General features: G+C 36.3%; 3 protein-coding genes and 1 pseudogene across 3 annotated transcripts; 2 read left to right on the top strand and 2 right to left on the bottom strand.

The window, feature by feature from the left end:
- The first annotated feature begins 2,388 nt into the window (after positions 1-2,388).
- Positions 2,389-3,198, top strand: LOC148690500 (uncharacterized). The gene is made up of 2 exons (XM_088684931.1): positions 2,389-2,690; positions 2,778-3,198. The coding sequence occupies exons 1-2, from the start codon at positions 2,389-2,391 to the stop codon at positions 3,196-3,198; spliced, it is 723 nt and encodes a 240-aa protein (XP_088541057.1).
- A 37,283-nt stretch (positions 3,199-40,481) lies between these two features.
- On the bottom strand, positions 40,482-45,875 carry LOC137718342 (WAT1-related protein At4g08300-like). The gene is made up of 7 exons (XM_068457874.2): positions 45,531-45,875; positions 45,105-45,167; positions 44,804-44,920; positions 42,217-42,454; positions 41,550-41,708; positions 41,294-41,445; positions 40,482-40,939 (listed from the first exon to the last, which is right to left on the bottom strand). Exons 1-7 carry the CDS (start codon positions 45,728-45,730, stop codon positions 40,777-40,779), a joined length of 1,092 nt encoding a protein of 363 aa, XP_068313975.1. The 5' UTR covers positions 45,731-45,875; the 3' UTR covers positions 40,482-40,776.
- An 8,856-nt stretch (positions 45,876-54,731) lies between these two features.
- On the top strand, positions 54,732-56,100 carry LOC148690499 (enhanced ethylene response protein 5-like; the record flags this gene model as incomplete). Its single annotated transcript, XM_088686860.1, has 5 exons — positions 54,732-55,133; positions 55,236-55,372; positions 55,480-55,573; positions 55,728-55,817; positions 56,014-56,100. Coding segments are annotated over 5 exons (795 nt in total), but the record flags the coding sequence as incomplete, so codon positions are not given.
- Positions 56,101-57,559: 1,459 nt separating this feature from the next.
- On the bottom strand, positions 57,560-66,244 carry LOC148690498 (WAT1-related protein At4g08290-like; annotated as a pseudogene).
- Between the last annotated feature and the right edge of the window lie 5,845 nt (positions 66,245-72,089).

Here is a 72,089-nt window from a genome sequence, read left to right as displayed (position 1 = left end):
TATTTGACTATAATGTATACACACTTTATGTAGAATCTAAAATTCGTAAAATGTAAAGTTTGGTCATGCATTATGGTGAAGGTTCATGAAATCAAGGCTAAAAAAATATCGAGATACAAAAAATCATTATTTTAGAAGAAACTGGATTACGTGATGAATATTGTGAATGGCTTTGTAGGAGTTCCTCTTATGTATTTTAGATTTCCATCTTCATAGCTTGTATCACGTTCAACACAAGAAAAGTAAATTGAATCAATAAAAGTAAATACACATACAATAAAATTAATATTTAATCAAATAAGAGTAAAATGTAGTACTCCCCTAAAGATGAATGAATTATGTGTAGCACAGCGTCAAGAGCGCGCTGATAACCTGTTGTGACATATATTTAACTGAGGGAAGAGTGGGGTGCGACATTAAGAGAAAAGAGAGATGGAGAAAAAGGGTTTGAGGAATTTTGTGTGTTAATCCCCATTTCTTGTGCCTTTATTTATAGTAAACCAAAGAGAATTTGTTACCTTGCAAGTAATACAATCTAAAGAGAAATGATCTTCTAGTATCCTAAATACAATCTACTAATGATTATACAATCACACTTGTGCTCAAGGTATGTTCACAACCGATGAAAGACTTCTCTTAAAATTGTTCAATTATTAGTTTTATCACCAAATGTATGTATAAAACTATCCACATCAACTATAGCGTATAAGTCATACATCACATTCAATTGTCTAATACAATATGAGTTTGTTTTAAGGAAAATAATAAAAAGGGCTTCAAAACTTTAATTTGTAACCAAAAACATTTAAACAACCTTATTTAATGTTTAGGACAAAAAGAAAAATGTCACATTCCACACAAAACATGCATACTGACGCGGGAGCCCTCTTTCACATGGTTTGTTAATTTTCTCTCTCACGTCATTCTTCCCCATATTCCTTCATCTTTCCTCTTTCACCCAACTCTCTCTCTCTCTCTCACACACATCTTTCATGTCATTTTTTTGTTTTTCCTAGTTTCCTTCTTCTTTCTCTCTCCACCTGTGGATCAACTTTTGGTAGAATTTGTGGGCTAATCATTCTACTTTCTCACATTCTATTTATCTCTATATCCTCTTTATTACTGTTTATTTAAAATCTTAATAAAGTTAACTAATTCTTAATATTAAATATTTTAGGAATAGTGATTGTCTAACAATAAGTATTTTAAAATTAACGATTATTTTTCAATTAATATTTTAAAATAGTCTCAAATACTGATTGTTTCTTAACAAATATTTTTAAAATAATGACTATTTCTCAATAAATATAAATATTTAGAAATAGTGACCATTTCTCAATCAATATTTTTAAAATAGTGATTGTTTCTCAATAAATAAATAAATAGTTCATGGAATGATGGTAAAAAAAAAAAACAATAACACATGAGTAAAGGGGAGAGAGAGAGTGGGGATGGATGAGAGGAGAGAGGAGAAAGGAGAGAGGAGAGAGAGAGTGTGTGTGGGACGGGTGTGAGAGGTGAAAAGAGAGAGTTAGAAAGAGAAGACGAAGAGAGATAGAGATATATATAGAGCGAGGATGGGCGAGAGGTAAGATGAGAGACAGAGAGTGGGGATATGTGAGAGGTGAGATGAGAGATAAAGAGTGGGGATGAATGAGAGGAGAGAGGAGAGAGATGATTACTTGTGACCCAATGCAGTTTATGTAAGTATCAGATGTCAGGGGTCTTATGTGGCTACGCGCGTTAGTTGCCATTATTTTAATGTTTTGTTATTTTTTGTCTTCATTGTTAACTAAAGTTGTGTAAATGTCTAATTTTTTTCATTTTTATTAAATAAAGATCCTTGAGTGTTTTTTATTTGTTATGTGTGCCGGGGCCTATCGGCTCTCCTTATGAAGGTAGAATGTGAGGGTGTTTTGTAGGGTATCAAGGTGTGTCGCCAAGCTCCGAGTATTCATCATCTATTTTTTTGCAGATGATAGCTTTCTTTTCGCTAGGGTTATGTTACGTGAGTGCCAAAGTATCAAGCAGACTTTGTGTGTGTATGAAGTAGCATCAGGTCAAGCATTGAATTTTGATAAGAGTTATGTCTCTTTTAGCTCTAATCTCACGAATTATGACAAGCAACTACTTGCAGATTGTTTAGGTGTGAGGCAAGTTGACTTTCATGATAGGTATTTGGGTTTACCAATGCTAATCAGAAAGTCGATGAAGGAAACTTTTTCGTATACGAAAGATCAGTTTTGGAAGAAACTACAAAGTTGGTGTGGTGGTTTTTTGAGCTGCGCGAGCCGAGAGTTGTTAGTGAAAACAGTGGCACAAGCATTGCCTATGTATTCTATGCAATGCTTTCTTGTTCCCAAATCATTATGTGAAAAGTTAAATACTATGATTGCAAAATTCTGGTGGAGCGATGATCTGGGTAAGCGGAAAATCCATTGGCTCAATTGGCGCCAATTGTGTAAGCTTGAACATGAGGGTGGTCTGGGGTTCAGAGATCTCTATGCTTTCAACCTTACTTTGTTGGCAAAACAAGCTTGGCGCTTTATCCAGCAACTTGATTCTTTTACCTATTGTGTCTTCAAAGCCGGATATTTCCCAACCACTGACTTTCTTAATGCTCGAGTCAATGCCAATGGTTCATATGTTTGGAAGAGTATTGCGGTTGCGCGGCCAGTAATTCTTAAAGGGTACCATTAATAGGTGGGTGATGGGAAGAATATCAGAATTTGACAAGATAATTGGTTGTTGAAAGACTCATACTTTCGAATGTTGAGTTCACCGCCAGAGTACTGGGATAAAGAGGCCATGGTGGATAAGTTTTCTGTTGCAGGTCTGATACAGTGGCATATTGAGCTACTACAGGAACTATTCTTTCATGATGAAGTGGAGCAAATTTTAATTCTTCCTTTAAGCTTACAGATGGTTATGGATCGTCGAATTTGGCATTATGAACGCAATGGGAAGTTCTTTGAACGGAGTGCCTACCATGTGGTTCGGGCACTTGTCTCTTCTAAAGGGGAAGACGTATGTGTTTCTGCTTTTTTGCCTGACGATGAAAGGGACAAGCTGTGGAGGAAATTATGGAATGCATGTGGTTCGGGTAAGGTTAAGATTTGTGCCTGGCGTGCATGCATGGAAGCTCTTCCTACAAAATCAAATCTTGCAAAGAGGCGAGTGGCTGTGGATACTTGTTGAGGTCTGTGTGATTCTCACGGTGAATCCACTGAACAGGTTTTAAGGGATTGCAGCATGGTGAAGGCGGTTTGTTTTGCCGATTTGGGGTTCAGGCTTGAGAAATGAGGCAATCATCAGTTTCTTCATTGGTTATCCAGTATTGCTGTGCACTCTCCTTCCTCGGTTTTTGAACTATATTTGATGACTCTATGGATGTTGTGGAAGAATAAGAATAATGTTGTTTGGAACAAGGCTTGATTGTTGCCACAGGAACTGGTGGTCCGAACCGAGGGTTGGTTGCAAGAGTATCAGAAGTGGCATAAATATGGTGTGAAGAAGTCCACCCGTCCCCCATAGAAGTGGAGAAAACCTAATGTTGGTTGGGTTAAATGTAATTTTGATGGAGCATGGATCTAACAAGATTTGCAGGGAGGGTTTGGTGCTGTTATACAGCATCATAGGGGAGAATTCATAGTTGCAGCGACTAGTTCCATTGGAAGAACACGCTTATGCTGAGCTCTTTGCTGCTCGCCAGGTTGCTTTGTAGCCCAAGCTTCCTTTTGGCAAAAGCATAATTTTCGAAGGCGATTCTAGTTTGGTATTGGCTGCCATGAAGGGACAAGATGAAGACTACTCGCTATTGGGTCCTATCATTAATGATCTTCGTTATTTACTTCAGTCTTTTCCTCTGTTGCTGCTAAACCATGTGCAGTAGGGAAGTAACTCGGCAAAACACCGTCTTGCTTTAGTGGGTATTGGTAGTAATCAACAGCTTTTGTGGTTTGAAGATCCCCTTGACTTGCTTAGGGATATTTTGTTCGAAGATAGTTCATAATTTGTTTATGTATTGTTATTTGAGGATAGGTCCTTTTTGTCATGCGGGACACTCTTTTCCCTTCGACCGGGTTAAAAGCCCTGGCAAGATTTTATCGAGGCCTATTATGCACACTATCCTCAGTTTGTACATGTTCTGATTGGATTGCAATGAATATCATACTTCTCTTAAAAATATATATATATATATATATATATATATATATATATATATATTTGTTGAAATTCTTTTAATTAAAGTTTCCTTAAATTTTAAACCATTTCCAGTGTGCTACTATCGATAAGTTGTGTAGACATGACCTATAACTGTCCAAAAGATGCTCTTTGATGAGTCATAAACATGAACCAAAAGCTTGTGTATAATAATGTTTACATAGTGGTGATTACTTGGTCACGAATTAAAGGCAATCGCATGGTGTTTTATAGGATGGAAAACAACTCACTTTTCATTCTTGGTAGATCGAACAAGTAATTGATGACATCTACTTTTCTTTCGTTCCACTTAATATATATAAGCTGTTTCTATCCATACAATAACTAGCCCTGCGTCAAGTCGCGCATGTACGATATAATTTCTGCCATACAATAACCAACCGTCAGCTATTGATCTTATGAATACTTCTCTCCCTATCATTATTCCATTTTCTTTTTGTTTTCCTTTCATGAACCTGGTTTACTTCTGATGGCCATCAACTTTATTCTTGCTATGTGAAAAAAGCTTACCTAATTAATTTGGTTGAAGAGCAGACGAGGGGATATGCTACGTAGCTTTAGCCAATCAAAACTGATTAGGCTAGAAGGCAATATATGTTGATGTGCCTTTAGAACTGTGCAAAACATAGTCGATCGAACTTTTCTTTCATCTATTTGGCAGAAGGAGGGCACAACAAAGCAGAAACGACTTGAGAGGCCGATCGGAAAACATCTATATCTCTCTTGAACTTCTACACCTAGCTAGCTAGTCGGAATACAGACGCTATAATCTTCTCTTATTCTAATGTATTAGTTCCATAAAAATTAATTCTTTTTAAACTTAGAAATCTACTCATTGTACTCAAGTTCACCCTCTTTATTTCTTTGTTAATAAATTTTTGTTCATCTTTAAAAAAAAATTTAGTGCTAATACGTTATTCTTTTTTAACAAAAAGAATGATCATCAGGCCATGCAGACGTTGCACTCGAGCAGCCCTAGTGCCTGGCCTTAGCTGGTGTTGTAAATGTAGAAATATAGAGAATAATCCGAATGATGACTTTGAGGTACGACTTGAATCGTTTCCTTAAAGTGTTATTTGTCTCCACTCAAATGAGTTTGCTAAAGGGTTCTTGGCAAATCACTTCCAGAATACAACAAAGTATGGAATATTCGATTAGCAAAACCGAATTGTATTCCCTTAAAAATAACTAGAAAGAAATTGTATGAATGTGATGGAGAGAGAATAGAGAGCAAAGAAATTGTGTAGACAACAGATTTCTGAATGATTTCTCTTCTACTAATGTTACCAATACACATAGAGAGAATTGCATCTGTTCAAGTTAATCGAAAGTACATAACTTTTGAAGTCATATTGGTTCAAGAGGTCATGTATGTTTGAACATATACAAAGCATTATCCAAAAGGCATTTTAATGAGTATACCTGATGGAGAGACCAATTACCTAAAGGTAGACCCGGACACGACACGAAAATAACGGATTTCAGGTCAACACGATAACTAATCGAATCATTATCGGGTGACCCGTTAATAACAGGTATACACGCAGGTAACACGTAGGTAACCCGTTTTGACCTGTTAAGAAAAAAATTATTTTGATAATTTTAAAGTTTAATTACTAAAAGATTTATTATAAAATAAAATAGGCATATTAATATATACAATATTTTCTATATTAAATATATATAGTTTTGTATTATTATTCTATATAAGTTAAAAAAAAAAAAGTTTTAGTCATTATTTATTTTTATTATGAGAGTTCCTTATTATCATTTATCACTACTAGGATAAATTTTACTTAACATATTGTTTTCCAAAATTAAAATAAACAAGTATAGTAGACTTGACAATTTCTTATATGACCCGTTAACACGACATGTAAACGACACGAAAATAATGGGTTTTGGGTCAACACGATTACTAATCGGGTCATTATCGGGTCACATGATAATAACCCATTAATAACGGGTCCTTAACAGGTTTACACGAGAGTGACACGCGGGTAACCTATTTCAACACGATAAGAAAAAAGTTATTTTGATGATTTTAATTTTTTAAAATACTAAAAAAAACTTACTATAATATACAATAGATATAATGTGTAACATCCTACATCACCCAAGGGAGTGGATCCTGTAAGCCTTATATGTATATTCCCATCTCTACCTAGCACGAGGCTTTTTGGGAGCTCACTGGTTTCGGGTTCCATTGGAACTCCGAAGTTAAGCGAGTAGCGTGTGAGAGCAATCCTAGGATAGGTGACTCGCTAGGAAGTTCTCGTGTGAGTTCCCAGAAACAAAACCGTGAGGGCGTGGTCGGGGCTCAAAGCGGACAATATCGTGCTACGGTGGAGTCGAGCCCGGGTTGTGGTGAGGGCCCGGGCCGGGAAGTGACATAATGAATATGTATATATTGTTTATTAATTATTATTCTATATAAATTTAAAAATATAAGTTTTATTTATTTATTTATTTATTTTTATAGTATATTATAGGCAAGGATTGAGATTAAAATTGTGACATCCCACATCGCCCAGGGGAGTGATCCTTAAATGTATATTCCCATCCCTACCTAGCACGAGGCTTTTTGGGAACTCACGAGCAACTTCCCAGTGGGTCACCTATCATGGGATTGCTCAATCCTCCTTCTCGCTTAACTTCGGAGTTCCTACGGAACCTAAAGCCAGTGAGCTCCCAAAAGGCCTCGTGCTAGGTAGGGATGAGAATATACATTTAAGGATCACTCCCCTGGGCAATGTGGGATGTCACAATCCACCCCTTAGGGGCCCGACGTCCTCGTCGGCACACAACGGCCAGGGTTAGGCTCTGATACCCAATTGTCACATCCCAGCCCGGGGTGGACCACTTCCCAAGCCCGCTCCACCACTGTAGCACGATATTGTCCGCTTTGGGTCCCAGCCACGCCCTCACAATTTTGTTTTTGGGAACTCACGAGCAACTTCCCAGTGGGTCACCCATCATGAGATTGCTCAAGCCTCCTTCTCGCTTAACTTTAGAGTTCCTATGGAACCCAAAGCAGTGAGCTCCCAAAAGGCCTCGTGCTAGGTAGGGATGAGAATATACATTTAAGGATCACTCCCCTGGGCGATGTGGGATGTCACAAAAATCATAAAACACATTAAAAATAAAAATATCAAGTAATTTAAAAATACCAAACACATTAAAAAAATTATAATAATTAATTTACATCTATGAAATATATGACAAAATATACAAACACTTGTAGTCGCATCCTCTACGCTTTGAGGATGGGTATATGATCGTTTGAATTTTTAAAACCATACAAACTCTCATGAATAGTATTTTTAAGGGAGTTCAAAATACACAAAATTCATCATCATTAATGTATAAGTCCGAAAGATGTGAAAGCATAATAAACGTTTATAATTGCATCCTCAACACTTAGACAATGGTTACATGGTCATTTAGATTTTTAAAACCCTCCAAATCTCATGAACAATGTTTTTTATTTGGGTGCAAAATTAATAAAATTAATAATAATTATTGTAGAAGTGTGAAAAATGTAATCACTCGTAATGAAAGACTTTACAACTTTCATAAAGGGGTCAACTCCAAAATTTAGTATGTATATATTAATTTAGTATTATGTTTTACATTTTTTTGGATCAAATTATGTTTTTCATTTTCATTTTTATTGATTTAAAATATATTTTTCTTAACAGATAACGGGTCAGGTCATATTACTTGATAATACTAACGGGGTGATTTCGAGTCGGGTCATATTACCCGTTTACTTTAACGGGTATTACACGACACGACCTGTTAGGCTATTGGGTATGACACGAAAACGACACAAACACGAGAAACACGACACAAATGTCAGGGTATAGTATTTGTATAGGCAAGAACTATGAAGACATACATACAAGTATGAAAAATGTGAAAGAATATATAAACACTCGTGATTCATCATTATTCCTCCACGAGTAGATAATGGTTGCACTTACATTATCGTTTAGATTTTTTAAATCCTCCAAACCCTCATGAATAATGTTTTTTATTTGAGGGCAAAATTAATAAAATTAATAATAATTATTGTAGAAGTGTAAAAAATGTTAAAAAAAAAAATATACAATCACTCATAGTGACAAGCTTTACAACTTTCATGAAGATGTTAGCTTCGAAATCCAACACTATAATCCATAAACCTTAAATATATATTTAACCGTCGATTGTCATTTACGCTTTATTCTTCTTACTGAATTTCATTTTTAAAATTTTCTTTTTTGAAAACATGATCATCTGGCGGATGTAAGAAAATGAACGATTCAGATCTTTGATGTCACATTTTGATATTTATGGTTAATTGAAATATGAGTCTATGTCATATAGTCTGTAGAAACTTTATAAACATCAAGCAATATTTTCACTAACCGTAAAACTCTGAACATAATATCAACAATCCAAACCGTTCATCTTCTTGCATCCTCTAATAGATCATGTTTTCAAGAAAGAAAATTTGAAAAAACAAAATTTGATGAGAAAAACAAATCGTAAATGTAAATAACAATCAACGATTAAATTTTGATCTATGATTTATATGATTATAGTGGCGAATTTCAAAGTTAAGCTCTGCACGAAAGTTGTAAAGCTTGCCATTACGAGCGTTTATATATTTTTTTCTATATTTTTTACACTTCTACATTAATTAAAAAACTATTAAAGACTTTACTTAAATAACAGCCGTAAGATAAATGAGAATAAATACGTACCGTTAGATTTTATTTCACTTATATTATTAGAACTTTTTTGGACGAAAAAACCCATTTTCTATTCCATTATTTTCCAATTTTACCATTTGATCAAAACAAAAACCCTAATCCCTTTCTCTCTCCCCACTCCCATAACCCTCTCTGGCTCTTTCCCGATCCCGCCGTCTATTTTTCCGAGCCCTTCTCTCCCGCCGTATGTTCAGTTCTTCCGGTAGCCTCTCTCAGTCTCTCTTTTCTCCTCCCTCATGCAGTGGACGGAATCATCATTGTCATCTCTGGTTATCTCTACATCTCTGCATCTCTGCATCTCCATTCTCCAGATTCCACTCCAGATTCAATTTTGCCTCTTAATTTGGCTATTTACATGGATGAAAAATATGTAAGACTTTGGCTCCTATGATTTGGTGTTATCTGTAGTTTAATGTGCTGATCTTTGAGGGTTGTATCAATATGTTGACCTGAATATGTCTGATGGAATTTGAACCTCTGATCCTTAGTACTTGGGGGCCATCAATTGTGATATGCCATATCTAATTTGGCAGTCTCTGATGGGTAGGTAATTGCCTAATTGGAAAGACCATAGAAAAGGAGAAATGCAGTTTCAAGGAATTCATACTTATTTTTGGTTGTGCTATAGAATGAGTTTGAAATTATATAAATGTATACAATAATCTCGCAAATATACAAGTACATATATCAAGGTACTTATATTGTTCTTAGACTGTTAATGAAAGACTGGATAATAGTAAGATATGATATTACCTTATTACCAAACGAAGGGACTGACTGGAGGTAGATAAGACCTTAGCTTTGGCTCTTGAAGAACATTGCTATGAAAAGACGTTGAACACAAATGATCGCTTGGAGGCCCTATCAGCATTTGCTGAGAAGCGAAAGCCAAAGTATACTAGAGATTAAGATGATAAACTTGCTATAATTTGTCTGGATAAGTTTCTTGGTTGGGTAGAAATAAACTTGTCAGCAATGACAAATTGACAGGGCAGTAAAGGTCTTAATTATATTTGATCATAATTTACTATTTAATGAATAGCTGATTAAATATTTTGTTTGGTTGTCTGTGGATTGAATGTGTATCTTAGTGAATCTAATAATTGTACTCCTCAATGTCATTCCTTTTTACACTTTAACGATCAATGGTCTTCACTGAACAGAGGCTCGTTTCTTAGGAAAGTATCTGTACTAAGAAAAGCGTGTTCTTGATTTCACTCCATTTAGTTTGAGTGTATTTGGGATTTCATACTTGAAATTAATGTTGGTGATGAAATAGGATAAATTTATTTTAGTGTTTTGACAGAAAGATGCTGAACTTGTTTTTGTTTTGTATCATCTTTAGAACCAATACATGTTTGTGTTTTATATCATCTTTAGAACCCCACCTCAACACCCCAGATTAACTGTGACATCACTAATTAACCCTCAGATTTTCCTTTGATTATTGGATTGGATGACATCATACGACAACCCAAAGCATTCTTCAAAAGTTCCCTACATGACATCATAATAGAGATACAATCAAAGATCATTACGTTATATGAAAATCATAAATATTGATAAAGCACTTGTAACTATGACATCATGATACTCATGCTAGGAATTTACTTAACATGATTGTGAAAACAACCTTAACTACTTGTGAATATAAGTTGTAACGATTATGTGAAACTCCCTTATATTCTAGCACCAAATTCAAGCATGCAAATTAAGTAGGCCTCCCTAATCAACATACAAGAATAAGTTATCTATCAAACGGTTAAGTAAATTGCATTCACAATTTATGAAATCACAACTGGAATTAATCAATTCATATTATAAACATAATCATGGTTTCAAAGCCTCCCCTAACTAAAACGAGTTTAGCTTCTCATGTTCACAACAAAACAAAGAAAACTTGAATTAAACATTGAAAAGAAAAGATAGATTACACCTAAAAACGTTCCAACACTCCAACTTGAATGCAAAACGTTCAAGGCTTCTTCTTCTCCTCTTCTTCCTTGCAAAGCTGCGGCACAAGAGTTCTTGGGTGATTTTGGATGGATTTCTGGGTTATGAATGGATTTAGGTTGGTAAGGGGGTGCGGCAAAGGTTAGGGATGATGTATGGGTGTTTGGGTGAAGGTATGGAAGTATGGGAATGGTGGAAGAAAGGATGAAGGCTGCGGCAAAGGCTTAAGTGTTTTGTGAATGATGGCTGGTTGTATGAGTGAGTGATTAGGGTTCTCCAAGGGTGCGGCATTGGTTACTTATTTGAAGGAAAGAATCCTAACTTTTATTACATAGTTTAGGAAAGGATTATACCCCAAATCCACAAGGAAAATGAGACATAAAGTCGGAAATCAAAGGGAAAAAGGGAAGGAAACTTGCGGCCAAATAGAGTAGGAAAGGGAATGTGATTTAAGGCTGAAATTAGGCAAGGATTTAGGATAGAATAGGTATGTAAGGTGCGGCTTTGAATAGGATGAAAGAGGAATGTGATCTTGTGACACAAAATAGGAAATATGCATTCCCCTTGCACGGCAAGGAAATGGAGGTTTATGGAATGCATGGCAAGGGACATAAGGATGCAAGGAAGACTTAATTTGTGTCCTAAAATACATAAGAGTCCTTCAATGTTGTTGGAACATAGGGCTTTTAGGATTAGGAAAGGTCAACCCAAAATAAGAAACCTTGGCTTAACTTTCCTACTTCAAGTAGAAAACCTTCTTTGACTAGGAATCCTTCTTTGTTTAGGAATCCTTATTTGATTAGGAATCCTAACATCTTTTGGTCTTCAATTTCGTACATTCCTTTTGCTCCAAGCATATGCTATCCATTCCAAGTCCAATTTTGCTCCAAAAGGCTCCAAAATGCATCTTCTTGCTACCTTAGCCATATGAACCTATAAACACACGAAAATAGCTTAAAATACTAAAATAACTATGAACTAACAACATAAATGTAAGAAAACAAGCTAACTAAGTCGCCTAAATATGCTCCTATCAAATTCCCACACACTTAGTTTTTGCTAGTCCTCGAGCAAAACAAAACAAACAAAACAAAAGGAACAAAACAAACTGTAGACCTTCCAACATTTACCTCAGGGATTTCCAATGAACATGACACATTAAAGAACACCATTCCCACGGTTTTTGGCTCTTTTTACACTTGAGCAAACACTTAACCATAGTTACCACTAACTAGTTCACATTTAATCAATTAAAACAATGTTTTGAATGTAGTAACATGCCTTAGAGAATTCCCTCAACTCCTCACTAGAATGCTCTTTATTTTCACACAGATTTTCTAACTACACACCCTACACTAGGTATATGTGAGAAGATTGATGTAAACATGTAGACTAACACTCACATATGTTTTAACAAAGAAAGCATTTTCTGGAATTAGGACAATGACATGTATATGATCTCATGAATGGAATGCTACTACTTAGAACGAGAACTAGTGATTCCATATGCTCATACCAAATTCAAACTCCACATATTGAGCACATAACATCAAGATAGAAGTTGAGGGTTGTAACGGGGCTAAGGTTATTGGCTAACAAAGAAGGGTAAAGGATAAACAAATGTTCTTAAAACAATAGGAAGCAAAGTAATGAAATTGACACTTAAACTCACTTTTGATGGCAGAAATTAACTTTCAAACACAAGGGAAGATTCATGCAACACTTAGGGTCAAATTCAAACTTTTGGACCCTTTCTTCAACAACCAACACTTATGAGATCATTCTCACTTATTTTTCAACTCTTTTTCTTTCTTTTTACCACTTTTCTCTTTTCTTTTTATTTTTCCACGAAATTTTTTCTTTCTTCTTTCTTTGTTGTGCCCTATTACCTTCCCCCACACTTGTTTTCTGCAAAATGTTGATCAAAAGGAATCCATTCTAAGTCATGATTCACTATCCTTTAAGAACAAGGGTATGGAAAGTCCAAATCTAGGCTAGGTGAAGATAATGTGGCTAACAAAGACAATAGGCTTGATAAGGCTCAAAAGGGGTAATCCTACAATACATATGCAAAAGGGTTAGGCTCTTTGGCTTTGGTTTAACTAAAAACTTCATCTTATTGTATGTTATGCAATCAATATCATGCTTTGAATGAAATGGGCATGAGTTCTAGTATTTGGAACTATAATGATAAAATGCATTCTAAGTAGCAACCAAGCAAAGAATGATGAGATCATGCAACGACTTTAGAAACAAGAAATCACAGATTTATACTCTCCAAAGAACGTTTTAGGCTCAAGTCTCTCAGGGATGTAGCTTTAGTTTGAGTTCCTTCCTTCAAGCATGTTACAAAACTTATTTTCTCTTTGTGATTACATGTGAATTCGTAAATTATAACTATAACCAAGCATAAACCAAAGAGTAAATCAAACTTCCATCCATGTTTATAACTTTCTTCAATAGTCATGCAATTAAAAACTAAATCCTCATCATTGGGCTGGAAGGTACCCTAAGACACAAACAAACACACAAAAACAACTTAAAAACAACTCTTTTTGGGTTTTCAAAACTGTTTTGCAAATTTTTTTGTAAAATTTTTGTATTTTCTGATCCAAACACATAAAAACATTTCAAAACACACTAAAAACAGAGAAACAACATTAGAAGTGATAGGTGATAAAATCCCACAAAAATCATGCAAAACAACTTGTTTACCCCCCCCCCCCCCCCCCGCGCCCACACTTAAATCAAACATTGTCCTCAATGTTTCAAACAAAGACTCACATTCAAACAAACAATATAAACTAACTAGCATGACGAAATAAAAACAATAAAGAGAGAAAGAGTTAGGAACGCAAATCTAATTGTTTTGGAATGAATGGTTGGATTGCCTAAACCCTCTCTAATTGAATGCATGGGTTGCCTCCCAAGAAGCGCTTGCTTTAATGTCTTGCAACCGGACGAACTCTCTTCTTAGGCTCAAGTAGAACCCACGGCATTGAGGTTTACCTCCTCCACAATCTGCCCTTCAACACTTTCATAATATGGCTTCAAACGATGCCCATTCACCTTGAATTCTTGGCCATTCCTCAAGCTTTGGATTTGAACTGCACCATATGGAAAAACATTAGTAATAACAAAGGGGCCAATCCATTTAGAACGTAACTTACTAGGAAACAAACGAAGGCGAGAATTAAAAAGTAAAACTTTTTGCCCTATGGAGAATGTTTTGCTACGAATCATCTTGTCATGGAAAACCTTGGTCTTCTCCTTGTAAATGCAAGCATTCTCATAAGCTTCATGCCGAATCTCTTCAAGTTCAAATTGAAGCTTCTTATGAATTCCAGTCGCATCTATGTCCATGTTGAATGCTTTGATGGCCCAATATGCCTTGTGTTCTAGCTCCATGGGGAGATGACATGGTTTATCATAGACTAGCCGAAATGGTGACGTCCCAATGGACGTTTTGTAGGCTGTATGATAAGCCCACAATGCATCCTCCAAACGCAAGCTCCAATCTTTTCTTGTTGGCCCAACGGTCTTCTCCAAAATTTGCTTGATTTCTCTATTGGACACCTCGGCTTGGCCATTAGTTTGAGGATGATAAGGTGTTCATACCTTATGTGTGACTTGATATTTCTTGAGCAACGCCTCGATGGTGCGATTACAAAAATAAGACCCTCCATCACTAATAAGCACTCTTGGCATTCCAAATTTAGCAAAGATGTTAGTTTTGATAAAATCTGCAACCACTCTAGAATCATTAGTACGAGTGGCCTTTGCTTCCACCCATTTTGAGACATAATCAACCACAAGCAAAATATAAGTGAAACCATATAAAGAAGGGAAATGGCCCATGAAATCAATGCCCCAAACATAAAAAATTTCAACATTAAATATGGGTGTTTGCGGCATTTGGTCCCTTACACCTATATTGCCCATTCGTTGACAATGATCACAAGTTAAACAAAACGTTCTAGCATCTTTAAAGATTCTAGGCCAATAAAAACCACATTCTAACACCTTAAGGGCAGTGTGTTGTGTGCCAAAATGTCTTCCACATGCATAAGTGTGACAAAAAGTTAAAATTGAATTAAACTCACAATCATGCACACATCAACGAAGAATCTGATACACACAATATTTCCACAAATATGGGTCATCCCACACATAAAACCGTGCCTCTTTCTTAAGTTTATCATGTTGGTGCTTGGTTATGGTGTTGGGAACACATTTTGACACCAAAAAGTTGACCAAATCAGCATACCAAGGTTCACTTACCTTAATGGACAACAATTGCTCATCAGGGAATGTCTCTTGGATGGGTAAGGACTCCTTATTACACAGCAAACGACTCAAATGGTTGGCCACCATGTTTTCACTCCCTTTCTTGTCTCTAATTTCAATGTCAAACTCTTGGAGGAGAAGTATCCAACGAATTAGCCTTAGTTTGGCCTCCTTTTTGGTGAATAAGTACTTCAAGGCTGCATGGTCAGAATATACAACAACTTTAGTGCCAAGTAAATATGAACGAAACTTATCTAAAGCAAACATAACGGCAAGAAGTTTTTTTTTTTCAGTAGTAGAGTAGTTTAATTGAGCATCATTCAAGGTCCAGGATGCATAATAGATGACATGTGGTTGCTTGTTCTTCATTTGGCCCAAAACAGCCCCTATTGCATAATCGGATGCATCACACATGAGCTCAAAAGGCATGCTCCAATCTGGTGAGACTATGTTTGGTGACGTGGTAAGCATCTCCTTGAGGTGCTTGAATGCTTTCTCACACTCCTCGTTGAACTCAAAGGCCACTTCTTTTTGTAGGAGACGGCAAAGGGGTTGTGCAAACTTGGAAAAATCCTTGATAAATCGCCTATAGAATCCTGCATGTCCAAGAAAAGAATGAACCTCTCTCACCGAAGTCAGAGAGGGTAAGTAACGTACAAGATCTATTTTTGACTTATCAACTTCAATTCCTTTTTCAAAGATGATATGACCCAGAACTATGCCTTGTTTTACCATAAAATGACATTTTTCCCAATTTAAAATAAGGTTAGTTTCCATGCATTTTTTCAAGATTAAAGTGAGATTATGCAAACAATCATCAAATGAGTCACCAAACACACTAAAATCATCCATGAATACCTCAATAATTTTTTCAACATAATCAAAAAATATACTTACCATGCATCTTTGGAAAGTGGCTGGTGCATTGCATAAACCAAATGGCATACAACGATAAGCAAAAGTACCAAATGGACAAGTAAAAGTGGTCTTTTCTTGATCATCCGGAGCTATGACAATTTGATTATAACCCGAATAACCATCAAGAAAACAATAAAAAGAATTACCGGCTAACCTTTCAAGCATTTGATCAATGAATGACAAAGGGAAGTGATCTTTCCTTGTGGCGGCATTTAGCTTCCTATAATCAATGCAAACTCTCCAACCGGTTTGGATGCGTGTGGGCACAAGTTCATTCTCTTCATTCTTCACCACTGTGACTCCGGACTTCTTAGGAACTACTTGGATCGGTGAAACCCAACAACTATCCGAGATAGGATAGATGACGCCACAATTAAGGAGTTTGATGATTTCCTTCTTCACGACTTCCATCATTGGAGGGTTGAGTCAGCGTTGTGCTTCCCTTGAGGGTTTAGCTCATTCTTCCATAAGTATTCGGTGCATGCATGTGGTAGGGCTTATGCCCTAGATATCGGCCAAAGTCCACCCAATGGCCGTTTTGTGCTCCTTTAGAACCCTCACCAACTTGTCCTCTTCTTGTGCCGTGAGTGAGGAGGCCACTATGACGGGCAATGTCTCTTGTTCACCCAAGAAAACATACTTCAAGTGGTTTGGTAATGGTTTAAGCTCAAGGGTATGTGGCTGCACTATAGAAGGAAGCAACTTCTTAGTTGAAATTGGAATTGACATTGGGATTGAAGACTTACCATTGAGCCGTGGCAATGACTCTAGGGCAGTCACCACCTCAATTACTTCATCATCAAAAGGCACGGCATGGAAGTTCATGTTTGTGTCGTGGGGTGCCATGGGTGCTGCCATGTGATTCGTCAATTTTATTCCACTTGTAAGGACCATTTCAAGTGCATCCTCATGCAATTGATCAAGATGTTCCTGCGCCAATGAATCAAAGATATCAATAAAGAAACATGAATGATCATCATTAGGAAATCTCATGGTTTCAAAAATATTAAAATCAATCATTTCCCCATCAAATTCCATCGTTAAAGTTCCTTTAAACACATCGATCTTAATGCGGGCCGTCTTTATGAATGGCCTCCCAAGAAGGAGCGGCAAGGATGTGGAATGGGTGGTTTCTTCCATCTCAAGAACGTAGAAATCCGCCGAGAAGATCAAGTTATTCACCTGCACTAAAACATCTTCCAAAACTCCATTTGGATAGGCATTAGATCTATTGGCCATTGAATAATCACACCATCATTTTTTAATTGACCAAGGTTCATGAATGCATAAATAGAGTATGGCATGACGTTAATTGAAGCTCTTAAGTCTAACATAGCATGTTCAAACTTAGTTTGGCCAATAATGCAAGGGATTGTAAAGCTACCTGGATCTTTGCACTTTGGAGGTAACTTTCTTTGTAAAACAGCGGAAACGTTTTCAATTACCCTAACCACCTCTTTATTCGAAGCCTTTTTCCTTGTGGTGCAAGTTTCCTTCAAGAATTTGGCATATTTGGGCACTTGCTTGATGGCATCTAGGAGCGGAATATTGACTTGTACTTTCCTAAATGTCTCAAGAATGTCTTTTTCATTCTCCGGTTTCTTTGCTTGCAAAAATCTATGAGGAAAAGGAACATTGGGTGGAATGAGGTTAGAATTAATCGAATTTGAACCCCACTTACCTATATTTGCTGAATTAGATGACTTGGGGTCCCTAAGTGGCTGTGGTAAGGGTGTTTCTACCCTTGCCGTGGCTTTGCTTGGCTCTTTCTCTTCCAATTGCAGCTTCTCAATCAATATGGGTGATCTCTCCACTTGAAATTTGGGTGATCTCTCCAACCCGGATTGTATGTGTTGGAATATGGGTCATTCCTTGGTTGATTTTGGCTTGGAAATCCAATGTCATTTGCACTCTCCCATCCCCCATTCTCAATCAATTGAGAGCACTTCTCCGAAGGGTGTCCTTGGATAGAACATACGCCACATACAATTGGTCCTTCTATCTTCATTCCTTCGGCCATCTGAGACACAATAGAAGTAAGATTGGCTAGTTAAGATTGAATGTCGGATTGGGAACTTACCTCATGTACTTGCTGCCGTAGGGGGTCTCTTTGCCCAATTCCTTCGTATTGTTGTGCATTTAAAACACGGTTTGCAATTAGGGTCTTGGCTGCCATAAGAGTAAGAGCCTTGAAACGCGGTTTAAAACACGGTTTGCAATGTTCCTCCCACCGAAGCATCAAGCATTTGCCTTTCAATTGGAAGAAGGTCTTCATAGAAGTATTGAAATAGAAGCTCCTCTTTCATTTGATGTTGAGGACATGATGCAACAAGGGCCTTGAAACGCTCATAATACGCCGAGTAAGACTCTCCTTGGCTTTGTTGGATTCCGCTAATTTTCTTCCTTAAAAGAATGACTCTTGAAGTAGGGAAGAATTTCTCTAGAAACGCCCTCTTCATGCTTTCCCAAGAAGTGATCGTTCCAGGTGCTAGTTCGTATAACCAATCTTTAGCCTTTTCCAATAGGGAAAATGGAAAGGCCTTCATCTTCAAAATATTGCTATCAACATTAATTGGAGTCATGCTTGAACACACCACCTCGAACTCTTTTAGATGCTTGTTTGGATCCTCCATGGACAACCCATGGAACTTTGGGATGTGGTACAACAAACTAGACTTCAATTCAAATTCATCGGTCTTATCTTGAGCCGCCCTTGGGTATTGGATGCATAATGGTGCGGCATTGTCCATCCCTAAGGCGGAAAACTCCTTGATTGTACGGTTGTTCGCTGCCATGACTTGCACCTCTTTTTCCTCCCTTGTCGTGGGCTGTTCTTCCTCTCTAAAGTTAGAGGCCGAGCTAGAACTTGATGGATTAAGTTCTGGCTCCTTCCTCTTCCTTCTCAAAGTGCGCTCAAAATCGTCGTCAAAGTCCAATATGTTTGCACGAATAGGTTGAGAACTACGAGTCATAAACTAGTACCTTCAAACAAGAAAAGAAACAAGGTCAGCAACTAAAACAAAATATATGAAAAAGAAACAAAAAGAAACAACGGGGGATTAGCAAAGTTGCTAATCTCCGGCAACGGCGCCAAAAATTTGATGTGATAAATAATAGTACTCAAATTAAACCCTCTTTTTGACAATTGTAGTAAAGATATAATAAGTAGGCATTGTTCTAGGCCGGGATTAGGAGGGATTGCTAATCTAATGAAAATTGACTCAAAGATATAAAAATATGCTTAAAAACACTTAACAAACTCAAAAGACTCTTAACTAAACTTATATGACTCAAAACAAACTTAAAAGACTCAAAACAACACAAAACAATCAATTAGACTTAAACAAGACTCTAGGACTCAATTTGGACGAAAATAGAATTGGTTTTGACTCAAAATACTAAAAACACTCAATAGGACAGATTTGAAACAAGTAAGTAAAGGGGATTGGGTTTTTGACGAATTTAAGGTAAAAACAAGTAACTAAAAGACTTAAATAGGATTTGGACGAATTTGAGAAAAACGATGGATGATTAGATAGCTAGAGGATACTTTTCCACACATGATACATTCGAACAAAAATTGATTTCCAGTTGCTTTCTCAATAAACCATGAACCTCAACACCACAGATTAACGGTGACATCACTAATTAACCTTCAGATTTTCTTTTGATTATTGGATTGGATGACATCATACGACAACCCAAAGCATTCTTCAAAAGTTCCCTACATGACATCATAATAGAGATACAATCAAAGATCATTACATTCTATGAAAATCATAAGTATTGACAAAGCACTTGTAACTATGACATCATGATACTCATGCTAGGAATTTACTTAACATGATTGTGAAAACAACCTTAACTACTTGTGAATATAAGTTTATAACGATTATGTGAAACTCCCTTATATTCTAGCACCAAATTCAAGCATGCAAATTAAGTAGGCCTCCCTAATCAACATACAAGAATAAGTTATCCATCAAACGGTTAAGTAAATTGCATTCACAATTTATGAAATCACAACTGGAACTAATCAATTCATATTATAAACATAATCATGGTTTCAAAGCCTCCCCTAGCTAAAACGAGTTTAGCCTCTCATGTTCACAACAAAACAAAGAAAACTTGAATTAGACATTGAAAACAAAAGATAGATTACACCTAAAAACGTTCCAACACTCCAACTTGAATGCAAAACGTTCAAGGCTTCTTCTTCTCCCCTTCTTCCTTGCAAAGCTGCGGCACAAGAGTTCTTGGGTGATTTTGGATGGATTTCTGGGTTATGAATGGATTTAGGTTGGTAGGGGGTGCGGCAAAGGTTAGGGATGATGTATGGGTGTTTGGGTGAAGGTATGGAAGTATGGGAATGGTGGAAGAAAGGATGAAGGTTGCGGCAAAGGTTTAAGTGTTTTGTGAATGATGGCCGGCTGCATGAGTGAGTGATTAGGGTTCTCCAAGGGTGCGGCATTGGTTATTTATTTGAAGGAAAGAATCCTAACTTTTATTACATAGTTTAGGAAAGGATTAGAACCCAAATCCACAAGGAAAAGGAGACATAAAGTCAGAAATCAAAGGGAAAAAGGGAAGGAAACTTGTGGCCAAATAGAGTAAGAAAGGGAATGTGATTTAAGGCTGAAATTAGGCAAGGATTTAGGATAGAATAGGTATGTAAGGTGCGGCTTTGAATAGGATGAAAGAGGAATGTGATCTTATGACACAAAATAGGAAATATGCATTCCCCTTGCACGACAAGGACATGGAGGTTTATGGAATGCACGGCAAAGGACATAAGGATGCAAGGAAGACTTAATTTGTGTCCTAAAATGCATAAGAGTCCTTCAATGTTGCTGCAACATAGGGCTTTTAGGATTAGGAAAGGTCAACCCAAAATAGGAAACCTTGGCTTAACTTTCCTACTTCAAGTAGGAAACCTTCTTTGACTAGGAATCCTTCTTTGTTTAGGAATCCTTCTTTGATTAGGAATCCTTCTTTGATTAGGAATCCTAACATCTTTAGGTATTCAATTTCGTCCATTTCTTTTACTCCAAGCATATGTTATCCATTCCAAGTCCAATTTTGCTCCAAAAGGCTCCAAAATGCATCTTCTTGCTACCTTAGCCATATGAACCTATAAACACACGAAAATAGCTTAAAATACTAAAATAACTATGAACTAACAACATAAATGCAAGAAAACAAGCTAACTAAGTCGCCTAAATATGCTCCTATCACCAACCAAATTAGCAAACGGTATATTTTTTTTTATTGGCGACTTCTATTTATCAATTTTAGGACATTGTAGATAATCTATTTAAAATGAGTAGCCAACGAGATATTAACCGGTTTGGTTGAATCATTCACTCCAAATTTTTGAAGCAACTTGTCTAAGTATTTTATTTTATTTTTATTTTATTTTTTATTTTTTAGTCAAGCACACTAAACTTTTTTCTCTAGTTCAAGTTATCTTTATGCTAAGAATCTTCTTTGCTTCACTGCAGTCCTTCATCTCAAACTCATTCTTCATTTTGTACTCAATTACTCAATCTCTTTGACATTCTATGAGACAACCAACAGTGAAGAAAAATTTTGTAGGTTCGCCAATGCCGATACATCCGAGGTGAATGAGAAAACGGTATTTTGGCCCATAATCAACACGCAAGGGTTGATACCTCTCCAAAATTCGCATACATGCTGATTTTGGCTAGTGGAAGAAGAGAATCAAAACTTTAAAATCTCAAACCTAGAATCTTTATAATAGAGATTTACATACATGCATATATAAATAAATAAAACTAAGATCATAAGGAGTCATACCTTTGGAGCCATACCAAGGATTTTTCTAAGGATGTTCACCCAAGTGCGGGCCTTCAAACCTACACCCTTGTCGATTTCTTTAGGTTGTATCCTTCCTTGGATTGCCTACGTATCTCATCTCCTATGGGAATCAAACCTTCATAATTCATGGAGATGGCGTAGGCTATGGTGGTAGTGTAAGTGTTTGTATTTTTCTTCTATACTTAAATATGCAAGATGGTTATTTTCAACCCCAGAAATCTATCTTGCCTCCTCACCATTTTTGCCTCTAAGTATGATTGCTCCTCCTTGTAGAGAAGAGTGTCGTTCACACAATTATAGGGTTGACCTGTTCCACATTTGGTGGGTTGCTTTTAATTTAAAAAAAAATGAAAGTTTTTTTTAAGAAGACAAATAATTGTGTCCATAAAGTCAATATGGACACAAATGAGCTTTTGTGCCAATCTTATTTCTGAAAACAAGCCAATTTTCACAGCCTCGTTATGAATTTGAGTGGTTGCTTATATCTGACTCTATTCTTTAGTAACCCACTATACCGTACAAACTATTCAATTTAGGCGTTCGGCTTTGACAAAATGTAGGTTCGTGTACTTTCAAAATGTTAGTGGAATTTGGGAAAAAGGAAGAGATTTTACGCAAAGATTAATATGCATCTAGGTTTCATTCATCTTTGTTCAGGTATAGAATTTGAAGCTTGTCGAGTTGTTTCAATTTTTCAAAGTAAATAAATAGAGATTTCACTCCTATAACCACATGCCACTTTCCGAGCTCATTTCCTCAGAAAAATCTGGCATTTAAAAAAGTTACACATCTAAACAACTATAGATTTTCTCCGTTTTCGACAAACCTTCAAGACCTTAACACTGCAAATTAATTATGAAAAAATATGCAATCAGTACAGTACTCTGAGAATCATAGTACAGAGAAACAAGAAGTAGAAATTTCAGTAGCACAAAATAAAAAATTAAATTAAATTACACAAAAAATAAAGAAAGAATTTACAATGCAAACGTAAGCATAGTTTCGAATAAAGTTTTGAAGCTCTTCGTGTTAGAATTTTTCCAGATATCTAAGATTTGATGAAATGCTTGTTTGGAAGGAAAGAAAATGTGACATCATGCTGGTTTGTTTTGCCTCTCTGCAGAGCTATAGTCTATAAGGCAACAAGCGAGGATTTTGCAAAGAAAAATTCTTTATGGAATAGATAGGGCATACAGTAGTGAAAATGTAGACGGGTGATCGCCACATGGAACTAAAGTGCTGAACTTGCCTGAGTTTAATTTGTTTTGCCTCGATTGGGTGTTTGACTTTTTGTGACATGGAAGGCCCTTGTCGGTCTAGTCCTTGTGGATGCATTGTAGTACCCAAACAATATTCTCGTATAATAATCCGATTTGCCTGGCTCGTAATGAAAAATAAACGAAGAGCAAAAAGAAAAAAAATATATTTGCAAAGTTTTAATTGGAAAAAAATTGTTGTGTATGTTGATTCCATTTGACCAATGCTAATTTTATGAGAGACCTCTTCTAATCAAATAGCTACTGAATATCTTCTTGTCCATCTGAATTTGACCCTTATTTTATGACAAAAGACTTTTTTTTTTTTTCTTTTTCTTTAGCCTTGGAGAAAACTAGAAAACCTTGATTATGTATTCAAATGTTTCCTTAAAAAAGCCAATTTAGGCACAAATGAGCTTTTGTGCCAATCAGTTTTTTTTTTAAACAATTATGGCAGTTCACCAATACACGTGTTCATATGACTTGGGTTCAAAATTTGTAAAGACACGAACACTTGTGTCCATAAAATAAAAAAAGATAAATACAAAATAGCTTTGGTGTTTATGTTGTGTAAAAATGTTGTTAGACTGAAGGCCTCATGTTCCACTTTGTATAGTTTCCGTGACAAATACTATACTTGTGTAAATTATGTTTTACATTGGGTGCTGAGGAGACCAAATTAACTGCATACTATAGGAGAAAGACATGTGGACAATATGCTCAATATGATGGTCTTGCCCTTGACATCTTGAGTAGACCACAAAATTACCCAAAGGAATGGAGATGTATTTGGCCCTAAGATAATGGGCTGTTATGCCAGCAAACGACCATGGACTCTCTCATTTGCCCATAACATATATTATGGGCTCTTCAAGCCGCCCATAATATGTTTTTCCATCGGGCTAAACCGTTTCAATGGTGATAGGGCATTGATGCTCCAAAGTCTCTCATTGGGTGTCCAAAGTGACTGCGCTCTTACCAACAAAGACCTTCAAAACTAGTAGTTAGCAGGATCGCAGAGTTTAGCCTACTTCAATTGTGGATTGTCTAGTATGCTCTGCAATGTCCCCTCCTAAATATCTACAAGGGTTTTTTTTCCCTATAAATAGGCCGGTCAAACGGAGAAAACAATAATTGTCACTCGCTACTCACAACTCTCTCAAGTTGTTTTTTTTTTATTTCTACTACTATTCAAACTTAGGCATAAGAAGCCCTTTAGTGGACACCTTTCCCCTTTTTTCAAGGTGTTCACCATTTAAGCTAATAATGCATTTGTCGAGAAAAAAATTGAGTTATACTTAACACATGCTTATAGATATGAACGAAGAAAATAACCCCTAAATTTTTTTTTCGATGTTCTTCGTTCATCATCCTTGTTTGTATCGAATATGTAAATAACCATGGTGAACACATGAAAAACCACAAGAAAGAAGAACAATGGCCAATCCTTGCAACAATATGGGATTGCCATGGATTCTCCGAGGCCCCTAAACGTGAATCTAGAATTTTCGTCGATCACCGAGGCACATTTTATTTGAGGATTGGAGCCATTTCGATGCAAATTGGGATTGTCGCGACTTCGTCAAGACCAAAAATCGCTGCCACGATTACTTTCGAAATGTAGAATATAAAGAGTTCTGCCCCAATTCTTGTCTTATGAAAGCTAAGATGATTACTATGTTATGATCTGTAATTGCATTAGTAGTTGATAAAGGATTAGTTATGAATTAGTAATTACTTTTGTCTGTTGTGAGTTATTTTGCCATCTGGCATCGAAATGTAAGGCTATGTAGTGCCAATGGTGACTTGTGGTTAGTAGGAATCATTTTGATAAAAGAATATTATTCCCAAAAATATATATCTCTGGAGCACCGCTCCTTCTTCTTTCTCGTGTCACCTCCATAGCCACTCATACCTGCAAGTTGAGTAAGGAATCTGAGTTAAGTGCTAACAATTGGTATCAGCCTCTCGATTCTGGTTTCCTTCCTTGTATGCCACGCCCTTCGAATGCTGTACGGACTGCTGCCATGGATGCTCGTTTGGATGCTCTCGAAGCCTTTTTCGATGCTCGTTTTTCCGCCCTTTGAAGCTACGCTACATGAGTCTTTACGGTCCTAATCCAACTATGTACAAGCACATATAGAGGCTGTGGATACTAAAATGCTTGTGGACTTTGAGCAATTTCGCCGTGAATTAGCGATTGGCGGTGCCAGGGGCTCCATTTCAGATCCCCCGCAGGGTTCACATCACATCCCAGATCTGCCTCCTCCTACCTCTGAGCCCTTGCTAACCCCACATCAGGAGATCTATGACGGCGGAGGTCCACCACCACGCCACCAATGGCACCCACAGATTAAGTTCCTTAATTTCACTCCCGGGGATGATCCTCTCGCTTGGATTTATAAGGCGGAACAGTTCTTCGCCTATTATTCCACGACTGATCCTCATAAGGTTTTGACTGTCTCCTTCCATTTGAAGGGAGAGGCATTGCGTTGGTTTCGTTGGATGAATTGTCTTCAGACTACACTGCACTGGGAAGCGTTCACTAAGGCATTTTGCACTTAATTTGGTCCCTCTGAATTTGAAGATTGTGCAGAATCTCTTTTCAAACTTTGCCAAACAGGTCATCTTAAGGACTACATTTCTGAGTTTCGTTGACTGGCAAACCGAAGTCATGATGTTAGACCTATACTGCTTATGAGTTGTTTCTTAGGCGGTTTAAAAAAGGAATTGCAATTTGATGTGAAGATTTTAAGGCCTGCAACTGTACATGAGGCAATTGCGCTTGTAATGCAACTCGACACTAAGCTCTCTTAGCTCAACCTTGGTAATCAGCACCCTACTTCTCAAATTAAATCTCAAGCAGTGGTTCCTTTTGTTCCTGCTTCCTCTACCAAATTTGGTAATATCCCTGTGAAGAAGCTTAGCCCCAAAGAAATTGCTAAAAAACGTGAACGTGGGGAATGGTGGTTTTGTGTAGAAAAATAGAGTAAAGGTCATAAGTGTGGTCAGAAACAACTATTGATGCTGGATTTTGTTGACCCTGAGGAGGACTTCGAGGATGTACCCTCTGAGTTGCAACCTGAATTCCAAAACATGGAGCTCAGTGAGTGTGCATTCTATGGCACCAATTTACCTCAGAAAACTCAGACTATGAAGGTGGAGGGTTTTGTTGGCAAACACTTTGTGCGAATTTTGTTGGATTCCAAAAGCACTCATAGCTTTATTGACTCTCGACTGGCCAAACACATGGGTTGGCCCTTGCAGCTGACTCAACCTTTCAATGTAATGATTGCTGATGGGAGCAAGGTGTGCAGTCAGGGTTGCCTAAAGGCTGCATCACTTGTTCTAGGCGGATATCAGTGTACTCATGATTTATATGCTTTACCCATGGGAGGTTGTGACTTAGTTTTGGGGGTTGATTGGTTATCCATTATTAATCCTGTCCTATGGGATTTCCACCTCTTAACCATGGAGTTTCAGAAGCACCATACCACTTATAAGCTTTATCATAAGCCTGCCACTACCCCTCCTCTACACGAAGTCTCTCTGCAGCAATTGGACAAGGCATTTCACACTTCCAACTGGGGCCTATTTCTCTATTCTATGGACACACACAGGTTGGAAGCCTCTGAGCTTGATCCAACTCAACTCCAAGAATTGCAGACGTTATTACGGAATTTCGAGGTGTTATTTATGCTTCCCACTACACTGCCCCCTGAGAGATCTCATGGCCGTCGCATTCCCTTGCTTCCTGGTTCAAAACCCCCAAGCATTCGGCCTTACCACTATGGACCGATGCAAACGACAGAAATTGAAAATGTAGTTAATGAGTTGCTGCACTCGAGGTTCATTCACCCTAGTCATAGCCCCTTCTCTTTCCCGGTGCTCTTGGTCAGGAAGGAGGGTACTTGGCGCCTTTGCATGGATTACAGAGAATTCAATTCCATCACAATTAAGGATAAGTTTCCTATTCCTTTGATTGATGATTTATTGGATGAATTGTATAATGCTCGATTTTCCTCCAAACTTGACTTACGATCTGGTTACCATCAAATCAAGATGCACCCTGATGATATTGCTAAAACAATGTTTTGCACTCATGAAGGGCATTATGAGTTTTTGGTTATGCCCTTCGAGCTCACCAATGCACCTGCCACATTTCAAAACCTCATGAACGACATCTTTAAAGCTCATCTTCGACACTTTATCTTGGTGTTCTTTGACAATATTCTCGTCTATAGCAAATCATGGGAGGAACATCAAGCTCATTTGAGCATTACTTTTCATATTTTGCAGACTAATCAATTGTTTCTCAAGAAGCAAAAGTGTTCATTCGGTCAGAGTGAGGTCGAGTACCTTGGCCACATTGTTTCTCAAGACGAGGTCGCTGCGGACCCTTCTAAATTGCAAGCCATTGTTGATTGGCCAACTCCCACTAATGTGAAAAGCTGAAGAGGATTTTTGGGATTGACGGGTTATTACCGGAAATTCATTCTGGGTTATGGCAAAATCTGCCAACCTCTTTATCAGTTAACTAAGAAAGATGATTTCATTTGGTCTTTAAGTGCTCAGGAGGCCTTCACTCACTTGAAATAGGTCATGACTTCCCCACAGGTTCTAACCCTGCCAGATTTCTCAATTCCTTTTGAGATTGAATGCGATACTTCGGGGCAAGGAATTGGTGCCGTTCTGCAGCAACAAGGCCGACCAATTGCCTTCTCTAGCCAAGCATTAGGTCCTCGAAGTCAATCTTTATCCACATACGAGCGGGAGGTTATTACAATTGTACATGCAGTCAAGAAGTGGCACAACTATTTGCAAGGACGACACTTTGTGATTCAAACTGATCATCACAGCCTTAAGTATCTTCTCAGTAATAGGGATCACACTCTTTTTCAACAGAATTAGGTAACCAAACTTTTGGGTTACGATTATGAAATACACTACAAAAATAGGGATGCCAATGTAGCTGCTGATGCTCTCTCTCGGATTACGGGAGCTAACTCCTTAACTGAGGATGTTTTGTCTCATGATCATCACAAGAGGCAGTGCAAGGCCATTTCATATCCTTATGGGGGCTGGATGGACGAGTTACGACGATTTAATGAACAGGATGAATGAATATTGTAGAAAGTACAACAATTGCTACAAGAATCAGCTACCATAACTACTCAGGGTCCGACATTACAGTCCAAATATCACATTGATAATGGGTTGTTAAAGTATAAATATCAAGTGGTCTTAAGTCCTACTTCTTCCTAGAGGCACAAAGTCATTGCCAAGCACCATACAACTCCCACTGCGGGTCATGAGGGGGTCCAAAAAAGTTATCACCTGATCAAGCGGGGATTTTATTGGATAGGAATGAAATTTGATATCATAAAGTTTGTATCTGAGTGCCACATTTGCCAGCAAAACAAATACAAAACAATCTCTCATCCCGGTCTTTTGCAGCCTTTACCTATTCCCCAAAATATTTGGCAAGACATTAGCATGGACTTCATCAGTGGATTACCTCCTTGCAAAGGCAAATCAGTCGTGATGGTGGTTGTTGATAGGTTATCGAAGTATGCTCATTTTACTGCTGTAGCTCATCCTTATACAGCTACCAGCATAGCACAATTGTTTGTGGATCATGTCTTTAAATTACATGGAATGCCTGCATCCATAATCAGTGACAGAGACCCTATATTTCTGAGCTCATTCTAGAAGGAGTTTTTTAAAATGCACAGGTCCAAACTGTGTCTTAGCTTGGGCTATCACCCTCAAACCGATGGCCAGACCGAGATTGTAAACAAGTGTTTGGAGACATACCTTCGCTGTTTCACCAGTGCACAGCCCAGAAAATGGCTCCAGTGGCTCAGTTAGGCGGAATGGAGTTACAACACCTCCTACCACACCTCTTCCAAGTTTACCCCCTTTGAAGTGGTCTACGGCTATTCCTCTCCTCACCCTGCTCCCTAGGAATATGGCACTACGAATGTTGAACTTGTCGAGCAGCAATTGGTGGCAAGAGATAGGCTTCTCTTTATGCTCAAAACCAATCTAGAAAAGGCACGGAATAGGATGAAAACGCAGGTTGATAAGCACATGACAGAGAGAGAATTCGAAGTAGGGGATTTGGTTTACCTTAAACTAATTCTATACCAACTTCAGTCATTGTCTTCTCACTCTTACCACAAGCTGCAACCCCGATTTTATGGTCCGTATGTTATGGAAGCTAGGGTGGGAAAGGTTGCATACAAACTCCAATTACCAGCTGACTGTAAATTGCGTCCAGTGTTCCATGTAAGCTGCTTGAAGAAACACTTGGGTGATAATGTATTACCAACAACCACACTACCTCTCGTGACGGATGATGGACTCTCTCAACCAATTCATGTTGCTGTGTTGCGGAGGCGTATGTATAAAAAGGGTAACGGTGCTGGAGTTTAGTTATTGGTGCAATAGGAGGGCAGTAGCAGGGATAACTCTACTTGGGAAGATTTTGATAACTTCACTGCTAAGTTTCCTACATTTCAGTTTTGATTTAACCTTAAGGACAAGGTTCTTTTACAAGGGAAGGGAAATGTTATGATCTGTAATTGCATTAGTAGTTGATAAAGGATTAGTTACAAATTAGTAATTACTTTTGTCTGTTGTGAGTCATTTTTCCATTTGGCATCGAAATGTAAGGCTATATAGTGCCAATAGTGACTTGTGGTTAGCAGGAATCATTTTGATAATAGAATATTATTCCCAAAAATATATATCTCTGGAGCACCGCTCCTTCTCCTTTTTCGTGTCACCTCTATAGCCACTCATACCTGCAAGTTAAGTAAGGAATCTGAGTTAAGTGCTAATATACTACCTCTAATACAACCAAATAGACATACAAGTCTTCTCCCGGTTGTGCGTTGGAGAGTAGAAGAGGTGAAGTCAAGTAGCCTTTCAAATCATGGAAGGCCTTCACGCACTCCTCATCCCATTTGTTCTTTAATCCCTTTTCAAAGTCTTAAAGGAATGTATGCACTTTCAATCAATCTGGATATAAACATATTGAGAGCTGCTGCTCTACATGTTAGGCTATGAATCTCTTTCTTCATCGTCGGTGATTTCACTTCTAAGATATCCTTGATTTGGTTATGATAAGCTTTAATTCCTCTGTGGGGAACCAAATACCTTAAGAATCTGCATGAGGAAACACCATAGTGTATTTGGTGGAGTTTGGTTTCATTTGATACTTCAATAGAAGTTCAAATGCCTTGACCAAATTTTGAATGTAATCTTCTCTCTTAGGCTCTTTAACCAGTATGTCATCAAAGTAGACATTCATAGTCTTGCTAATGAGATCCTTGAAAATCCAGTTGACTATGCGTTGGTAGGTCAGGCCTGCGTTCTTCAGACCAAATAATAACCTTGTAACAATAAGTTTCCATTTCGATGACAAAAAAGGTTTTTTCTTTGTCTACTTCGTATATTAGGGTCTGATTATAACCTGAATATGCATCCATGAGGCTAAGTAGTTGGTTGCAAGATGTTGAATCTACCAGAAGTTCGATGCGTGGAAATGGAAAGTTATCCTTCGGTCAAGCTTCGTTAAGGCCAATGTAATCTACACAAACTTGCCACTTCCCTTCCTCTTCCTTAGCGACAAGCACAACATTTGCAAGCCACTCATAATGAGGGACCTCTTGAATGATTCCTGCCACAAGAACTTTGTCAATTTCTGTATCCACTTTCCAAGAGCATCTTTCTAATGTATATCGTTGACTACGTGTCCTCATCAATCAAGGGTCATAAACAGAATCGATGGTCGTCATAAGGAATCTACTTGAAGAAGCAACCATTGAAGAAAAAATGGAGAAATAAAAAAAGGGAGACTGGAAAAAACGAGGAATTCAGGTAAAAGGGTGTAAAAAGTTTTGCGCTTTCTTCTCTAACGAAAAGACTTGGGAATTTTGGAGAAGCCGAAATGAAGAGATCCCAAGATATTTATGAAGGATATTTCGGAATCACCTCACCATTGAATCCGGATCATGTTGCCTCGAGTTCAGCAAATTCGACGGCTGAAGTTAATTAGGAAAGTAACAAACAGTCCATCGTTCTTCGTGCACATGCGTGAGTGTTGAACGACTTAAATCCATTGATAGAACGATTTACAAATCATGCCATCAATGTCGTAATGATTTGCAAGGCAACATACGTAAATGTTGAACGACTCGAATTCTTTGCAGCATTCACAAGATTCAAGATACCACGACGAACTAAAATGGTACGTGTTCCGACTTACTCCAAAAGGCATGGTCTTTGGATAACCATCCATCCTCAAGGCTAAGAGGTCATTTCAGATACATACTTAGGGGTCATTGTAGAGTCACAATTTTTATGGGCTGGAGTAAGGCAGATCAGAATACAAATACCTCAGAAATTCAGTCATAAACTTTACAGCCTCCGTTACGGAGCTGAATAAACAGAGCAGCGATGCCTCCATTATTCTGATCCAAAATCAGTGGATGAAGTCCAACGACTTTGCTGAGATTAACCATATTTGCTCTGCAAGATACGGAAACCTAATCTAGCAAGGAATCAGTAGGTTTCCTAAAATCTTGGAGTTTTTACAATCTAATGATTAGCGTGCGTCGTAATTAATCATACTCTTATGAGAATGCAATATCTATCCTTAAATATCTTATGGGATTCTCCCTGTTTAATAAAGATTCTACTGCCTTAAAATGCCTCATCCTCGATTGGTATAAATACACTATTCTAAGGTTGGTGTCTAGTAGTGTAATTATCGTATACTTATTCTCTTGCCCACTTGAGTCATATATTGCTTACTAACTTGACCATCAGAGAGCCTTTAACTGGCACACCCATCCTCGGGTCTTTAGCTAGTTCACCATTGTTTGTTTTTTATATAGGTTACTCATATTTGTGCATCTCCACCTCCTACGACTGTACACAAATTTGGTTCCAACAAATGGTAAAAATAAAAATGAAGTCTAAACAAAGAAAGAAATTGAAAATTTGAAATCATAGCTCAGTTGGTTAGAGCACCTTCTGGTAAATAGAAGCTCCTGAGACTGCCACTGCTAATCTCATACGCCATATTTTCTGAGACTGATGTTGCTTCACATGTCACAATGCTTCCTTGTAATAAATACAAATGACCACATCTAGGAGCTTTCATCACAACAAGCACATCATAAGTGACTTTTAATACATTATTATGTGAATGGAATTGAACATCAAGCCTATCAACTTTCAAAAAAATCAGTTTTTTTCTTCAAATTCAATACATGCCAAACACTTGTCAACTCTTAAACCACATCACCTGTCAACTCTCAAACCACACCACCATGCAACTTAAACAAACTGTACTAGTCCATTTTGTTGAACATAGATTGTCATAGTCCGTGATAACAATTCCACCATCAAAATATTTCAAGCTTGAAAACCAATCCCTTCGAAACGTCGTATGATGAGTATAATTGGTATCATTGGTATCCAACAATCTATGTCAAAAAGAAATTTGTTTTTAGAAAACTCATATGATGAAACGGTGAAAGCAAAACTAGAAAACTCATTCAACCTCAACATTAGCTTCAGAGCTCACTTTGCCTTTGCCTTGGTCTTCAACTCAGGGTAATCTTTCTTCTAATGATTCTTACTATGACACTATGCACATTCATCCATGTCAAAAAAATTCTGTTTTTAGAGCTTCCTCTAAGCTGAGAATGTAACTTTTCCTTCTAGGAAAATTCCTTTCCAACGATCTACCTCTAACAAATAAAGACTAGGGGGTTTTTAACTCTATGCCTAATTTCATAGTTTATCAAGCCATTTGAGACAACTCCAAAATTCACAATTTATTTATCATCCATAGTAGTAACAACCTGCTGATAGAAATAAAGAATTTAACAATATTAAGGTTTTATCTTCATCTAAATTTATCACATTAGTAATCAATTTATTAAAAGCATCAAAGTGTCTAATCATCCTTGAACCTTCTATATATAAAAGCAATAGAGTTTTTTCTTCAAGTGTAGTCAGTTCTTCGTACTCTTCATCGTGTACTTGACTTCTAACTTTTGTCACAACATTTTAGCCAATGTCTTCCGCATCACAACATACTTTGAGTTTTGGCAAGGCACAATTGAATTGTAAAGTCAACTAAAGTCCTCACTCGTGGTGATCATGAAAAATCTATTTGCTAGTTTTATTTTGGATTACATATGCACCACAATTTCTTGATATGACTTGTGGAATACTTGAATCATTTTTATAATGCAATTTTGTTTTGTTAAAACTTTTTAAAGTTCGTGCTCACTATATCAAACCATTAGTCACCGATGATTCCTTTGGTCAATACACAAAGGGGCTTACATCTCAATTTGAAAAAGAAAATGAACAATCCATCTAGAACAAATTCATATACATAAACTCACTAGTACAAAAATATGTTTGCACGACGACAACTTGCACGACGGAGCAAATTTTGTCGTGCAAGGTATGTTTGCGTCACGCAAAACACAAAACATTACGCAAGATTTTGGAGCCAAACCAAGAATGCTTTACTGTTTATTTGCCAACTTTGCGCGACGCAATTCTTTATCATGCAAAGTCAACAACTTTTTAAAAATCACTTAATCAGTTTGGGAGGCAGAAACTGCAAACCAGTTGCAACAGCTACCTCTTTCCCCCATCTCTCTTCAAAACCTCCTCCAATCCTCTCCCTTCCTCGATCTATTCCTATCCAGTGAGCGATTTGATTTTGTATATGTAACTTTGAATTGAGAAGTCACACTAAAACTACTAAATTTGTTTTGTACAAGGCCATCTTTTTTCTGTGTACTTGTTGCTCTGGGTCATGATATATAACATTCTAACTGTAATGAGACTCTTGCTGAATGTGTGCTTTTAACTATTTTAGATTAGCAAGAAGCAATATGAAATTGTTAAGAGCTTGAAGCAATCTGGCAAATCAAGTTGCCTAGCAAGACAACATGCCTTTAAATAATTGTAGCTTAAATCACTGGAAACCAATTATTTATTGCATAACATTGTCAAACGCGAACCAAAAGAACAATTTTTGTATTGAGTAACATTGAAAGAAAAATAGTAGATGTCTGGGCTACGTGCAATGTTCATGCATAGTAACTGCCAACTAGAAGAAACTGAAATGTATTTTTTCCTTCGTTTAGTAGGATCTGAATGTATGATTTAGAGTTGGAGCTTAAATTAGAGTATTTATACTTTCAACAAACACTTAGAGTTTAATTACAATATTTATTAAAAATTAAATAAAAAATATTTTTGCCAAAAAAAAAAAAAAAAAGGGTTTGTGCGACGAAGAAGTAACATGCGTCACACAAAGATACTTTGCGTGACAGATAACCTACGTCGCGCAAAACTCCTTTGCACGGCGCAAGTTTCTTCTTCATCGCGCAAACCCTTTTTGTTTTTTGGCAAAAATATTTTTTATTTAATTTTTAATAAATATTGTAATTAAATTCTATGATAATAATTAATAAATCAAGAAAACGTATTTAATTATAAAATATATGAAAATGTACATACAAGATGTTCGAACAAAAAAGAAAATACTAAAACAAGTAGTATTCTAGGTTTGATACATTAGGCTAATTGGGTATCAGGTGGGTAAAATAGCTAGTGTAAATATTTTAAATTGACGATCGAATTAGTTCATTGTATTCATATTGGATAAAGGAGTGTAATCGTAAAAAATCATCAAAATCGAAGTTAAAACTACCGTTAAATCGTGATTTTTCGTTTATAACCGTCGAAAAGTTTTGTCTCGTTACTTGATCTTTAAATGTTTGTTTTTTGCATATGCGATCTCGAAGTGTATACAAAAAAGCTTGACGGTTGGATCGTTGAAATTAGTTACGTAGAATGTGTACATCATCAAAATGATAGATTCACTAACACTTAGAGTTTATTTATACTTTCATTAAGTATAACATAAGATTTTGTGGTATCCACTAGTGTAAATATTTTAAATTGACGATCAAATTAGTTCATTGTATTCATATAGGATCAAGGAGTGTAACTGTAAACAATTATCAAAATCGGAGTTAAAACTACCGTTAAATTGTGATTTTTTGTTTATAACCGTCGAAAAGTTTTGTCCCATTACTTGATCTCTGAATGTTTTTTTTTTTTTGCGATTTTTGGCATATGCAATCTTGAAGTACATACAAAAAGGTTTGACGGTTGGATCATCAAAATTAGTTTCGTAGAATGCGTACCCCATCAAAATGATAGATTCACTAACACTTAAAAGTTTATTTATACTTTCATTAAGTATAACATATGATTTTGTGGTATCCATTAGTGTAAATATTTTAAATTGACAATCGATTTAGTTCATTATATTCATATTGGATCAAGAAGTGTAGCTGTAAAAACTCTTCAAAATCGGAGTTAAAATAACCGTTAAATCGTGATTTTTCGTTTATAACCGTTGAATAGTTTTGTCTCGTATATAAGATTTTGTTGTATCCACTGGTGTAAATATGTTAAACTAACGATCGAATTAGTTCATTGTATTCATATAGGGTCAAGGAGTGTAATTGTAAAAAATTATCAAAATCAGAGTTAAAATAACCGTTAAATTGTGATTTTTCTTTTATAGCCGTCGAAACGTTTCGTTAAATTGTGATTTGTTAAATTGTGATTTTTCTTTTATAGCCGTCGAAACATTTCGTTAAATTGTGATTTTTCTTTTATAGCCATCGAAACGTTTTGTCCCATTACTTGATTTCTGAAAGTTTTTTTTTTTTTTTTTTTTTTTGCAATTTTTTGTGTATGCAATCTTGAAGTATATACAAAAAAATTTGACGGTTGGATCATCAAAATTAGTTTCATAGAATGCGTACCCCATCAAAATGATAGATTCACTAACACTTGAGTTTATGTATACTTTCATTAAGTATCACATAAGAATTTGTGGTATCCATTAGTGTAAATATTTTAAATTGACGATCGAATTATTTCATTGCATTCATATTGGATCAAGGATTGTAACTGTAAAAAATCATCAAAATCGGAGTTAAAATAACCGTTAAATTGTGATTTTTCGTTTATAATCGTAAAAAAGTTTTGTCCTTTTACTTGATCTCTGAATGTTTTTTTTTTTTTTTTTTTCCGATTTTTGGCGTATGCAATCTTGAAGTATATACAAACATGTTTGACGGTTGGATCGTTAATATTAGTTTCGTAGAATGCAAATCCCATCAAAACGATAGATTCCCTAACAATTAGAGTTTATTTATACGTTCATTAAGTATAACATAAGATTTTGTGGTTTCCACTTGTGTAAATATTTTAAATTGACGATCGAATCAGTTCGTTGTATTCATACAGGGTTAAGGAGTGTAGCTGTAAAAAATCATCAAAATCAAAGTTAAAATAACCGTTAAATCGTGATTTTTCGTTTATAACCGTCGAAAAGTTTTTTCCCGTTACTTGATCTCTGAATGTTTGTTTTTTGTAATTTTTGGCGTATGCAATCTCGGAATATATACAAACAAGTTTGATAGTTGGATCGTTGAAACTAGTTTCGTACAATGCGTATCCCATCGAGTTCAAAGGTATATATATTTATTAAGTAAATTTTCAGTAAAATTTATAATATCAATAAAAAAATAAAAAAAAATAAAAAACCTTGCGTGACGTCGAAATATATACCTGTGTCACACCATTTGTGATAATTTTGATGGTGCAATAGTAAAAAATAGGCGTTTTTTTTTTTAAATTTCCCAAGTTTTCCCAAGTTTTTTCTAAAATAGGCACTTTGCACAAAAGCCTTCCTCTCTCTCATCTCTTTCACTCGGTCTCTCTCTTCTCGCTGCAGTCGACTTTCCTCCTCAGACTCTCAGTCCCTCGACTCCCTCTCCCTCGACTCTTCAACTCTCAATCATCCTCCTTCTCAAAGTGCTCACCAGCCATAACCATCATCGACCAACATAGCGGCACCATCCATCATCCTTCTCGACAACATCCAAAGAGCCCAAGCCATCACCCCCGCCGTCAATTTTCTCCTCTTCGACAACACCACCACCGTTACGACCACGATCACCCTATCACTGTTGGCGAGGACACTACTACCAGCCATCATCCCTCTAAAATTTAGGTAATTTTGAATTAGGGTTTTGTTATTAATTTGAATTTCTGGTGTAGGGATTTTAGGGTTTTTAAATTAGAATTTGTAAATTGATGATTGTTCTGTTGCCACCATTTAGGGTTTTCCTAAAATTTGAATTGCATTTGTAGATTGATGATTGGTCTGTTGCCACCATTTAGGGTTTTCTTAAAATTTACAATCGGATTGCTGTGTTTCATGTTCTGTTTTATATACTGTTTCTCCAATGTTTTTTTTTTCTTCCCATGTATTAATATTGGATTCCTTCATTTTGATTATTAGGGAAAAATCCTGATATTGAATTCGCCCATCTAAGTCACTCAAGATCACCTTTTTAGAGGTTGGTAGCGATAGTCACTTATTTACTCTATGGCTATATTACTAGAGCATGTTTGTGCACATGCTTGAATTAACAATAGTACTGCGTTAATTTGATGAATGTTGTGCCTTTTTCTTGTTTTCTCCCTCGCTCTCTCTCTCGTTAATTTTGTTGGTTTGTAGCCACTGTGTTTAATTGTTTATTAAGGTGGTATCTGGCCAAACCGAATTTTTTATGGACATAAGGGTAGTGTTATTTTTGCATAGGCATACTGATATATTTTTCTGGTGTTATTTATGTGAGGAGATGGCTGGTGGTGTGGAACTTTTTACAGTTATATAGACATACTATAGCTGTTTATCTCCTCTTAGATTGGTTTTCAACTGGAGTTTGTCATCCAAATCTTCTCATTGCATGTATGGTTTTAGTTTTAGAATTGGATCTCTCTCTCTCTGACTTCCTCTTCAGCTCATGTATCATGGGTGGTCTGACTTTTACAAACTATGCCTACTTATCAAGAATGTTCTTTCGAAAACCTCACCTTTCTTTACTTGTCAAGCCTTCAGATATTTTGGCTTTTTTAGTTATAAACTTTGCAATATTTATAGATATCTTAGAGTAAAGTCACCATCTTATTCATTGCTGATCAGGTTTTAGAAGCATAACATCTTCCTATATCGTCATGAATCCACATTAAGAGATTCCGTTATCTATTCTTTCTAAATTGCTTGATAAATGCTAATGTAAGACGAATTTATCTGATACATGCTAAGTTGGAAAGGCCAAAGACATAACATATTTAGGTTCCTTGAAGGAGGCAGCGAAAAATCTTCATTCTAGGTACATATAGCATGGTTTTTGTCTTCTCAGTCTGGGCCTTTGATTTTGGTAAACCAAAAAATTTGGGAATGTGTGTAAACTTATAGTTTGGTTCTCTCCTTATCCTTCTTCAGCTATGTCTTGTATTGATTCTTATTCCCAATCATTCTGCAATTGCAACTGGATCAATTGTATACTCTACCCGAGCTATAAGGACAAAGGAAGAAGAACGTTTTAGGTAAGCTCAACTTTGCTTTCTTTTCTTTCTCAAGAAAGAAGTCATGCTTGTCATGCTCCCTCATCTAACCTGTCACTGATGCACATTTCTGGAACAAGCATGCAGCCTTCTTCATTTCACTATTTTGTAAATTGACACTTTTTTCTTTTTTTTTCCAGGGCACGAGTACCCCTTAAAACTTTGATAGGGCAAAGCCAATTAAATCAATTCATATTCTAACCCTAAATCCTAATCTTTTTTTGTGGGCAATGTAGCCGATTTCTCATGCATGGTCATGCTCTGATACTCCGACACATATTTTATCAAATCGATCTTCCAACACCCGCTTAGTATTGTTCTACCATTGCACTACTGCTTTATATATATATATATATATATATATATATATATGTGTGTGTGTGTGTGCGCGCGCGCGCGCGCGTGTGTGTGTGAACAAATGCAAGAAATGATTAGTTTCTGATGTTATAATTTTATGGTTCAAAAAGTGTATAGATGTCGCGGTTGATCACTTGTCGTCGGAGTGTGACCAATGTGCCTCCCGCATTATCAGGATCTACTGCTCCAAGCGTGAGTGCTCCATTGATTGTACGAGCCATACAAATGTCCAGCCTCCAAATCTTGCTACCAACACCTGATCTTGCTCCACCTTCGACATCCAAGCCACTTCGCATTGCCGATACCAAGTAGCCTGATGTATCAAACCTAGAAGACTACTTGCAGTTTTTTCTTTTTTTGTTCGGACATCTTGTATTGACATTTTCATATATTTTATAATTAAATACTTTTCCTTGGTTAATTAATTATTGTTTAGAATTTAATTACAATATTTATTAAAAATTTTGAAAAAACAATATTTTTGACCAAAACAAAAAGAAAGGGGTTTGTGTGACGAAGAAGAAACCTATGTCGTGCAAAACCACTAAGCCACTTTCATGTCTCTACGTCGTGCAAAGCAACCTAAGCCACTTTGCGCGATGCACGTTTCTACGTCGCGCAAAGTCACTTTGAACGACGCACGCCCTACGTCGCGCGAAGCCACTTTGCGCAACGTAGAGATGTGCGTCGCACAAAGTGGCTTTGCGCAACGTATGTTTCTTCTTCATCGAGCAAACCCTACTGTCACTGCCTTGGCATGACAGTTAGCGTGCGACGAAGGTTTTGTTGCGCTATTTTTCAGGCAACGATTTTTAACTTTGTGCGACAAAGGTACCTACATCACGCAAAGTGTTTTTTCTACTAGTGACTATATAAATCATTATTGTCACAGATATACTTTACACCGTGTTGCAACTAAAATTCATGATACACTCTAAAAGTCTTCTAGGGGTGGGTATAAGTATAAGGGTCAGTGGATCCGTGAATTCGGATCGTACGTATTACCTGGCCTGATGTAAAACCATCTGGTTCTTACTTTTAATTTTCAAAGAGTTCGAGTTAGACTTGTTTATGTAAAAACGAGTCAAAAATTGAGTTCATATTTATTATATGTAGGTAACCCGATTTGGACTGCTTAAGAGTTGTGTTAGCTTTCTCATTTTATTAGTGGTCCATAATGAAGCCCATGATCCATAAAGCAGTAAAATTTATATTTTTCAGGCCGTACATACAGATGTGAAACAAAATTCTATGCAGACATTTTACACACACCTGTAAAAAATTGTGGAATATTCGAGGTACATATGAAGGAGGAAGAGGAAATCGAAGATGAACATCGAACTAAGACATAAACAAACATATATAACTGGCTAGAACTATTACATTGACCACTTCGTTCACTCTCAAGATGCATAAGATCAAAACGCAAAAATTAATACATGCATGTAGCTAAAATACAACATGACATAATTAAGGAGGTTCCAGAAAATATTTGTGCAAAATCTTTCATGGCCCTTTTTGTAACTGTAAGACGGATCAGCAGGAATACATCAAATCAAAACATCGATATGTATATCGACCTTATTATCAATTAATTATTCTTCTGGTTTAGGAATCTTGGGAATGAAATCTTGTGATCAGGTACGATCATTTATGCTATTGTGATGATCGGCACTCACTGGCAACTCAAGGTTACGAGTTTTCTCATCTTTCAACGGCGCGCTTGATGCTAGAGGGTCCTTGCTTTTGCCCCAGACCACAGTGTAGAGGCCGAACACTATGCAAATGGCTCCAATTATACTGACACAAAGCACAAGGGAGACAACCAGCAGTATAAGTAAAAAAAAATGATGACTCCTTTGTTTTGTGCATTATTCATGCATGGGCGACTATTAGCTGTTAATAGTACATGCAAGATTCACTATAAAACTTGTATGCATCTATAGTTGACAATTATTCATGTGAGCTAGGGTGTGTAGGTCTTTAATATTTTTTGCAAAGAAATTGGCTCATGGATTGTATTATCTCTCTAGTAGAGATGGAAGTCATACATCTCACGAGTTTCTTATTTAATTGGAGAGATAGTACAACATATGATTAGTAGAGACGATCAAATAGTTTTATTCAATTTAGAGAGGAATTTTAGCCTTATACCTTCCGAGGTGGACTTGCTCAGCTAAAACGATAGCCCCTAGAGCGGCGGTGATGATCATGCAGAGGGGGCTGAAAGCGGTCACAAAAACGGGGCCTCGTTCCCTAATGACAACTCCTTGCACATAATATGCCATCCCAGAACAAATCACTCCCTAATCATTCATAAGAGTAATATAACGTGTCAAATGATTTTATTATATGTTATACAAAGGACAGATTGTGAATTATGGGAGTGTAGTGTTGTATATGTACTCACAGAGTAAACGGAAGCAAGGAGCCTTGAGTCCCAGCCTATAACCCAGACACTCAATTTGCGTTCCACTGCAAATGTTATTACTCCACCTTCCAACATACCCATCAAGCATATCCAAGCCGTGAGAGAGAGCTCTGCCGGGTACTTCTTCAACGTAAAGGACTGATATATAGTAACACATATGAAATCTTGGATTAACTTAGTTATCATATAAATTAATATATACGAAATTGTGAGAGGTTAATAGATAGTGTGACATATCTACTTACGTTTTCAAACTATTAATCTCAAGCATTCATCACGTAGAATTCTAATTTGAGTAATGTTATTAAGACACACAAAACAAATATCATTGATGATACTTTCTAACACAATTCTATGTGTGTGACTCATCTATATTTGGGAGTGTATAGAGTAATACTGTAGTTTTAAAATGTGACAATAGTTTGATAAGTACTAAACATGCCAAATAGAGTCTATATGCCAAACTTATATTCACTGACAAAATATTTATGTTATCAGACTATTAATCTAAACAACAAATTCAAACAACAGTTAACCTAACTAATAATTTAAATTCACAATTTGACAAGAGAACGTTTTTTGTACTGGTAACAAAATGTTAATTATGTATAGAAGTACGTTGGAAATATTGCGAATAGGTACCCACTTGAAGAATGAAGAAACTTGCCCAACCACCGCAGCTGCCTAAGAGCATTAAGGGGCCAGCGATCCAATGCTGTTCGCTGGATTCGGTGGTGCCGCTGTTGTGACTCTGTGAGTGTCCTCGTATGATATCCACAATGGGGCCTTTGTATAATGTCATGATCATTGCTCCTCCCACTGTGATCACTGTTCCAATCACCTTCGCCAGGCTATGTAGCTTCTTAACATTCACAGTCTCTAGCCTAGTTATTCAAACATTAATTAGGACAAGACTCCGGTAAACTTTTTAATTAATTTGGACTCTATTCTATTAAAAATGGGATTTTAATTTAGATAAAATATTAATATCAACCGAATGAGATTGTGTTGATGTTTGTAAACTTAACAGGATTGTACGTATAGTATCAATGTATCATGCAATGTTTATAAGAACAAATCATATACTATTGATCAAATAACATTTGGACATTGTGTTATTTTGACTAAGTAATGATCTCTAACTCTCTTGGGAAACCTAACTATTAGTCTTATTATGCTATACCTCAAAATTAATAAGAGTTTGTGAGATAGGAAATAGAGAGGAATTATATTTGTGGATAGATATGGACGATAGATGCATCAAAAGGAAAGAGAACAATATCTTATATCCCTAATTCTCTTGTAAAATTATATAGCTTTTTTTGTGTTTTATTCTAGGAACATAAATTGGCCCATAATGCTAGTTCTTTATAGATCACACTAGCATTGTATTCCACAAGCAGAGAATCCGAACTTGTTGGTTCACTTTTTTCTATTTACGGAAGTGAGCTAAGAAGTTTATTTTTTCTTTAAAGAGAAAAAGGAATGTTAATTAAGGGATGCACAATACAATGTCAAGTTCTCTTACTAATATTAAGAAGAGAAGTATCACTCGCCCATCAACTAGTTTGTAGCAAGCTTACCATGTTTTTTTCTTTTTGACAAAATGATACTCTACAAGCATCTCAGTACAAAGACTCACTCAAATGTTAGATTTATATTCTTATAGTTGAGTCATAAAGAAAGGTGGTGGGTTTGAGTATTTTGAATTTCTTCTCTAATGCAAAGGATTCTTAGTTCTATATTATTATATTTTGAGTCCTAAGATGTGAGTCTTTGAATTGGAGAAGAAAAGATTGGAGTCTAAACTCAAAATTGTGCATTAAAGGTGGTTGGACTCAAAACTCAATCTTATTTTTCTTAGTATAATAAAAAGTTTCCTTGTCGGTTGGGATCCACCTTACACTCAAATCTTATACCACTCAAATATGACTTTAAGTCTCCAGTGCGTTAGAAGTGATTTGCCTCCCATTTGGACTCATATAAGATTTGAGTCATTGATCTGCGATACATGAGATGCTCTGCGTAAAGAAAGATCCAAACTTATGTGTAGATAAAAAATAAGGAATTTTAATGAAAAACTTCCGGTACTGTTTACTTTAACGAAAAATCATATTTTTACACTAAAAAGTCAATCATGATACTATTCACTTTACCCTTTATTTTGTCATTATCATTAAAACTCAAAATTTTCAAATATTTTTCATTAGTTTTCCTTAAAAAATAAAACATTATTTTTGCCAATTTAATTAGGTCCTCGTGTACACCAGCAAACTTCCTTTAATTTATTGTCAAAAATTAATTATACTTAAAATTTTAAAAAAACTAACGAAAAGTCTATAAAAAACTTCCTTTTTAATGAAAAGCCATTATTAAAGATATAGTGAATAGTACCAGAGAAATGTATAAATATGATTTTTCATTAAAAGTGAACAATACCGGAAATATTTTGTTAAAACTCCTTAAAAATTTTCCTTTAATCAGAGTGCCACGAGCAAGGCTTACGTCATGTCATACATGAGTTTCCGTAGTAATCTCCTACAAACTAATGATGAATCTTTTTCTTTCATGTTATGTGAACTATGATAGAGTCACGTCGACCTTGATTTGAGCAGAAATAAGAGGAAGAAAAATAAGGAAATGCACATAAATAACACCTTTAGAACATATTTATAATATTATTATCATATTATTGTTGTGTTGTCGTTATATTTTTTATGTGTACTGGTAAAGAGAGAAAAGAGATACATTAACACGCTTCTCTAAAATTAAAAATTTAAGTAAAGGGGTAACCTCGTCTTTTTGTGACCAAAACTATTCAACATGGTCATTTTCGTTGCTATTACAACTTAGTGTCATTTTTGTAAGCAAAAATATTACTTTTATCACATATTTGTACATCATTTGTATTATCTTTCTAATAAAAATGAGATACATATGTGTTAATAAGCCTACTTCTATTAGAGAGGTAGTATAAATGATAATACAAATATTTAGAAAGTGTATCATTACTTTTTGTAAGAGTTCATTATTGCTCATTTTTTAAGAAAAACCATTCTAGACACATGACATGACGTGGCACAATGTGATTGGAACAGTATATGCCAATTCCCCGTAGTGCCTTCCAATGTGTTGTCTCCCAAACATACCTAAACCTTTTTATTTGTTTGCATAAGCGCACTAAAAATGCTAACCATGCATGCATAAGTGCAGGAATGATTATTAACTTTTACCTGAAACAAAGTGCCATTATGAAGGTAATGGCCGGAAGGACGTTGACAACAGCAGATGCAAATGTCGCTGAGGTGTACTTCATTCCCAAAAAGTATAAGTTTTGATCAAGAACTGGCCTGTATTCAAATGTTAATTATCATATTAATAAATGATGATTGTACATGCAATAATCTACAAGTTATTTTGTTTACCCCTTAAGCGGTACTTTCACCTTATTATTCGCTTTTGTTTTTTGGTGTAAACTAGTGTCAAATTTCACTTGTTTATCAGAAGAAGAAAAAATAAAAGTTAGAGCATTACTCAAGAAAACCAAGCAGAACTATTCGGAGGAATATCGGGAGTGTCATTCTCGGTCTTATTTTCCTGTAAAAAAGAGGTAAAAACAATGTGGTCAAATTATTAGGGCCAAAAATGAAATATGATATATATATATATATATATATATATATATATATATATACATGTAATAATTTTACCACACAGTTTGGCATATTATTTGTTGTCAAATTAGTAATTTGAAAACTCACACGTAAATTTTGTTTAAATATATATTGTATGATTCATATTAACAATCTTACAGATTAATAATGGATTATTTTAATTTGTAACAACATAGGAGATTAAGCATTTTTGTAACAAGTATTTTGAGCGTCAAACGCCTATGCATGTATGCATGCGTATATTTTATGGATACACGAGGTAATAAATCAGAGAGAGAGAGATGACCTTTCAAGAACAAAGGCAAAGGGTGCGATGACACAGAAGGCAACAACGTGACGATAAACTGAGAGAACGAAGTGACTCATGCCATGTTTAAACGAGACCATGCTAATGATGTACATGCCTGAATATCCAAACTGAAGAGAGACCATAGCCAAGTAAGGCTTGATCTTGATGAGAAATAAACTCAACTTCGACTCTCCCATGTTTAATTCTGTATGCAGTCGCTATAGCTAGTACTAGCTGTAGCGTCGTTCTCTCTACTCCTCTTACACACTCCACTGATTGATTTACTTGTGAGAGGATGCCAACACTAAGATAAGAAATGTCCCTCTTATAAGCCTCAAAAGCAAAAATAAAGAGACAGCAGCCCGGCCATATTTCAAAAGGATACGTGCATGTCCAAACCACTCAACCTCTCTCTCTCTCTCTCTCTCTCTCTCTCTCTCTCTCTCTCTCTCTCTCCCCCTGTGTGTACGCGTGTATAATGTGTGGATACATCAAACACAGCCACATAACAAGCAACTAGAATTTTAATTAAGTGGATTTGTAAACATAATGCTTTTTCTTTTTTTTATACTTATTTATTAGAAGTGGGGATTTGATTCCTTGACACCAAATCGCATTTTGGTTGAGTGCAGCATGATACATGCAAGAGGCTAAACTTACGCGGTGCTTGGGTATAGTAGAAGTGGGTGCTATGAAGAGTGGACACCACTTTAATATATTAATTAAAAGTACTTGAGACATGGTCGAGTTACCTCACCATACTTGGGGACATTTTACGGGATGATCAAATTCAATAAATGGGAGAAAATTTGAGTGTGACATGGGTGTTACTAATTTACAAGTTATCATTTGAGTAAATAATAAATTATTATTTTATGAAAATATGTGTTGTAACATAAATGAATAATAACAATATGTTGTAGTCTGGCAGTTATCATGCTATAAAATTTCTCCCATTAATAAATCTCATTCATCAAGTAGACATGGACGGTAAGTTTTGTCAAGGGTACGCACTACACGTTGATCATCTTTAATTATGTTTTGCCAATCAGCAAGACACTAATGATTCTTTATTTTGTATGGCCACAAATTAAGGCAAAAATCGAAAACCTATTCTCCACATTCATGCATGTGGCTTATAAACAAGCCACTAAATTGATTCTTTCCTTGATTAATTTATTGCAAACTACACAAAATTGTTAATTAAATTACTTCCCTCGCTTTTTCAAACTAATTAAGGTTAGAAACTTGTTTCTTTATTCCCACATTAATATTAATATTCTTATTAGTTATTATTATTATTATTATTATTATTATTATTGTTATTATTATTGTTATTATTATTTGTTTCTTTTTTTTTGTACGTGGCCTTGCAAGATATTGATACTACTATATATATCTGTATATCCGTACGTATATTTCATAAACATTTTCATTTTTCATACACTCAGTGGTATGGTAAAAGCACTTTACTTTTTAAAACCAAAGCCCTATATGCAAATTATACATCTATGTACATAATTTTGACGTTAGTACATGTATTTGTCACACTTTTTTAATATTACATGTAAAATTCACATACTATATGTGCATATAATCATTACTGAAAAATTAAAATAAATTAAAATTTCTGATAATAAATACTAAAATGTTATATGTGGTCGAACATTTCATCGTATTTTTAGATAATTTCTGAATAATACACATACATATTTTTAATGAAATATCTCTTATTTTACTAACAATGATTAATACACAAACCTTAGATCACATCACCAAAATTGTACATGGGCATGTCCTTTATCAATTTATGCAAATTTGGTATGTTTACTCTTGTCTTTATATTCATGCAATAACAAGAACATACTAGCCCTTTGATTGGCTTCAATCTAATATGCCTTGGGCTAGCTTAACAACCATATCATGTACCACCATGGGAAGAGAAAAAATAATTAATCAAATTATTAGGTGCAATATGCATTTTTAACTTAAATATACAGGTAGGTATATAATATATATATATATATATATATATATTTATATATGTAGCCCACATATTATTTCCATTATAATTACTTATATATATATATATATATATATATATATTCCCCTTCTATTAAGGATCCCTCAATAACTTTATTTGAGGGACATCTTGTGGTGGTCATTTCATAACTTTTATCAACGATCATACCATCTATATTTTAGTACATTATCCAAAGATCATCCTTGCAAAAAAATTAGACAAATTCAAAATCATTAAGACATGCATGCAATTATAGTGAAGAAAATATATGAATACAATTTTTCAAATTTCTTATGACTATCATCATTTAATCCAACGGTCAAATAATTTCAAATTTAGATAATTATTAGTAAAGATGGTCTTTGAGGAAACAATTATATTGGTGAGTTTCAAACAGTGCCCTATATATTCAACCTCACTATTAGGCTAACACCAATGACTCATATATGTAGATATTAAACTCACAGTATTCATTATTTTTCCTGGATGAGTGTAGAACACTTGGGTAGACAAAGTCCAAACATATAAAGATGGTGGTTTCGTGTTTGGATTCCACGAAAATTTTAAATCATGTTGGTGGAATCCCACCTTAAAATCTTTGATACTATCTTTGAAAAGAGAATTGAATGTAATAATTATTGCAAAGAGAAAATAAAACAGAAAACATGTAAAACATGTGTATTTGGTTGTATTACTAGAAATTACATGCCATTCACTAGTAAAAAAAACAGCTTGCGCGACGAGATTTTGTGCGACGAAGGAAATTTTGTCACACATGCATGACAAAAGAAACAGTGTTGTCGCACAAAAAAGAGAGGAAAGAAAGAAAAAAAAATTGCGCAACAAATACCTAAAGCGACGAACAAGTGTCGTCGTCGCACAAAGTTAGCAAGAAAAACACGGGATAATTTTTTTGGCGTGAAAATCTTGAGCTACGAAAAAGTGACCTTTACGCGACAAAGGGTTCGTCTCGACCATCCACTGCAGGTGAATCAAAGGAATCAGAACTACATTTAGTACACATGTTTGCACGACGAAGGCTTTGTCGCGCAAAGGCCCTAACTTTCCTATAAATATGCATTTCTGTTGTCCTTATTCTTCACAATTATGTTCTCCTTGTTCTTCACAATTCTGTTCATGTCGGGATGGAGGACAAAAATAAGGATCAAAGTGTGCGCGACGCCAACCCGCATGATTTGAGGGAACATTTTGAGTTCACGCGTGCGATTTCTGTAGTCATGCAGAATAATTGTCCTACTGCTGAGTGGCGTTCTTGGAAATTTTTGCCCGAGAATGCGAAGAAGGCGGTGATGGATGAATTATTATTAAGTATATTGTTGATGAATCAATAATTAATTTTGTGAAATTTGTTGTTATATGGTGGAATTAATTTTTTCCATATATGTGTAACAGTGTAAGTATACTCTTGATGAAAATACAAATGAACAGTTGAAGAAGTTGATGGAGGATGCATTGGAGGGAGGTTACAATTGGTGGCGTTATGATATCGAGCGGAATTGAGGACCATAGAAATAGTAGTTTTAAATTTATGTTTTTGAGGACAATATTTAAATTGAAAGGTTTTTTTTATAAGTTATGTATTTGGACTTCATTATGTTTTAATTCCTGTTTGGTTTTTAAAATAATTGAATGGATTATGGTATTAATTATTTTTAGAATAAATATTTAAGGTAATATTTATTTTTAGAATAAATAGTTAACTAAAATTTTGATTGTAATTATAAAGTTTGTGTAAACATAGATATCTATGTTTACGTAAATTTTATAATTACAATCAATTATGTCGTCACTAAAGAGATTGCACGACGAAATTATCGTCGCACAAGCACACTTTGCGCGACAAAGATCTTCTTTTGTCGGGCAAGAAAAAGGTCAGATTGCATTCAAACGATCCTATTTATTGCGCAGTAATGGCGCGTTTGCGCGATGAACTCATGCCTTTGCGCAACCAATGTGTTTGTCGCGCAAAGGATTCCTATTGCTATATAAACATAGTTTTAGAACCTAAATTTCAAAAGTTTTTTGTTTCACCGATTCTGGAGAAGGTTCTGGCAAAAAGAAACTTGTAGTGCGCTCAGAGAGGTATCGACGAAAGCAAGTGCCGTACTTTGCAGACAAAAGTATGGCTGAGGCATACTCCGAACTTATTTATGATATTCGCGATTTAGTGCAAAGGGAATGTTCTGCCAAGTTTGAGTATTGGAAAAAGGTGCTTGAGGATTTGAAGAAGTCCATGTTGGGGGAGTTATCGGTAAGTTTGTATCAAATAATGTATATTTATTTTTGCTAAAATGAATTTATTGTTATTGGCATTAATGTAGGTTCATTGAGATGTCGATGAAACCGATGAGAAGCAACGGAAGCATCTGGATGGGCTTTTCAGGTTGCGTTTCCAGCAGTGGAAGTTTGATGTGTTGTGGGATGCAGAGGTGGATGAGGCTTGAAGTTGAATTGTTAAAAAATAAAAAAATAAAAAATTGTTTAAATAAGATTTTGTGGACTTTATATTTATTTTAATTAATTAATTTATGTTATATGGATGAGTATTTAATATTTACATTAATTATAATTTTTATTTGGGCTAGTAAATTAGTTTTGGTAATTAATTTAATGTTTAATTAGGTTTGATTTTTTAATTTAGATTAAAATAAAAATTTACATTACATAAAAAGAAAATAGAAAAACTTTAAAAAAAAGTTCAAATATATGCATTGCACAACGATACATGTTTTCGTCGTGCAATTTGTTGAAAAGAATAAAGTATAAAGTAAACGAAATTAAAAAAATGGTAAACTTGGGCACGAACAAACTACTTTTGTCGCACAAAGGTTGTTTGCATGACGACCAATTTCGCTCTCATTGCGCAAAATCATTCGTCCAAGAGTCAACTTTATAATTAATCTGTATTCAGATTGTGCAAAGGCTGCACAATTGAAAAGAATAAATTATAAAGTAAAGGAAATAAAATAAAAAAATGGTAAACTTGCGCGATGAATACATTATTTTTGTCGCACAAATGACCTTTAAGTGACTAACAAAGGTTTCGTCACACAAAGGTCATTTGCGCAATGAATATCTTGTTCGTCGCGCAAAATCATTCGTCCAAAAGTGAACTTCATAATCGAGATTCATCTTGTGCAGAGGTAAAGTGAACAAAAATTGCCTCTGCACTCATCCCCTTCGGTTTTGTTCAATCCGTCATTTCCATTTTCTCTCAATTTCATCATCTAATACTCCCTCCATCTTCTTTTCTAGGTTGATCGAGCTATCTCGATGTGTCTGGTAAATCACTTTCAAAAATACTTTTATTTCTCCAATGCCAAATGAACCAGCAGGTGACACAAAACACAAGATGCCAATCAAAATGGTCAAGGAAGAGAGCCTTCGAAGAAAAATTATTATGCAACCATTCCAAGATATCCCCGGGGCTGAAAAAAGAAATTGGAACACTAAGACATTGACATACCTGAACAGCAATAGGAACCACAAGAAATATTTCACTTCAGGACTTACATGCCATTGCCAAATAAACTTCCACCTCCAATCCAGACATTCAGACACTTGAATAGCAAGATTATAAGCAGACTTAACAGTGAAGTTTCCATCAATAGTCTCATTCCAAATACATTTGTCGTGAGCACCCTCCATAATATTAATAGGAGTGTTGACAATTTGATCCACAATTTCTTTTGGAAGCCACTGTAGAAGTTGGTCAATATTCCATACCCCATTTGAAGAAAAGTCAGCCACTGAAATATTAATCATCTCTTGTGATAGTGGCAATAAAGCATGATGTTGGAGAATACACCATTTGGACCAAGAATCCGTCCAAAAAGCAGTGTTTTCACCGGAGCCAATACGGCAAGCAAGACTCTTTTTCAATAACGCAACTCCATCAATAAAGCTCCTCTAAGTACTAGAAGCACCCTGCCAATTAACATGTTTAAATAAATAATTATTCCCTCTAGCAAGATACTTGTTACCAAAAACATGAGTCCAAAGTGCATCATCATTTTGTAACATTGGCCCAGCATTTTTTGCTAGAAGAGCAGAGTTCATAGCCCTCATATTCTTCAACCCTAAATCGCTTGCACTTTTAGGTAAACACACCTGACTCCATTTAACCAAAGGAATTTTTTATTTGGATTGAATGGAACCCCATAGAAAATTTCTTATTAAGCCTATCAAGTTGATACACTAATGCTCTTTTAAAGAGTACCGTATACAAACCGTAATTTTATAATTATGGATGACTTGCTCTCTACGTATAAAAAGTGTACAAAAAATTCACTTGTATATGTAAGTGGTTCACCTGTAGAAGAAATGCTATTAGTAAATAGTCTAGAGTATTTAATGGCATCTTTTCAGATCTAATAAAATGCTAGAAAAATTGCCAAAAGAAGAAGAAGAGAACATTGTGCAAGCTAGCTCTATAGTGGCTATGAATAGACCCATGGTATACAGTCTATGTTGTGGCTTGTCGACACCGTTCTTATGAAATTCTTATCATAATTAAAATTAAAAGGGAATATAATAAAGAGGCATTCTTTGATTCTTCATATATATTTTCTTTGCCGCTTAGTACAACGATCTAGTAATATTCATCTTTATTTGTAAGTGAGAGGTCTTAGATTCGATTATCGTCAAAGGCGAATTTAACCACATTATTGCTAGCTCATTGTGAGGTTTAAACCACTCCCTCACCCCCTTATTATCTCCGGCCCGTATTAGCTTGTGCTTTGAAGACATCCGATAGAATTCAAACCACACATACAAAGTACTTGATCAGCATTATATTTGGACCGTCTTCCATTGCATTTGCGATGTCTGGTGGTTGCTATTTTTTGTCAAGGGTTGTGCTATCCACACACCCCTTCTTACTTCTCACACACCCTCTTAATTTTCGACCGTTGGATCGAACGTATTGAAAAAGATCAAATGACATAAATTAATTAGGGGTATATGAGAAGTAAATATGGATGTATGGATATCACATCCTTTTGTCAATCACCAGTTTAACCCCACTGATAGCATTTGCACTAGAAATTGGTAAATCGTGAGCTTCATCCTTCTTAGTAGTATTGGATGACACAGAATAAAGGCCAAATGCGATGATCATGCCTCCAATGACACTATATCAAGTTTAAATTTAAAAAAATAAAATAAAATAAAATAATAATAATAATAATAATAAATAAAGAGCGCGGTTTGGAACGACATGATTGGATTTAGTTTAAATTAATTATGTACTAATCAGAAAGGAAAAAAAATGGATAATACAGGTAAAATGATGTATCAATGCATGCTTAAAGTTGATTGATTACATCACAAATATACCTTCTAATAAAAGTATTTGATCCAAAGAAAAGTTGTCGCAAGATGTACGCTTGGCATCAGAATACGTTTTATACATTCCATTATTCCTCATTATCGATCATTTTTAGTTAGAATTTATCACATTAGGAGCAAGTTTTTAATTAAAATAATCATCTCTACTAAGAGCAAGCCCAGCGTTGGCTGGTGCTCGGGGGACAGTGGAGAAAACAAGGGCCCGAGGGCCGGTGGGAGGGCTCCAGCGTGGGCTAGCCCGACCGAAGGTGGAGGCCCGAGCTCCGGGCCCGTGGCGAATTGCCAGCCCGAGAGCCTGAGGGCCATGTGACGTCAGCGCTGACGTCAGCCTTGCGTTAGGCAATATTAAATTTTTTTTGTGTCAGGCGCGTGCACCTCACTCGCGTGTGGGGGCGCGTCGCTGACACAAAATCAGAAAAAAAAAAAAAAAAAAAAAAAAAAAAAAAAAACTTTGTTAGTTACCGTTGGGAAGCCACGTGGCTTCCCACAGTCCGTTAGATCTCAACGGTTACTTAATTTGGACCGTTCGATCTCAACGGTAAAAAATAAATAAAAAAGTCGTATTTAATATCCACCGTTCGATCTGAGATCAACGGTGGATATTAAAATGCTTTATAAATAAAAAAAATAAAAGAAAAAATAGTTTTAAAATTAAGAAAAGTTACCGTTGTGACACGTGGCACAATCTGGAGTGTTGGAATTCAAATTTTTTTATATCCAACGGCAGAGATTAATTAATTGAATAAAAATTTAAAAAAAATTGTAAAAAATTCAAAAAAATTCAAAAAAAAAAAAATCTGAAAAAAATTGTAAAAAAAATTGTTTTTACTTTTCTATAAATACGTTCTCATTATCATCTACCTTACACAACAATTTCATATTTTCTCAACTACTTTCAATCACATTCCTTTCTTTGTCTCAAAGTTTGAATCCATTTTTTTCCAATAATTGTCTTTTCGGACTTTATGACAAGTGGCGTAACGACAACAATTAAAAATCTTATCCGAAATTACAAATAAAATTATTTTGTATTATTTAATAATACTTCGTATAATGACACGTGGCGCAATGAGAACGATTAAAAATCTTATCCGATATTACAATTAAAATTATTTTGTATTATTTTATAAATAAAAAAAATACTAATATTTTATTGCCTATTGTCAGGGCTATTGAAGTGTAACGGTAGAGATGCAAATTCTATTGCCAGGGCTATTTACTGTTCATTAAGGGCAGTTACTGTTCATTAGGTGGATTGAATAGTGCATTGCCTGGGGGGAGGGCTCCAACGCTGGAGTTGCTCTAATAGAATGTCAAAAGTGAGTTTTGATGACTCAAGGCTTCACCAAAAATAACTGGACACAAAAACCCTTGAAACAAAAAACTTAACTCATTTAATAAATTATGGGATATGCACACACTCCATTTTACTTCTTACATACCCTTGATAATTTATGTCCCTTGATCTTCTTCAACTCATTCGATCCGACGGTCGAAAATTAAAGGAGTGTGTGAGAAGTAAAATAAGGTGTGTGAATATCACATCCCTATATTATATAGAAATTTGATAAGGGATAGAAAGGTAAAAACATTAACTACAAAATTTGAAATGTGGGAGGAAACTGAAAAAGAATACAGTTGCCAGTTCAGTTATCAGTTCCACTTCAACTTCCCACGATCAAAACCAGAGAGTTTGACGATTCCCACGATCGAAACTATAGAGCGGTTTAATGATTCCCACGATCTGAGTTCAGTTGAAGGTTAAACGATAACTACCCACACAACCGCTATATACAGATAAATGATCGAAAAGAACCCAATTTTCGGAACTAGACTCCGGGACGTGTCTTGGAACCCATCCTTCTTCACACATTCAATCCCGGACGCCCACTTTCAGGAGCCAAATCTCCTGGCCATGTTCCTCCACCTATGCCGCCGCCGCCTTCGTTGCCATCTTCTCCAGGTACCCAACTTCCCAATTTAAAAAACTAGAAAGTAAGACAATTCAAGAAAAACAAGAACAATGGTGGAGCAAAACGACGTCATTAAACCCTTCAGAAAACAAAGTAAGGTGTGTCCTTGCAGATACTGAGAGTGTTAGATCGAGCAGACAGAGAGATGGCATACTTGAGCATGGGAGAAGCTCACAGAAGAATTACCGACTACCTCAACCGCTTTCCGATGCCGACGCCCTCAACGTCTTCCAGGTAATACATCCTCACCAATGTGTATATTTGCATACGTATTTGTATTTGTTTCAATTTGGGAATCTAGGGTTTTGATTGGTGAGGGTTCTTGGTGTGTGACAGGACTTCAGTAGATTGATCAAACAGTCCGATAACGACTCGCAGTTTGGCGAAATTCTGGTGCATCTCTTCCGGGCTTTTCAGAGCTACCGAATTGGGAATTTCATTGATTCCTATCAGACATATGAAAAACCTGCAAAGTATTGATCTTTTTTTATTGATTCTTTGTTTTATTTAATTCTGTTCTGTGTGAAATTTTGCATTTGGTTTTGGTTTTTGACTAATGTTAATGGTGGATATTGTGCAGTGCTTTTATTCAGGAGTTTCGGAATTGGGATACGGCATGGGCTTTGCCAGTATTGTATGTCATTGCTTATGAGATTAGGGTTCTAGCTGAGAGGGTAAGGCCCCCAGTTTCCTTTTTCATTTCATGAAAAGAAAATTAATTTGTACTTTATTATTGTTCTGTCAAGATGCGTGCTTTATTTCGTAATTGGTTGCCGCTATGTCGGGAAGACGAATTTACTAGGACTGGCCTGTGTGGAACTTTTGTAGGCTGATAAGGAATTGTTTTTGAATGGAAAGTCTCCAGAGAAGTTGAAGGGAGCTGGCTCTTTCCTTATGAAAGTCTTTGGCGTTCTTGCTGTAAGATTCTCCCCTTTGATATTCTATTTATTTCGCTACTCTTACTAAACTTCGGTTTGTATTTTGTTCTCTTTGCAAGAGAAGTCTGTTCCTTTGCTCAAACTTGTATACAATAAGAGTTGGTATTTTCTGGGGTGTTTACGAACAATTGTCTGAATCTGTACTGCTAAATCTTTCACTGGTGTATCCATTGTAGGGAAAAGGCCCGAAACGTGTTGGAGCATTATACGTCACTTGCCAGTTGTTTAAAGTTTACTTTTTAAGGTAATTTTTTCGCACGCTTATGAGTTCGTCAGTGCTTTTAATATCTGAATTAGCTACTAGGGTATCTTTTGAATGCTGAATATAACACAAATAGCTAGAGCTGCACTATGATGAATCATCTTTATTGCTTTGCAGCTTGGTACAGTTCACCTTTGCCGCAGCGTCATAAGGAGCGTTGAAACTGCGCGAATATTTGATTTTGAGGAATTCCCTAAGAGAGATAAGGTCAGAATTGCCTTTGGTAGAGCAAATGCAATTTCTTTTCTTTCCTTTTCTGCTCCCTCTCCTTTTGAATTTGTTCTCTATCGCAACTAGACAAAGTAGCTTCAACCACAGACCCAATCATGAATCCCTAAATGTCGTTGTGTACAAAGATATTTTGCTTCCCTCGAATTCAACATAAGATTATATTCTTTCTTTTAATGTTTAATTCCATTTTTCAACTTTTAATGCAATTCAATTACAAATAATGCTAATATTTGATTTTAACCAAACGCATTAAATTCAACAAGACGGAACGATATGAGTTCATGATATGTTTTGCAGTCAAGTGTATCGAGGTCAATTGAAGTTCTTGGATGGTTTTTATACTTTTTATTTAGCTTTTAGTTGCAATTAAATCATAAGAATCTTCTCTGTTATTTATTATTTTTTTACATATTCCAGATAAAATACTTTAAATTACTGCTTGTATTATTAGAAATAATCGCCTTTATTTTATGTTTCTGTACATTGAGCCAATCCTCGCATATAAATACATCTAAAATGTGTAAGCCGTGATTAAAAAAATGTCTTTTGCGTGCTGAAAGGCTATGAATGATGCGCAATCTAAGAAAATCCCATTCTATGAGATAATTAGAATTTAGAATTAGAAAACATTGCAGGAGAAATATGATATTCTCTCTTTCTTTTTAACTGCCAAGGTGAAGTTTCTCAGCTAGAATAATTGAAACCAGAAAGGAGATGATAATCATGTAGAGAGGGTTAAACGTTGTTACAGACACCGGGCACTCTAGTCTTAAATAACCAAGCCTTGCACGTAATATGTAATCCTAGAGCTAATTATTCCCTAAAGAGTATTCATCACAAATAGTTCATGAAATTGACCAATACCATCAAAATGGTCCTTGAAATTGAAAATAGAACAACATAGTCCCTGAAAGTAGCTATCGCAAATCAATATCGTATGTCTGTTATAATTCTGTCAAAGATTATGTTAAGTGCTGATGTAACACATAAATGGGTCCCACAAGTCTTTTTTATTACAAATGGTCCCTAAAATTGACTTACACCATCAAGATGGTTCCTGAAATTGAAAATCGATCAATATAGTCCTAAAAAAGTGTATCAAATAAATGTGGTCATTTAATCACAATTCTTTAAAAAAAAATATTATTTGCTGATGTTTCCAACAAGTCTAATTAAATTAAAAATAAAATAGCAGCAGGTTTAATATTTAATAATTAATTAAAAAGTTGTCAACCTAGAAACCCAATCCCGCAATCACCTCCAGTCCCAACCCACACACCTTTATCTCCATCTATGGTAGTGTTCATTGTCTCTTCTCTAGAACAAAAAACGAAAAAACAAAAACAAAAAAAATAAATAAATCTCAAGACACACATGTTTACACCTTTCAACACCCTTCCTTGAATTAGACCAAGATCGAGACCATCTTTGGTGACTGCTTGGATTGGCGTCAACTTCTTTGACATCACTGTCAATATTTGGGTGATTGACAACCTCACAATCTTAATCTTGGAGAGCTTGTTGGGCGCTTTCCCGGTGATCTTGGTGATGCAGAGAATGGCGAGTTCTGCCTTGAGATAATCTCATTGTGCAAAAAGGTATTTTGACAACTTTTTTAATTAATTATTAAACCCACATCAGCACATAACAAAAAAATTTACATAATTGTGACGGAATGACCTTATTGATTTGCAACACCTATTTTCAAGGACTATATTGAACAATTTTCAATTTCAGGGATCACCTTGAAGCTGTGGGTTCAAGGACCATTTATGATAAAAACTCTTCCCCTAAATCATTGAAAATGCTTCTTTATCAGTTTAATTTTTCCCTAATTCAATTAAACTTAAGAATAATTAGTTTAAAATGTGTCACTTAGTACTACGTTTTAGTGGTATTTCTCTTCATTTGTAAGTGAGAAGTATTAGATTCGATTCTCACCAAAGACGAAGTTGAACCACATTATTATGAGCTCATTGTGAGGCTTAGCTCACTCCCCCACCCCCTTAGTGTAGGTAATATAGTTTCCAAAAAAAAAAAAAAAAATAAAATGTGAATTCTTGTTAGGGATGTATTGGGATTAAGTTGTTTGGTACTAATTACCGCGTAGAGCCCTAGGAGCCGAATCGCAACCAACCGCCCACTCGCTAGGGCGACGCTCTACAGTAAATGCTACAGCTGAGCCTTGCAACGCTCCCACCAAGCATATCAAGCAAGAAAGAGATGTTTGCTGAGTATTTCTTCACTGTTATAGCTAGACTTGATAATTAATATATAAGTTAGTTAACTTCAATTGTAATATTTTCCAACCAAATCATATATATAATTCAAAATGACATGCATGCATGCAACATAATTCAATTAACACTTACTTGCAATACGTAGAAACAGGACCAGACACAACCTGGGAGGATAAAGAGTGTCTCGGCTATCCAGTGTTGGTTGTAGGTTGTAGCGGTGCTGCTACTTTCATGGTGGCTGCTCGTTTTGTGTGAGCGTATATAGGAAGTCATGACAGGGCCTTTGTACAGTGTCATAAGCAAAGAGCCAGCAAAAGTTACTAGGGTTCTTATATGATCACCTCGGCTTGACTGCGCACCTCTTTGATTTTTACAGTTTCGACCTGTGTACATATATGTTTCAGTTTTATAAATGTTATGATTAATTATTTATTTATTTATTTATTTATTTATGCATGCAAATGGATTTTCATGCTAGTTAGCTACAGATGGAAGGGAATGTAACGGACGTATACTTCTTTTGTCATACTATGACCTTGGAATGGATTAAGACTACAATTATGAAGTTATAAGCTCGAAGACCATTTCGTTGGAGAGAAATATTCTACCTCTTTGATTAATTGATTCTTACCTAAATAACTCCGACTAAAAAGGTGACACACGGAACGCATCCATGATGGCAGATGCAAATGAGGCCGATGTGTATTTCATTCCCAAGTATGCAAACTCCTGATCAACGACTTGCCTGCACAATCAAGTGCTTGTTTTTGTTCACAAATGTTTTTTTTTTTTTTTTTGAAGCAAAGGTACGATATTCATTAAGTAAATCAGAATTCATACAAACTGAGGATAGTGTGCTTAATGGGCCTCGATAAAAACATTGTCAGGGATTTCAACCCGGTAAAAGGAAAAGAGCATCATGCACAATCAAAAAACTATCCTCAAATGAACAATGGAAAAGAATTACAATCCCTCCTCTACAAGTATATCTTGGATTAAATCTGGAGGCTTCTCGAACCACACTTCCTCCTGAGCACTATTAATTCCCATCTAAGCAAGCCGATGGGCTGCCAAGTTCCCTTCCCGTTGAATATGACTAACCACTGAATCCGACCACTCCCTGAGAAGGCATTGTAAATCATTGATAATAGGACCTAAGGAAGAGTTGTCGTCCCCACTCCCCTGCATACCAGCCAACACCAGTGCCGAGTCTCCTTCGAACTGAACCTTCCCCTCCACCGTACAAACAATACCCACCAATATTGCAGCTCTCTGAGTTGCAAATAATTCAGCATGCAACGCAAAGGTCGCCCTCTCAATGGGCCCAGCAGCAGCGGCAAGACACTCCCCCAAGTGATTTCGAATCACCACCCCAAAACCTTGCCGGTTATTTCTATTGTTCCACACTCCATCGAAGTTGCACTTAACCCACCCCACTGCAGGTCACCCCCACTTCTGATGCTCTCAGCTTACCTTTCTCACTGCTGGCTTGTGCCACTTATGAAACACAATTTCAAGTGGCGATAATGCCTTGGCATTCCAAAGAATCTCATTCCTATGCTTCCACAAAGACCATATCAACTTTAGACATAGATCAAACCCCGAAGTAAAGCCCTAGAGTTGTAAATTGGCTAACCAATTCATAAAGCACTCTCCCTGCCCACCATCCAACCGTAAACCCAAACCTCGAAACCACACCGCTCTAGCCAAATTACAATATCTCAAGACATGCTCCGTTGATTCCACATGGCCTCCACATACTACACACATCTCCTCCGTCATCACTCTCCATTTACAGAGATTCAACATCGTAGACAGAGAATCCAAACATGCATGCCATGCACAAATCTTCACCTTCCTAGGAACACAAGCGCCCCACAGTTTCTTCCATGGCTTCTCTCCAACATTACTAGAAGTAGAAGATGAGCCCGCTGCCCTTTCACCACTTGCTACATTTATCCCCTATGCAACATGATATGCACTCCGGACCGTAAATTGCCATGCCATTCATAATGTCAAATCCGACGATCGTCTCTATTCTGTAAACTTAGAGGAATCCCATGAATTAGGTCTACTTCCTCCTGGAAAAATAGTTCATTCATCAACTAGACGTTCCACTGTTTTGACTCCATCCAAAATAAACTTTCTACCGTGGCCTCCTCATCCCAATGGATTAGTGCCGGAGTCAAAATCCAGAGACAAGAGTCCCTCGACACCTAATTATCCGTCCATATACGGACCTTCTTTCCATTACCCATTTGCCAGTGAATGCCCTTTTAGAGTACCGGTCGTGAGGCTACAATACTCCTCCAAACATATGAACTATTAGAAGTCACCCGAGCATCTAGGAACTCTATCATAGGAAAGTAACGAGCCTTGAATACCTAATACACAAGAGCCTCAAGATCATGTAGAAAACACCAAGTTTGTTTAGCTAACAAAGCTTGGTTAAACGCATAAAGGTCTCGAAAACCAAGACCCCCCCTCATGATTTGGTTTACATAAGGTCCTCCAATTAAGCCAATGTATTTTCCTCTTGCCCAAATCTCCACGCCACCAAAACTTAGCTATCATCTTATTTAACTCCTCACAAAATGATTTAGGGAGCAGAAAGCATTGCATGGAATACATTGGTAGCAATAGCTCATGACCAACACTACTCAAAAGCCCTCAACGCCAACTCTGCAGCTTTTTCCACACCTGATCTTTCACATATGTGAACGTTTCTTTCTTCAACTTCCGAACTAACACCGGGAGTCCTAAATATTTATCATGAAAATCCACTATCCACATACTGAGACAATCTACTAACAACTACTTATCATAACCAGTGAGATTAGAACTGAACGAAACATAACTCTTATCAAAATTCACTGCTTGTCCCGAAGCCATTTCATACTTACTCAACACATGTTTGATATTCTGACACTCACTAACGGTGCCTCGAGTGAATAGAAAGCTACCATCTTTGAAAAATAGATGGTAGATGCTAGGCGCAGCATGACACATTTTGATCCCCTGCAAATCTCCATCGAGCTCAGCCCTAGCCAATAATGCCAAGAGTCTCTCTGCACACAAAACAAATAAATAGGGGGATAAAGGATCACCTTGTCGTATTCCTCTTTATGGATGCACATAGCCCACAAGATTGCCATTCAACTTAAAAGGCTAAGACACCGTGTAACACACAACATGACCATACGAATCCATCGATCAGAGAACCCCAATTGGTGCATCACAGCCTTGAGAAATTTCCACTCCACATGATCATATGCCTTACTAATATCCAATTTCACCGCCATCAAACCTGTTGATCCAGAGGCCCGTTTATGCATATAGTGAGCAACTTCAGCAGCTACCAAATAATTATCATAAATCAACCTTCCTGGAACAAAAGCACTTTGTGTAAGAGAAATAACATGTGGGAGAATGGTCTTCAACCTATTTGTTAATACTTCAGCCACTATTTTGTACAACATATTACACAAACTAATAGGGCGAAGTTGTGTGATCAATGTAGCATCCTTGACTTTGGGAATTAACGTAACATGGGTATAATTGATTTTCCAGAGAATCTAACCAGATAAAAGCATAAATCGAACCCCATTACAAATATTTGCACATACCACTCCCCAATGCTTTTGGTAAAAACTTGGAGACATACCGTCATGTCATGAAGCTTTTGTAGGATGCATTTGAAATACATCACATTTTATCTCCTCGTCCGTGAAAGGGCTCTCTAGGGAGTTATTTATCTCCTCAGTCACCTTGGGCATGATATGGCATAAAATATCATCAAAATTCTCTTTACCATTTGAACTAAAAAGCTTCATGAAGTATGACACCACAATCTCCTCCACTCCCCTATGGTCCTCGTGCCAGTCTCCATTATCGTCCATTAACCCCTATAGACAATTACGCTTTTGTCTCCTATTCGCCTTATGATGGAAATATTTAGTATTTCGGTCACCAAGTTTAACCCAATTTTCTTTCTATCTTTGTCTCCAAAATTGCTCCTCCTGATCGAGCAGTTTATTTAACCTCCTAATAAGCTCATTTTTCTACTCAATAGACTCATTAGTAAATGGTTGACCCAATAAACACGTAAGTTTATTCTCCACCTCTCTGATTTCGCACGGACTTGACCTTGCATTATTACGGACCCAGTTGTTAAGCTTCATTCTCGTCATCTTAATTTTCTCAGTAACCTGGAACATTGGCTAGCCCTCCATATCATGGGTCCACCCATCTCGTACCGTTTCAGCACAACCTTCCTACATATGCCAATTTTCCTCATAACGGAACTGCTTCTTACCTCAGATTGGAAGTTGTCCCGACCAATTAAATAAGATTGACACATGGTCTGATGACGTCTTGTTTAAATGGTGCACTTTAGCATGAGGGAACAACTCCATCCATTCTAGATTCCCCAAAGCTCTATCCAACCTGACCTTGATTCCTCTTTCTTTCGTCATAAACCACGTAAATTTATTCCCTGAGAAGCCTAGATCTAAAAGCCAACACTATGCCACCGCATCCCTGAACCCCCCCCCCCCCCCCCATCTACCTCTCATGTCTAACATTGCCCCCTTCTTGCTCATTGGCTTGGAATATTTCATTAAAATCACCAAACCTTGGACTCATTTCCTGCAAGAGTCTCCAATAGCCTCCAGGACTTATGTCTGATGCATATGGCTGGATAGCCATAAAACGCACTAAATCTCCAATAAAATGTGTCACCTAGATCACCCACATCAAATCAATATGGTTCTGGGAATAAAAACGTAAACATAACTTTATTTCATCCTTCCAAAGAACACATAGGCCCCATGAACTATCTCTACTATCAATAGTAAAACAATGATCAAAATTCAACTTAAAATGTAATTGGTCCATGTAACGAGAATTATTCTTTGTCTTACACAAGAACACTATAGTGGGATCTTGACTAGATATTAAGTGTTGGAGTGCATGAACTACCTAGAGGTTCCCAAGCCCTCATCAATTCCAACTTAAACAACTCATTGCTAACGGCGAGGTTGACCTCTGTCAACCTCTACCGATGAATTAGATATCACCGCAAGCAACCTTCGTCGACCTTCACGCTGAGTTTCCACCTCCTCATCATCTCGCACCACTCATTTCCCAAGTGCAGGTAACATTTCACGTTCATGTTCCAGAGCAATAATCTACATAGTGGATGACAAGAGGCTCTCACCCTTCCTTTCCTTATTCTCATTTTCTTAACTCTTTGGCAGTGCTCAATAATCAGCATATGCTCAAATTGATCCGAGCCAATCCCCGAATCCCCACCTATTGATACAGTTTGATCCTTTCCTTGTTGACTAGTCATCCCAACCTACCCCACAAAGCCCAATTGTTGTCCCAATTCAACCTTACCTCTATGCCTGGGCCTAATAGAGATCGTACCCATTGAAACACTTGGAACTCCTCATTGTTGCCGAACCAGCCCAAACTGCCCCCCAACGCCCAGCTACTAACCTATTTCAAAATCACCTACCTGTCTGGGCCTATTAGAAATCACCCCCGCTGTTACGGCTTGATCCCATCCTTGTTGCCCATTCAACCCAGGCTACCCCACAAAGCCCACTTGCTGACTCGCCGCAATCATATCTTCATCCCTAGGCCCAACAAAATTCACCACAAGCCCAGTGATTCTATCTCTTATCCCCCCTATCAGCTTCAGTCGATAGAATCTGAAATAAATATCATCCCCATTTAATGTAGGCGATGCATTCAAGTCAAAATCACCCAAAGTCAACCCCATTTCTTCTCTCACTAAAGGAAATTGATGAGCTAGCCTAATTATAACCAAATCTTCCCTCATTCCCTCCAGGTCAACCTCCACATTCAAATCTGGGAAATTAAAATTATCATTAATGATTACATCCTCCATCACCACCCTATGATTTTCGTTGCAGACTTGTCCCGCCACCGTCACCACCAGAGTCACCTCCAATGCTCCCTAATGCTCCACTACCTCACCGTGCATACTCTCTTCGTCTTTCACATGCAGTGGTGCTTTCATGGACTATCCCTACAATCCTTTAAGTCCAAACCTTATTCCTTGTGTCCTACTATAGTTATCTCCCAACACATCGTTCTGGAACCACCTTCCATATGGTTTCAAATGGTCATCGTCATTTTGTACCTTTGAACAGCACACACTGCTCCTCCATATGCCCAACGATCTAACAAATAAAGAAAGTAATTGGGAGTTTTTTTGTAACGTAAATCAATCACCACCTCCGTGCCTTAAATTAAAAGCAGTAGACTCCGTCGGAGCGGCTTTGTAATATCTAGCTCAACCCTAATGCGTAATATGCTTCCAAATATATCACCCTTATGACTCTGATCAGTCAAAACATGAACCCCAATCTGGTTGCTAATGAATTACCCAATATGACGGGTGATATACGTAAAAGACAATCCTTTCACTTGAACCCAAAATTCCTGCACCCGCAGCGGAATACTAACGGGATGCAGCAAGTTATCCACCTCTGCCAATACCAGAAGAGCACCATCATACAACCTCCCTCCCTTCAGGACCAAAGATCTCTCTCGAGCACTTTCGAACCCGAAAGAAAATAGCCCCTCATCCATCTCCACTATCGTAACCCTAGCTTTTGGGCACCAAAGACTCAACATCTGTTGTTTAAACCTCTCCTTGTTGAACACCTTGCATGACAGCACTCTCCCAACCAGAAAAACCCTATATGCTCGAACCAAAGCGTTCTCCTTAGCATCGATCATTACCACCTGTTACTCATCCTCAGTTAACGCCAATCTGTTTGCAAACTTCATCACCATATCTTCCATCATCCGATGACTAACTTGCAAACCTATCTGAACCAGTTCACTAAAGTTGCCCCCCAGTTTCCTTACTATCCTCTGTAACATCCACGCAACCCAATCGCCCTTTCAGCGACACACTCTCTACAAGCCTGCGTGTATAGAGTCTCTTCACAAAACTAAATGGCCACCACCGTAATTCTAGAAATGCTGCTCTCCTAGAGAAACCCTAGAGAAAACCCTAGAGAAACACTAGAGAGGATTAGGTAGACTTTATTAGATTCAAATAGATTGTCCACAAATGTTTTTAAATAAATATATTTGCACTATATGTACATATGTGACAAAGGTTTAATTCACTTAATGCTCAATCATTGGGCTAATATTTATTAGTCATCTATGTATGTAGTATATGCATGTTAGTGAGACAGAGAGTATCTTTACTCTAGAAATCCCAGCACCATAATGTGCAAAAAGGTACAAATTGTCATTTTTGGCCTCGTTTTCCTGCAAAACAAATAAAAATTAGTTAAGGGGAATAATTCATTATTTAAAGGTACTTATACATGATTAATTAATGGGAAATAGAAAAAAATAGGACTTTTTTTTTATCTTGGGACAAAAATAGTATAAACCGGTCATGCATTAGCCATGCACACCATACACAAAATCGAAATTACTAAAATACTCACATATAAATACTAAAAATCATAAGCCTGTTGCATCACTTTTCTCATTTAGAAGAGAAAGATGTGGAAAGAGCTCTGTGAGCTCTAGGTTTCTGAGTTGAGCTCGGATTTACAAAAGAGGGAAGTCTAAATAGAGGTAAGAAGAGTAAGCTGGGTTTTAGGTTGACCTCATACCTCTAATTTCGAACAAAAGGATGCGAGAGGGAGATGAGAGGAGTGAAGTAGGTCTTGTACCATATTTTTTGTTTTAGCCGGAAAGTTTCATTTTTTCCGACGATTGAAGCTTCGGCAGGCATAGTAAGGTAGGATGTTTAGTTCTAAGTTTATGCATCAATGATTTATGGAATAAATGGGTTGTTTGTAAGATGAATTAATACTTAGAAGTTAAATTAAGGTTTGTGTTTCATATTGGGGCTTATTGGTTGTGGAATAAACTTTATTTCTTGACGTGCTACAAAACTAGGATGGAACAATTTATGGTTCAAGTGTCCAATTGTAAAAATTTGTGAAAATTTTTCCGTAATGTGCATGTAGTGTGCATATAGTGTGCATGGCTACAACTTAATATGAGAAGTGGGAACATCTACTAGTTATGATGCACATATGTTGGGCCCCGGAATTTAGCGAGTATGACCACAACCTAATTGGCCTCGGCGAAAAACAAAATTAAGAAAAAGCTTAGAGAATGTTAAGGGTCATGCGTGTCCATGAAATAACAACAACGAGTATCATGTTAACGGTTAAGCGATGGTTGATATACGTAACAAGACTTTTCAAACTGTCACTGTAACCTTATATACGTAACACTTATGTTTTACCGATAGGTCGCCGTTAAAATTTCTTATTAATGCAAAAAGCAGCTCGTTGCTCGATCTCTAGTTCTGTGCATATCATGTGTATGTCTTGTACATGTGCATGTCATGTACATATGATATGCATGTGGTGTATATGGTGGTGACGTCATAGGTGATGACGTCATTTTTTTTATTACGAATAGAGCTATAAGCTCTAGGTTTTTAGGTTGATTCATACCTGTGAGCATATCATATGCATGTCGTGTACATACAATAAGCATATCCTGAAATATTCACCCAAGAAAACACCAATTTTTGCCAATTTTGAGTAAACACCATCACAACATTCAAACAAGGTAGGGAATCCCATGATATAGAAGAGGGAGAAATTGATTAAGATCAAGTTATGATGAAATAAACAGCAACATGAAATATCAACTATCGAGCCTAGGGTAAAAGTGTCTTCATCAGCTGAAAAAGCTGTAACCTTGTATGTACAAGGATCGACTTTGTTGTCATCTAGATCCCTTTCACTGTAAAAACTAGGTTTTTCAAGTTCAGGCAATCCACACCACTCAGCATCAGAATTGCAGCTGGCATGCTTGGTCTATCTGCCGGATTTCGCTACACACATAAAAGACCCACATGGATTGACCGCAAAACTTCATGTGGATTACTGGAGTCTCCTACTGATGTATCGAGCATTTCAATGGACTTGCCTTCTGTGTATAAATTTCATGCCTAAAAGATCACAACCACCGATCGTACTGAATAAATAGAAGTACAAAGAATCTAGTCAAAATTCGACATACATGGTGAAAATAACTACATAATTACATCCAATGTGTATAAAAATATCAATCTTTCAATTGAGCATTATAATTTGACACCAAAATCAAAGGCACGAACTGCGTGTAGGGTCAAATTGAACACAATCTGAAAAAACTGAACTTAGATTATGAAATTCACAGTCAAATCAACACAAATCCCCACCCAAGGTTCTTCACCAACCGGCATTTCTTTCAAACTTCACAATCAAATCAACACAAATCAACTTACTAATCAACGTGGGAATGACACCGGTAAGATTATTATTGTAAATGAAAAGCTCTTCAAGTGAAGCTAAATTCCCTATCTCCTCAGGCATTTCACCAAACACATAATTCTCACAGAGGTAAAGCTTTCTAAGGTTGGTCATTTTGCAGAAAGTGGTCAACATTTCTCCATGAAACCTATTTGTGCACAAGTCTAGAATCTCGAGATAATGACAATTTGCCAAACCCTTACTTAACTGAATTTTAGGTAACTTCATTACTTGATTTATATAACTGAATTTTAGGTAACTTCATTACTTGATTTATATAAGTTACCAAGTGCCAGAAACAAGCTTATTAAGCATTACAAATGCTTGAATTTTAGGTAACTTCATTACTTAACAAATCCTATTTGTGCTCAGTTTTGATTACTTACTTCTATAAGTTTTGATACTAAAAACCCAACAAGCTTGCAAGAGGAACTAAATGGAAACAAGTATTAGAGATCAAACAAGAATACTCGTATGCTCAGTTTGAATTAAGGATTATAGTTTTTTTTTTCTTTGGTCTTTTTATTATGTTGAATCAAGAAGTAGAGGTTGAACAAAGATATTTTAACATAATCAAACAATAAAGGCATTCAAATATGTAGCTATCACAAGTCGGAAAAGAAACAAGTCGCTCATTCTATTTTCTATTTGTACAGGATATCTAACTAATTAACAAAAAAATTAGCCTTTGAGCAATCAATTTACAGCTTTTGAGGTTGCTCTATTTGTATTCATTTTTTCCATGGAGCTCCTTCTTTTATATATACAAACTCCAATGATCACAGTAGACGAATACTCAAACAAAGAAAGATAAGGATGCATCTCCCAAACGAAAATCTGAACCCAGATCAAAACAGGATATGGAGGCAACAGTAAGATTATTGCTTGCAAGTAAGCCCCATAATTCATTGGCTTCACATATATATTGCAATATGATTTATCAATCAAGAAGACAAACAACCCATGAACATAAGCCATTAGATGCAGGAAATTGAAGCAGGACCATTAGTTCCAACTTACAGTAGATAAACAAGATATTTTTCAGAGCATGATTCATTTTAGTTAAACCCACCTTCTTCACTCACTACGGAAAGGACCAGAGAAGAAGTTCTTGGACACATTGAATTCAGTTAAGTAAGGAAGATTACAAATGCTCGAAGACAAAGTGCCAGACAAATTAAGTCCACTAAGATTTAGAGAAGTTAACTTGAAATCAGAACAACGAACTCCGGTCCAATTGCAAGGATTTGAATATGCTGAATTCTAGGACACACACACACACGCAAAATCAGCATACCCATATGGAATGAGACACCCACACACACAGAGTACATACATACATACAGACACATACAATCATAGACTATATACATATCAATTATTAGATGAAATTCAACGATGGCAGAACAAATATTAGATGAAATTCATATATATATATCAAATCCACTCCAGTAAAAACCCAAACTTTAATATCAATTTGAACCTAAAAATCAAAACCCTAATTTATTTTCAACTGCTCAAATCAGTTATTGAAAAGTTTTCAAACCAAAACAATGAAGTCGTTCATAACCCAGTAATAATTTACCAGACAAAATCGAAGTCGTTCAACGAGGTCGTTCACGATCAGCAAAAGAAAATTGAAGAAGAAAATCGTCAGATTCGAAATTTACTTGACAAGGAGCAGAGGACGGCGAAAAGGACGCAAAGGACGGCAAGGATGACGAGTACGAAGGAGTAGGACGTCTTCTCTCGCAGACGATCGACGAATTTCTCTCTCTCTGGGCTTAGTAGTACCGTGAAAATTGGGGGTCCTCGCTAAGAACTCTTAGCAAAGGACTTTGTCTGAGCGAGTCCGGGTTTATCCCACTAAACTCAGTCCCTCTACCCACCAAACATGGGATACCCTAAATACTTAATCCAGTCCAGTCCAGTCCCACTTAGTGAGGCCAAACAAACGCCCAGGAGTACTACTTGTCCAATTTTATGCATCGGACATGACCACCTGAATCACTAATAAATTATAAAGCAAGGTTCAACTTAACTATTAGGACAATTCACAACTTGTTCTGGTAACTATTTTTAAAAATTGAAAATTTGTTTAGTTCATTAGTTTTCCCTTTCTATGAAAACAGAAAAACTTATTTGATAATTGCTTACTGTTTTCAGTTTTCAATCAAAATAAAGCCAAATTTTAAAAACTCACAAAAGTAGCTTTCATTTTTTTGGTTTTCAATTGTTTTTTTGGAAACTGAAAACAAATACCAAACAAGTTTTCAATTCTTCACGAAAATGTAAACAAAAACTAAAAACTTAAAAAATTAAAAATAAAAAATAAAAAAAAAATATATATATATATATATATATATAGGAAATTGTTATTAGCACTCCAAAATTCTCATTCTACACTCCAAACTTTCTATATTTAGAAAGAAAAATAAACTTGCGAGGAGTGTGGAATGAGATTTTTGGAGTGCCAATAACACTTCCCTATATATATATTTGCAAAACGGGCTCAAGTAAACTGATTAGCTAGGTACTCAGACTCATATATGTACAAAAAAAAAAAAGGCAAATATATAGTAAGTCACATCTCCGAAGATTTAGGGCTAGTTTGGAAGTGCTTTTAAAATGACTGAAAGCGCTTTTGATAAAATTGATTTTGGGTTCCAAAAGCACTTTAAGTGCTTTTTGGAAGAATCATTAAATATGTGCTTCTTACAAGGATAGGATCCACTTGAATTTTACTAAGAGTTGGTTTCAAAAATATTTTCACCGAAATCACTTTCAGTTATTTTAGAAGCATTTCCAAAGAGCCCTTAAATATTTGTTTATAATTAACAAAAAGAAGTTGATTAAATATTCTTTGTTTACCTACCCTCCTACACTAGTTTTGAGAATGTGATTTTTGATATAATGCATTGTGAAGAGAAGTCCAATGGAAATAGTCATTAGCCAGCCAAGCAGAAAGGAGTCGATCTCATCGTAAACATTCATTGAAAATTTTAAGCAAACTAAAACTCTGTGATGTAACTTGGTTTTGCTAAAAATGCGGGCTAAGCAAGATATATGTGATGAACCTAAACTTTGTATTGGATAACATGAATAATTAAGATGATGTATAGATGCACCTAACTTTTGTTATAAGGTTTCCAATTATCAGTGGCCGTGAAAAGAGCCATAGATCATAATTTCTGTGCATATGCATAATTGCTACACATTCAGCATGCATGATGAGGACACATAATGCTTTTGCAATTGGTTTCTATTCATACATTCCCTGTTCGAATTTTTCTCTCTTAAATTATTGTAATATTTTCGAACTCTCGTTTCTTCCTAATAATCGTAAATTTCTTTTTAAAGTAATATTATAGTGAGACATATCATCTTATATTATGTTTAAAACTCACCAATCAAAACTAGGGGAGGGAGATATTCTACCTATTACTAAAACCTTGTTTTGTCAACCAAAAGAGGGTGAAAATACTATGTAGTTTTTTATCATAGAAAAAATTGATGGGCAATAATGTAATTTCACAAAACTAAATTTTGGTGTTTTTTTATTGAAGCTTCATCCACAAGTGATTTTAGAATATATCTAGTATAATAAAATAAAAAATAAAAACCTCTCTTCCCACTCTCACTCTCCCTCTCTCATTCCTATTTTAAAACAAAGATAAAAATATTCACACACAAAATGTGTAAGCGTATGCTAGTACAATCTAAACTAGGAGAGAAGTATCCGAGCTTAGGTTCAGAGGAAAGAACATATATATTGTTTTAGCCAACTTGGGCATACACAAATTTACTAATTTGAAATTGAATCATACATTAAGACAAGAGAACATGATTGCCAGCAATGTACTGTTCCAGCAAGTGAGCGTGTGTCATGCTCATGCTATCAAGGAGGGGGCAGATTTGGACAGGAAAAATAGTAGCAGAGATGATCGAAGCAGGGGGAACACTATTGATGCAAAATTTGTACGGTCATAACAAAATATGGTTTAGATTGCTCAAATTAAACTAAATTGAAAAACACAAAACAAAACAAAAAAAAAAAAAAAGAAAACCGAAAAGACTGCTGGTTTGCCATGTTTGGGGAACCACTAGAACATTCAGTAAATTTCGATGTTTTTTTTCTC

The sequence above is a fragment of the Pyrus communis genome, chromosome 15 (genome assembly GCF_041283825.1).
Source record: "Pyrus communis isolate YQ-2024b chromosome 15, ASM4128382v1, whole genome shotgun sequence".
NCBI lineage: Eukaryota > Viridiplantae > Streptophyta > Magnoliopsida > Rosales > Rosaceae > Pyrus > Pyrus communis.
The sequence above is the reverse complement of the archived record's forward strand: the minus strand, read 5'-3'. Positions and strand labels throughout refer to the sequence as shown.

Bases quoted from the DNA above. Each gene is read 5' to 3' on its own strand.
- LOC137718342 (XM_068457874.2), bottom strand. From the start codon at position 45,730: ATGGGAGAGTCGAAGTTGAGTTTATTTCTCATCAAGATCAAGCCTTAC. The intron at 41,709-42,216 runs GTGGGTACCTAT...ACTATATATCAG, and splicing joins CAAGTTTCTTCATTCTTCAA to TCCTTTACGTTGAAGAAGTA. The intron at 41,446-41,549 runs GTGAGTACATAT...ATGAATGATTAG, and splicing joins TCCTTGCTTCCGTTTACTCT to GGAGTGATTTGTTCTGGGAT.
- LOC148690500 (XM_088684931.1), top strand. From the start codon at position 2,389: ATGATTGCAAAATTCTGGTGGAGCGATGATCTGGGTAAGCGGAAAATC. The intron at 2,691-2,777 runs GTACCATTAATA...TCGAATGTTGAG, and splicing joins CGGCCAGTAATTCTTAAAGG to TTCACCGCCAGAGTACTGGG.